Source organism: Haliotis rufescens, unplaced genomic scaffold, assembly GCF_023055435.1.
Source record: "Haliotis rufescens isolate VD_foot unplaced genomic scaffold, xgHalRufe1.0.p SCAF_15, whole genome shotgun sequence".
NCBI classification, from domain to species: Eukaryota; Metazoa; Mollusca; class Gastropoda; order Lepetellida; family Haliotidae; genus Haliotis; species Haliotis rufescens.
In genome coordinates, this window is record NW_025963835.1 from 22,512,322 (window position 1) to 22,570,500 (window position 58,179).

General features: G+C 40.5%; 1 protein-coding gene across 2 annotated transcripts; it reads left to right on the forward strand.

Moving 5' to 3' along the window:
* The first annotated feature begins 14,448 nt into the window (after positions 1–14,448).
* LOC124135206 (carbonic anhydrase 2-like) lies at positions 14,449–53,305 on the forward strand. 2 transcript variants are annotated; one of them, XM_046500461.2, is made up of 9 exons: positions 14,449–14,597; positions 15,596–15,918; positions 36,160–36,186; positions 41,049–41,222; positions 41,422–41,573; positions 42,793–42,885; positions 48,145–48,208; positions 49,099–49,256; positions 49,594–53,305. In XM_046500461.2, exons 2-9 carry the CDS (start codon positions 15,846–15,848, stop codon positions 49,789–49,791), a joined length of 939 nt encoding a protein of 312 aa, XP_046356417.2. In that variant the 5' UTR covers positions 14,449–14,597; positions 15,596–15,845; the 3' UTR covers positions 49,792–53,305. The 2 variants fall into 2 exon arrangements, with proteins under 2 accessions (XP_046356417.2, XP_046356418.2); XM_046500462.2 differs by lacking the exon at positions 14,449–14,597 and adding an exon at positions 14,671–14,749.
* Positions 53,306–58,179: the final 4,874 nt, after the last annotated feature.

The following is a 58,179-nucleotide window of genomic DNA, read 5'->3' on the forward strand; positions in this document are numbered from 1 at the left end:
GGTAAATATGGGTACAAGGTATTTTGTGGTAAATATGGGTACAAGTTATGTTGTGGTAAATATGGGTACAAGCGATGTTGTAGTAAATATGGGTACAAGGTATTTTGTGGTAAATATGGGTACACGCTATGTTATGGTAAACATGGGTACAAGCTATGTTGTGGTAAACATGGGTACAAGCTATGTTGTGGTAAATATGGGTACAAGTTATGTTGTGGTAAATATGGGTACAAGCTATGTTGTGGTAAATACTGGTACACGCTATGTTGTAAATATTAAGGGTGAAACGATACACCGATATTCCGATGCATCGCGAGACTTGACCCACGATACGATATACGATAAACGCAGGCCCAAGCTATGCTGTGATAACTATGGGTACAAGCTATGTTGTGGTAGCATGGGTACAAGGTATGCTGTGGTAAATATGGGTACACGGTATGTTGTGGTAAATATGGGTACAAGGTATGCTGTGGTAAATATGGGTACAAGCTATGTTGTGGTAAATATGGTTCCAAGGTATGTTGTGGTAAGTATTGGTACACGCTCTGTTGTGGTAAATATGGGTACAAGGTATTTTGTGGTAAATATGGGTACAAGTTATGTTGTGGTAAATATGGGTACAAGCGATGTTGTAGTAAATATGGGTAAAAGGTATTTTGTGGTAAATATGGGTACAAGTTATGTTGTGGTAAATATGGGTACAAGCGATGTTGTAGTAAATATGGGTACAAGGTATTTTGTGGTAAATATGGGTACACGCTATGTTGTGGTAAACATGGGTACAAGCTATGTTGTGGTAAACATGGGTACAAGCTATGTTGTGGTAAATATGGGTACAAGTTATGTTGTGGTAAATATGGGTACAAGCTATGTTGTGGTAAATACTGGTACACGCTATGTTGTAAATATTAAGGGTGAAACGATACACCGATATTCCGATACATCGCGAGATTTGACCCACGATACGATATACGATAAACGCAGGCCCATTTATCGATACGCCACGATACGGAACGCAAATCTCAAGTACAGCATTTCCTCGCTATTGTGCCTTTCAATAAACCGCTAACTTGGTTATAGCGCGCGGTAACGCATGGCTCCCAAAAACATACTTACATTTTTAATAAGCTCAGGTTTTACACCGACAGATGTTTTTCCCCATCTCAAAAATTATTATCAGCTGATCCCCGCAAGCACATAACAATGGAAATACCTGTCAGCAAATCCGAACTGAAGTACGCAATTCAATACCATTATCATACTATCTTGTTATTAAAACGTGTTCATTGTATATCTTGACTTGTGTTTGGAATATATATTAATATTTTTTTGCTAAATTTCATTTTATATTGTTTTCATTAAGTCATGTGAAATTGTGTGTGAAGAGATACAGCAACCACGGTCAGATTGCCGCTTTTGACGCATTGCAGCGAACTTTAGTTGCTAGAGAATGGATACATACATGTATATTAAAAATGCCATACTTTGACTCGTTAAAAGTCATATTTATGGCAATTTGGCTAATATATATGTCAACATAACGTTTTCGCAATCGAAATACATGTAGCACGGGAAGTCCCTAGGGTGACTGGTCAATTTGTTCCATGCGTAAAAATATCCTGCAACAGCAATCACCAGTACCAAAATGCTACACTTGTGGTTCTTATAATTTTAAGTACATATATAGTAAAAGCTGCAACTAAGGTAACACGATATTGGAATATATTATTCCTGATAATACAATAATTTCAGATACAATTTCTTCGACCATAGCATCAAACTTCTTTGACGTTGTATCACTGGTGGAGCACATAAATTATTTTCTGGTGTTTGAACTTTGAATTGTTTTTAAGGAAAGTTAGAGAAAGTTCCACTTTGAAGCTGAACAACTTCAGTAGTCTTGTTATTATAAAATTATTTTGACTGTTCCAAAATCATGAAAGGTTCAATCTTGACATGCTTTAAGTCTTGTTTTTTTATCATTGCGTATCGAGATACGTACCGTATCGTGACCAAAATATCGAGATGCGTATCGTATCGTGACCTTCCTGTATCGTTGGAGCCCTAGTAAATATGGGTACAAGCTATGTTGTGGTAAATATGGTACATACACAGAGCAAATTCATGGCAGATAATGTCACGTAAAACATGCACGTGTGCCATGAATATGTTTGAGTCTAGGATATGTTGGAAAAGTGTATTATCGTGTCTTATAAAACAAACACCAAAAAGCAACACGAGCGTGAAGAATCGGGTGCGAATTGATTCAGCAACCCATGCTTGTCGTAAAACGCGACAAACGGGATCGGGTGGTCAGGCTCGCTGATTTGAATGATGCATGTCACCGTATCCCAATTGTGTAGATCGATGCTCATGATATCAATCATTTGAATGTCTGATCCAAATTCGATTATTTGACAGACCGCCGCCGTTTAGTTGTGATACTGAGGAGTGCGGCTTTAAAAAACAAACAAACTAAGATTAACGATTTGTTTTCTCCGTACTCATGAACTTTGTGGCGTAGACCTTATCACAGCGACATAGGGCAGACATCCACCTTGATAACAGCAGATCGTAAAAGCATGCTGAATCAGCTGCGCCATAACCCGACCCACCTTTTCTCCAGACGGGTCGCTACTATATTATACCTGGTGAGAGGAGTGGGCGTGGAGATCTGCCCTGTGGGTCACTGACTGCACATTCCGACCTGATCATATCGGACTCGTTATCGTCAATCGACAAGTGGGCACGTGTTGGGCACGCCAGAAACCTATGATTGTGCGTTCGAATAGTTCTTCAGCAACCCATGCTTACCTTAAAAGGCGACTATGCTTGTCGTAAAAGGCGACTAAACGGGTCGGGTGGTCAGGCTCGCTGACTTGGTTGATGCATGTCATCGATCCCAATTGCGTGGATCGATGATCATGATATCAATCACTGGATTGTCTGGTCCAGACTCGATTATTTACAGACCGCCGTTATATAGCTGGAATATTGCTGAGTGCGGCGTTAAACAACAAACCAACAAAACAACAAACAACAAGCGTTCGAATCCCGGTTCTCCCCGATTATGTTTCGAGGTTCGTCAGCACCATATCTATGATCGTGGGTTTCAACAAAATGGTTGACGTCTCAGACTTTCGGCTTTCCTCACATATTAAGCTGACAGTTAAAGAAATGGAATTCAAAACGGCGTTAAATTCAACTCACTCAATCAATCGACAAGTTGCCAGCTACCTACAGCTTGGTCGATATCTCCAGTGCATTGTAGGACGAGCTCCAAGTGACCGTTCTACCCTGTTGTTTTCAGTACTATGAAAAAGTACATACAGTGAAACCTCGTTAATCCGGATGGTAGCAATTCGAGTGAATATGGTCCTGATTATCAAATTTCCTGATAAAGCGCCTAGAAAGGGGATTTACGGACTAAGGGTGTCCGAAATAAAGAGGGTTCACTGTAATTGATTCTAATGTTGATATCAGGACATGTTTGGACACAATTTAAGCAACTTTACCTAAAAACGTAATTCTGTTTCGTGATAATCTAGTTTGGATACATTGACACGCAAACACCCGAGTCACAGTTACAGCCACCCCATGTTGCTTCCACAGGGGATCTGGGTCCACTTGCACAAAGCGATCTTAGCGCTACAATTATTGTAAATCCTTAAGATCGCGATCTTAGGCTTACGCTACAATTGTCATCCACTTGCACAAAGCGATTGTAGGTTAAGATCATTGTAAGCTACAATCGAAACTTACAATTGGTCCAGACCAATCTTAAGTAGCTAAGATCGTTGTAGTCCCTGACAAAATGGCGTGCAAGACAGGGCCAGTTTCACATTAATAATCTGCTTTACGATCAAACACTGCCTATTTATTTTGTTAGATTTTATGATTCGAATCGACACTTCAACAACACGAAGACCGCACCACAGATTTAACGTCAAAAATATCGTTAATTGCGATAGTGAACCACATAACTATCGAGTCGATAGTTAAAAGTACTATTCCCACCCGTGTCAATGCTGAAAGAAGTCTAAAACAACATACCTTATCAAGGGAAGGATAAAACCTAAGTCGTCTGCAAGCGAACGTCCGTGACCTTTAAGATAAATCAAGGGCAGCTAATCATAGTTTATATTCTAGATGGGAGTGGTTTCCCTTTGTATAAGTATCGTAGAATCTTCCTTGCCCAGTTAGTGTATTAATGTTGTAGAACCGCCGAGCTCCCCTTGTATATCTTTTGGGTCACATTCGTGTCAGTTATTTTGTCTTTAGTTTATCATTAAATAATCTACAAGTAAACACAAGTTGAAGTGCAAAATCATACGTTTATATCCAAAATCGAGTGGGACAGTCACGAGCGGTTGTAATATCTGAATTTATAAGAAACTAATACAAATATTCATCAAACAAGCAAATACACATGATGAGACATTTGAAATTTGTGTAAAATATCCCATAAATAGCAAAAGTAAAATTCACACTTTTTAAAAAATATAATTAATACCAAATGAATATATATTAAACAACTTCTTTCTTGAAACATTATTCTTATTTCCCGTACATGCATTCTTGAAATCTCCCGTCTTACTGTGTTTTGAAAAGGTTGTCATAACATCCTTTGTAATAGCGGCAAAACTAAAACATGAAGGATATACATGTATTTAGGATTTTACGGAAAGCTCCCCAAATAGATGACGATCATACATTTACCTGTTATGTTATTTGGACATAGAGATCTATTATTATTTTCTTTTTTTACTTTCAATAATAAGAATGTCACTAAATCTATATGCCAACATTCTAATTATAGTTTCCTTCAAATAGTTGAGACCTTTCAACTGTGCAAGGTGCGTGGAGGGAGGTACGTGTTGTATGTCGTAATCGGTTCTACACGTTGTATGCGCAGCAAGATTTGCGCGTTTGCAGACAACCATAGACAGGAGTCTAGTTTAAGATATTTGTACCTCCACCATTGAAGATTTCAATCTTAGTTAAGATCGCGATCTTAAATCCAAGCCGTCTTACAATCGCGTGAAGATCGGTTTGTGCAAGTGGAATAGGACAATTGTAGGGTGATTGTAAAGTTGATTGTAGCCGCCTAAGATCGATTGTAACTAAGATTGTTCTGTGCAAGTGGGCCCTGGTGTTCCGGGCATTTATGTTGGGGCAGTGTTTTGCAATAATCTGTGAATCATCTTGTACACGGAAGTTTCAAAGTCGATTTGTTACGGCAAATATTGTCGCTGGCGACAAACTATGACAACGTTCACGGCACGTATTGTCGTAAATCGTCACATGTTATCGCCGCCTACGATATGTGCCGGGGTGCAGCGATTTGAAAGGTCACGGATTTGATATAATTTTAGATGACTGAGGGTACAGTTCAAGCGGACACCATTATAAAGATGATGCATCATCTTTGTATTTTCCCTCAGTTTATGGTTATTAGATGTAATTGTTGCTTCTAGAAGAATGGATGTGAGTGCGTACGTGAGTTTGCTTCATCATTACATCAAAAATTGAGTCAAAAGTCTTATATCCAAACGTACTGAGGTCGCTCAGCGGCATGCACGCGTTCAAACATATACCCGTATATTTCACATAAAAGGGAGCGGTCGGGTAGCCTAGTGGTTAAAGCGTTCGCTCGTCACGCCGAAGACCCGGGTTCGATTCCCGTCTCGGGTACAATGTGTGAAGCCCATTTCTGGTGTCCTCCGCCGTGATATTGCCGGAATATTGCTGAAAGCGGCGTAAAACCATACTCACTGACTCACATAAAAGACATATGGAAGTTGCATGACATATCCCCCGAATTCCTAAACACAAACACTTTCTACTGTATAATATCTTCTGTTAACGTTTACAAATAAAACCAATTCGAATTGGAATTTATATCTCTTAATCTTAAGGCAGGTATACATGCCCTGCATGTAAGCTTATGAGTGAGTGAGTGAGTGGTATGGGTTTAACGCCGCTTTTAACAGTATTCCAGTTATATCGCGCGTGTCAGCTTGATGTGGGAGGAAAGCCCGAAGTGATGCAGGTCTCAGACGTTTACCACTTCGGTGAAACCACTATGGTGCTATGGTGCTGACAAACCTAGAAACATAATCGGGGCGAACCTGGATTCGAACCCACAATCATAGGTTTCTGGCGTGCCCAAGGGACGCAACTCTGCACAGCGAATCGCGGCGCCTTAGACGACTGGGCCACCCGTGCCCCCTGTAAGCTTATGAAGTCATGTAGGCACGTTTTACGAAATGGTCAATAATAGTTCTGTAAAAGCTCTAAATATTTTAAATGGCATGAATACTGGCATAACAAGTGCAGAAAGTTTTGTGAAAGTAATTTTAAGACATATTCTAGGTTTTATAGTTTTAGATATGCATGCTTCGGACATGACAATTTTCAGTTCATCACTTTTGCATGGAAAATGCAACTGTGGAAAATCGCTGAAATAGCAACATACACCATTGTTTAAATACGATCAATACGTGCATGGAGTTTCGTGAAGCTAGATTGTACAGTGTTCGAAAAATGCTCTGGAACATTAATGATTGCAGAAGGACGGTCGGACGGACGGACTGATAGACAGACGACTGCGAATCCCCCGTCGCTATATGTCAGGGGGATAAAAATCAAGCCTAACATGTTTTTGTTATAAATGGAAAGATGATCATCATGAACAACACCATCATCTCCGGTTTTTTGGGGTTATTTTGCTCTGACGAACGCCGACAATATGTGCAGTGAATCACGACAATATATGCCCGGCGACACAATGCGCCGGCGACAATATATGCCGTAACACGTTTGTTATGCGCCGCTGTAATACCGCTGTAATACCGCTGTAATACCGCTGAGTGGTGTTTAACAACTGACAAATATCCCAGACTGCAGCATTTACAGTCAGACTTGATTTTGCTGAAATAATACTGAATACCACTTATACACAAACTTATACACTAAGACATAGGTGGAAAAAGGGGATACAAGCTATGTTGTGGTAAATATGGTTGATTGTTTCTTTAACGCCGCAGAGCATTATTCCTGCTGTATGACGGCGGTCTGTAAATAATCAGGTCCAACCTAGGAGTAGCTTTAGGTAGTGTACATACTCCGCAGAAGAGTAAGAGGCCAACAAAGCACACACACACACACACACACACACACACACACACACACACACACACACACACACACTGACACACACGCACGCACGCACGCACGCACGCACACACACACACACACACACACACACTTACATGCATGCATGCATGCATGCATACATACATACATACATACATACATACATACATACATACATACATACATACATACATACATACATACATACACCACGTGGCAAAGCTGGATCTAGCCTTTTTACAAGGAGGGTTCAAAATATCAAAACCCTCTCTCAACGTTTCATTGCCTACAGCATGCTACATTAGATGTTGCGAAAGGAGGATCACGGGGGTAAACTATTGTGGATACGCCGCCCGGGGCGGTTATCACTTCGGACTATAGACGCGACGTTTCGTGTAGCCTAGTTTTCACAATAAACCCACGCTCTGCATTCAACTGAAAACTCTCCCTATCATTTGGGAACATATCGCTGGTGTCATTAACATCAACGCACGTTTTTACAGCGGAAAGGTGTAAAGCCCGAACTAACAGCTACAGCATTACATCAGCATTGCATTAGCATTGCATCAGTTGATATAACAAACTTGTTGTTATCAGTTGTGTGTAGTCATCGTGTCCTGTTGAATAACACGTTCCAGAGGCGTGCGTTTCGCATGACAAACATGTGGTACAATGGACAGCGTAATCGTTGTGAAAAATGATATATATGCAAATAAGGTTAACTACTTTTATTATGCTACATACGTCTGCGCGATGACTACCTGCTCCACAATGTACGCCCTGACTTGTCCAATAGGTATGTATAGAAATTTCCCGATGTGTATATGACGCTGGTAACAAAGATGGCTGCAAAAAAATTGCAACAGTGTTTTGAATGTGGCGTTTTACAGTGAAACACTCATTACCTCTAGAAACTTATTCAAAAGCGGCTTTCTTCGTTCAAATGAGGAAGACCTTTAACCTCGATTATTTTACGGATGTCATTACATGATAAATAGATTATTACCCCCGCGAGTTTCCGTAACTTTTAATGGGTACAATGTGTGAAACCCATTTCTGGTGTCCCCCGCCGTGATATTGCTGGAATATTGCTAAAAGCGGCGTAAAACCATACTCACTCACTCCGTAACTTTAATATCATATAAAAAGAAAGAAAGCATAGACATACAATTGGATTTGACCAAAACCTTACAAACATTATCATAACGTTATTAGGCTGACATACAGTGAGATTCTCTTTGATATGATGCCTTTAATATCGCCTATGATACAAGTATCAGATGACCGCCTCCGTGGTCTTGAGGTAGAGCGTTCGCCCGGAGAGCGAAATGTCCGGGGTTCGATTCCCGGCCGCGTCATACCAAAAGACGTTAAGAGATGGTACTTGTTGTTACCCTGTCTGGCGTTCGGCATTAAGGGGTTAAAGCAAGGACTAGTCGGCTCGGAGTCAGTATACTGTGTCTGAGTGGGGTAGTCATGTTAAACTGCGGCATGGTATCTCAGTGAGCTAGCACTATAAATCGACATCAGTCCGGTCTAGTACAAGCAGCCACACACACACACACGTGCATTAGTCTCGTCAGTGTATGATACGGAAAGATTATTAATCTTTATTTCGCAAAAAAAGCATGCATTACAAACGCGCTGTTTCTACTGTCCAGACGTGTAGAATGAGATTGGTCTTCACGCTGATCGTCACATGTAACCATTTCAGCGAAATGAACCAATCAATAGTGTGATATATTTATCTACTAATCCGACTGCACGTTGACATTATAAGCCATAGGGAACTTTGTATGGCTTAGTGCAATATATATTTAAAGCCGGGATGAACAGGATGGCAATATAGGCATTCGGTGGATTGGCACACGTGGTGGTCATTACATAAATCATTGGAAAAGGTACATGCGTTAATTAATTGTACTCTGTACAAAAGTAAAAGTACTCTGTTCCCTACTGGTTCACAGCAGCTGTAGTCGACCACCGTCACCCCGATAACACTGCGCGTCGACTAAGTAGCATAATACATCACACTCTTGGTACGGACGGGGGGGGGGGGGGGGGGCGGCACGGGTGGCCCAGTCGTCTAAGGCGCCGCGATTCGCTATGCAGAATCCAGGTTCGCCCCAATTATGTTTCTAGGTTTGTCAGCACCATACCCATGCTAATGGGTTTCACCAAAGAGGTAAACGTCTCAGACCTGCATCACTTCGGGCTTTCCTGCCACATTAAGCTGACACGCCGTGATATAAATGGAATACTGTTAAAAGCGGCGTTAAACCAAACACACTCACTCACTCACTTGGTACGGACGAACATTTATTACTGATTGACCCAAGTCTGCAGCTAGGATTTGTGGTTGAGACAAATTCATTCAGTCTTATACCTCTGGAAGACACAAAAGGAAGCCAAAACGATTTCTTGATGTTTGTTTATGATGTTTATAATGCATGTTGAAACATGCTTATGGTATAGTTGGAACTAACTGACTTCTTATATTAGATATCAACATTAAGCACATCCTGTTTCAGGATATTGATAAAATATACAAGCTATACAAATATTTACCTGTATTTAAACAACGATAACTCCCTCAATAGAATCCGACCTCGTCAACGTCGGACAAGTCCATTTTATGCACAGGTGGGTATTTCCCGCATATTCTCACAATCCTCACGTCGATTACCTGTACCTTTTATCCCATACCGATTTATCATATCTCTCACGCTTTGGGGTGCGATCGTTCGGCCATAGCGTTTATCTGCGTTGCCCAGCTACATCTGTTGGGAACAACTTACCTGGCATTTCCCTCTCAAATATAACGTCGTCCAATTTACGAGGTCATCAAGTTGCGAGCGCATGTTCGAATATCCAGAATGATGTCATGATACGCGTATCTATCTATCTATCCATCCATCCATCCATCCATCCATCCATCCATCCATCCATCCATCATCCATCCATCCATCCATCCATCCATCTATCTATCTATCTATCTATCTATCAATATATGTGTATATAATTTCTGTCAAGTATCCATTCTCAAGTTTTGTTGTTTTGAAGATGTTCACTGTCCACACGCGCTCGTTCCATTCCCTGGTAACTTGACACAAACACGTATGACACTTTGAGATTAAGATATTGTTTGTCGTTTATTTTCAGGAGATAATAACATGGATATATATGGATAATAGCATCATAGTAGTGATATAACCGAGAAAGAACTGGTCAAAGGGGTGGTAAAACCAACCCACGCACTCTAATATATAAGTATCGATGTATGTACCAACTCGTCAGCGTGATTAATGTTGGAGTGTGGACAAGTGTCATGCATCAGGTGCAGGTGACTGTGACCTTCTGAGGAGAATGGTCAACATTAAGGTGAAGTCACGTTCAACGAAGGTCACTTATGCAATCACCCAGCGATGGAAATATTTCCCAAAGCTCTATATTTGTAATTACTTCATAATCGGTAATTTTTGCAAGTTTACAAGTTTCTTAATCCCTATATGTGTCAACTACACGTTGAGTTGCAGTTAAAGATGTTGTTTCGTAATAGTCTGTAGGTTGTGTACATGTAGCCAGGTACTTGTACCTGCATTGGCTACTTTATTATATGATCATCTCTGTCGCTAAATATTTGACACTGCTGATGCAAGGTAACCACAATTATCAACCGTGTCCATGTAACGGTACTAATATATGGTTACATACATGTGTGACTATTGTTGTCAGTTCACTATGCATTTAATTGTCAGTTGTCAGGTTTTTTTTATCTCATGTGGTATACCTTCTTGTATGACAAATACTAGACAGTCGATAAACACAATACAGTCTGTAGACATTAGACAGTCACATATTCTAAACAATAAACGGTCAATAATTCCTAGACAAGTTGATAAATACTAGACAGTCAATAACAACTAGACAGTCGACAGACACACAGAAATCGTCATACTTTAAACACTCGACAAACGTGATACAGTAGACATACACTAAACAGTCGACAGACACTAAACAATAAACAGTCGCAAAACGCTAGACTGTAGACAAGCACCAGTCTACATACTCTGGAATCGACGTAAGTAGTCAACATACACTGGAAAGTGATCAGGCTGTTGGCTGCACTAAACATTCGACATATTCTACAGAGGCGATATACTGTAGACAGTTGACAAACACTTTAAGTTGTTAAACACTATACAGTCGACATGCACTGATACTATATACATTTGACCTACACTAGACAGACTACATACATTGTCACTATATATATATATATTTGACCTAAACTAGACAGACTACATACATTGTCACTATATATATTTGACCTAAACTAGACAGAATACATACATTGTCATTATATATATTTAACATACACTAGAGAGTCTACAAACAATGTGGCTATATGTATTTAACCTATACTAGGCAGTCTACGCACAATGTGTCTATATATTTAACATATACTAGACAGTCTATATACAATGTGACTAAATATGTTTGACATACACTAGACAGTTTACATACAATGTGTCTATATATATGTAACCTATACTAGGCAGTCTACATGTAATGTGACTTTATATGTTTAACCTACACTAGGCAGTCTACATGTAATGCGACTATATATGTTTAATATACACTAGGCAGTCTACATGCAATGTGACTATATATGTTTAACCTACACTAGGCAGTCTACATGCAATGTGGCTATATATATTTAACCTATACTAGGCAGTCTACGCACAATGTGTCTATATATATATAATATACACAAGGCAGTCTACACACAATGTGGCTATATATATTTAACATATACTAGATAGTCTACACACAACGTGGCTATATATATATTTAACATATACTAGACAGTCTACACACAATGTGACTATATATATTGAACATACACTAGGCAGTCTACACACAATGTGACTATATATGTTTAACATACACTAGGCAGTCTACACACAATGTGACTATATATGTTTAACATACACTAGGCAGTCTACACACAATGTGACTATATATGTTTAACATACACTAGGCAGTCTACACACAATGTGACTATATATGTTTAACATACACTAGGCAGTCTACACACAATGTGACTATATATGTTTAACATTCACTAGGCAGTCTACATGTAATGCGACTATATATGTTTAACATACACTAGGCAGTCTACATGCAATGCGACTATATATGTTTGACATACACTAGGCAGTATACATGTAATGCGACTATATATGTTTAACATACACTAGGCAGTCTACATGCAATGTGGCTATATATATTTAACCTACACTAGGCAGTCTACATGCAATGTGGCTATATATATATAACCTATACTAGGCAGTCTACGCACAATGTGTCTATATATATATAACCTATACTAGGCAGTCTACGCACAATGTGTCTATATATATATAACCTATACTAGGCAGTCTACACACAATGTGGCTATAATGAATGATCTTTATTTCCTCCATTAATTTCGGAGAGTGATATACATTTGGAATCAACACAGCATATTTACACGAACATTATGCAGAGAAATTGGCAATACTGAATATTTACATGTCGTGGTCCTGGTATGAGATATACTGTCTATAGATAGAGCATTGATCGCAGGTTCCAGGAGCTTATATCTCGTGATACAGAAGATATGAATTCAGCCCATCTGTCAAGGCTCATATCCTCTACAATAGGGGTTATACCACCTAGCAATGTCACAAGTTTGACTTCGTCATCTGCACAGTCCTCAATACGCATGTATTGTTCGAGGTTTAAAGAGTCAAATAGATGTTCATTATAGATGGACAATATACATACAATGTAACTATATGTTTTTCACATATGCTGGACAGTCTATATACACTGTCACTATATATATATTTCATATACACTAGAAGAGGACATAAATTTGACGGTCGACAAACAGTAAACAAGAAACAGTCGACATATACTAGACAGTCGACATGCACTAGAGGTCGTCATACGGTAATCAGTTGACAATGAGTGAGTGAGTGAGTTGGGTTTAACGCCGCTTTTAACAGTATTCTAGTTATATCACGGCGTGTCAGCTTAATGTAGGAGGAAAGCCCGAAGTGATGCAGCTCTCAGACGTTTTACCACTTCGGTGAAACCCACGAGCCCGGGTATGGTAAGTGATCAATAATTTTAATTCGTTATAACCGTAGTTCGTTATAAGCATATATACAGCATATATACATCGAATAGACAGGACCCCAAAACAGTTCGTAATATCCGTCAGTTCGTTATAAGGGTGTTCGTTATAAACGTAGTTGACTGTAAACGTATTCAAAAGCATACCTGTAGATATACTGTGTTATGTACTGGTCATTCAACAGACATATATGCAGTGTCATACTATATACAATACTACCATAGACATAAGATAACACACAAACGCGCACTCATTAACACACGATATGTGTAATTGCTGATTCACGACATATGAACCGGCAAATGCGCGGATGTAAATGTATTAATTTTACATTGATTTAAACATATTTCCCGATCTAAAGGAAACTGTGGTCCGAGGGCTTCGTACTTTCCTGTTTGTCATTGTACAGGAAATATTTAATATCCGCTGTCTAAAATTGTATCAGAGACATTTTGTCATATCCTCTCGAAAGGAAACGTTACTACAATATGCCGATTTGTCAGAGTCTTATCACGCGATCCAGTCAACGCTTCCCGTCCGCTCGAACCCAAGTATTGATCGGAGAGGCGGAAAAAAAGAGATATGACGTCACAAGTTATCTCAAGAATTCATTTTAAAAGAGTTATCGATCATGCCTCGTTTTATATCTGTTGTTTCAATACTAAATTTGTTTTCAGCCAATCTAAAAAAATACCAGGACAGGACTAAAAACACTGATAACACTATCACGCGCTTTTAAGTATTAATAGCAATATTGCAAATATTAATAACCCTATCATCCGATTTTTATAGTTATTTGTATCAATGGTATAAACGTTAACGACATTCATATATAACGTCCAATGATCATGAAAGTTTTATCGATTTTTTTCCGATATAGTGCTTAATAACCTTTTTTTTATAAATTACGATTGAAGGACGAACACAACGTATATTTGTTTGCAGGAAACAAACCAGAAACACATACACGTTTTCAACATAATCTTTGTATAACTTTAAAAAGTGGCACGTGCACTTCAACTGAGCGGGAGATTAATTAAGGTATGACAAGTGATGACTTTATCTTGACCTTAACTTCCTTATCGGTGTGCACATGTAGTGATCACTCTGACCGCCAGTAACGCATAATAGCAGTGATCAGCTTCAGACCACGCGATCGACAGCCACAGACGTCGTTGTCGCTTGACCAGCTGCTGACGTATAGAGGTGAAGTGGAACTAGTGGCGCTACCACATCACGGCGGGGAACTGTGAGTATGCAGTTGGAGACGTTCCCGCTGAGTCTGACCCAAGGGGCAGTAAAGTTAGTTGTTTATGTAGGATCATTTTCATTTTGGGTTCAGTCAGAATAAATTCCCCGACAGCGAGGCTCTGCTACAACGCCAGGGTAAACCTTGTCCAGGTATCAGTGAACTTGCAAACTAACGAAAACCAACACCTATGATTGTATTTAATTCCGTATATCACAAATAACACATTTAATGTAATATGTGTTATGTTTTCATGCCAGACATGGTTATATTACGTCAATGTACTTAATGTTATCATTATTATACGATGTACTTAACGTTATCATTATTATATCGCCATCTACTTTATGCTTACTATAACCTACTTTTGATTGATCTATTCAGGTGTAATCAACTGATAATTTAATTACCTTCTATTATGCTGCTGGGCAAAAGAATATATAGACTTGGGAATTGGATGTGACCACGAAATTACAAGAGTTATCAAAACGTTATTAGACTGAAAACGTGATACCAAATGTAGCACCATCGAATAACCATTTGTAGCATATATCGCCTTTAGCCACCATGAAACATGTGTGGATATTTTCTTTTGCCTGGCAGTTTATATCATCAGATCCTGACAAACATAGTATTTATTTAAGAAATATTGAACTGTTTGTTAATTATAACCATTAGAGTGTGTTTGGTGATGCATACCTGCATACCAACATTCAATTTTTAAATTACATCTGTACAAAACAAGCCCACGTACCAAGTACATGTAACAGGTATATGTTTAGGATAGTTAATGTGTTTTTTATGTTGATTTGATCACGACGTTCACACAACATTGAACCCGGCTAATTAAATAGTGACTTTAAACTCAGTATATAATTATTAACATGAGTCATTGACTGGCTAGAGAGGCCCCATCTTCGCTTCCCGCAGCTAGTGTAATCCGATCCCTACAGTATTGATAAATACTATGTTTAAATGCCCATCGATTCTCTGAACAGACACCTCTGGATCTGGGAGGACACATGCACCATCGTAAAGGCAACTGTCTCGCCGACACTAATCACGTGTTCCACGTTACGGGTCCCGTCATAATACTCGAAGTCAGTGACTCAAGATTTGACAACATGTAGTGTCCCGTTATACAGCGGTATCCTCGGGCCTCGCTGTAAGGAAGATACACGCCCCCTGGGTGACGCGATCGTTCATAGTGGGACAGCGCAGTGCAGCATCACAACGCCGCCAGACGTCATGGGGGTCGGCCGGAGCTGGTTGTGTCTGGCTATACTTTTCTCGTCCATCTCTGATGTCTTCGGCAGTGTAGGTAGGTCACCCCCTCTATCTGTTTCAATGTCAGCTTTAAATTTAATGTTTATTTTAATCTAAGAAGCAGCGGAATGTCTTCGCGTGCATAACGACTTGTTAATATAATAGATAATGTTACACTCACATTTTCCTGAATGCATTAGATCGTTGGACACAGACAGACAGACACACACACACAGGCAGACACACAAACAGACAGACAGACAGACATTCACACACACACACACATTTTATATATAACTCCGGGCGAATGCCCCACGAAAAGTCTTCAGATCAGTGAAAGGACATTAGACTACGTATCCATGATTAGTAAATCCGGAAATATATTATTCCTGGTTATGAAATTGAGGGCGCTGCCGTCCTGGCTAACGAGATTTTAATTGCATTAATTTCCCACTGAAATCGACCGGATTAGAAAATTTCCGCATAACCAAATTATAGGAATGAAGTAATGTTTACTACCCAAAAGAAGTTAAAGAACTCCCGATTATTTACATTACTAGAGTTAATCTGCCATAGGATGACAGACAGATTAAGTATAGTACTATAGCAGCATGAAAGAATCGGGCGTTGTTCAGCTTCTAATGGGTAGTACATATATGTACGCCCTCCCAGCAGTACAGTAAGTCGCAGAAGAAAGTTCCCTATTAACGGGGCCCAGACATACAATGTTTCACTGTTGATAATTTAAATATTCACGTAATACAAACCTAAAAAAATTAATATGAAATTCGTTTGAGGTACGGCTTTTCTAATCGACGAGAGGTCGGTCGCAGGACCGCGAAATTGACGCTAACAAGTGTATGAACGATACAATTTGACGTGTTGAAATGACATAAACATTGATGGACTACTCCAACATTCCTTGTGGACCCCCTGGGATTTATCTAGCACAACAAAACACAAAAGCGTTTTTTCGGATCATTTAGACACTTTAATCTTGAACTCAGCGTGTTAACATACATTGAGAAACGTCAGAGACTTTGACTGCATGATCGTCAACGAATGGCCTCGCTACGACCCATCCTAGTGTACAAAACAAAGAAATGCACACCCACGAAGCCCGGGCCTATCGTAGTATCGATTCGATCCGTGCCTGGATTAACAATTACATTCCACAGCAATCTATGCATTTACCTTACTAGTATCTATTTAACACATCTTTATAATCACATTTCAATGGCCGGCCAACTGATCAATGATGACTGACACATGTAACCGCCACTGATTCATTAACAACTTCGGAAATCCCTCCCGTCACGTTTACCGTGTCGGTCATTTTCATGTCTTGTACTTGATGTAAATGTATTATTGCCAAGTGTCATTGTGACTGACTTACTGAGGTAGTTCTCAACAGACCTTTCTCATACAATGATGATAGTTTTATCCCCCGCCATGACGTTGGGTGGGGGATATTGGCACGGAGTTCGTCCGTCCTTCTGTCCGTCCGTCCGTGGACACATTTTCTCAAAAACTATTAAAGTTAGAGAAATAAAAGTTTACACACTGATGTTACTGGTCACAATCTCAAATGAGTTCGAAAATTGGTTTCATACATTCATTTTTACAGAGTTGTGGTACTTGCTCCATGCTTTGCAACTTCGTGCATACTGTGTGAAATTGTGGACAGGTTTTCAACTACTGAAATTACATGAATAAAAATGTGCACGCTTGTATAAGAGATACTTCTCAATACTGAGTTCCAAAATTGGTGCCGTAAATTATATGACAGAGTTATTGCCCTTGCTCCCAGCTTTTCAACTTAGTGCATAGTGTGTTCAATGGGGACAACGTTTCTCAGAAACTTCTTAAGTTTCATGCAAGCTCATCGAAGAGATACTGTCAAGCATGAGTTCGAACACTGGTCCCGTCAATTATAGTGTTACAGAGTTATGGCTCTTGTTCCGTGCTCCTCAACTGAATGCATTGAGTTGTCTCAGATACTACTGAAGTTCCATGAATGAAAGTGTGCATGCTTATCTAAGAGATACTTGTCAAGACAGTTCGAATAAGGTTCCGTCATTTATTTGTTCGAAAGGTAAGCCATGTTCCGTGCTTTTCAACTTAGTGAATGCTGTGTGAAATGGGTACAAGTATTCTCAGACACTACTTAAATTGCATGAATGATAGGTTGCATGCTTATCACAAAGGATAATCGAAAATTGGTCCCTTAGTTGTTTGTCAGAGTGACGGTCCTTGACTCATGTTATTTTGTTTGGTGCATAGTGTGTGCAGTAGGGTTTCTCAAAGTTTTCTCAGAAACAACTGAACTTAAGCTTTTCTAAGAGACACTTATGACAACTGAGTTATTTTGTCCAGGGAAGGGTCATTTTGTGTGTATTAATTTCACAATTTATTAATCTTTTTTTCTGAAGATAAAAGGCTTTATAGGACTTCGTTTATAGTTTATATTCACGACTATATGAACAAAATTCTTATGTGCCCATGGCGGGGAATCGTTGTTTTCGACACACTCATGTAACTTCTTTTTGATCTCTCAGACTATCTCTTATCACCAATCTAAGCTTAAGCCACCAAATGACCCATATGTCGCCATCTACGAAATATTTACAGAATGTTCCATAAAAGCTCGATTAACGACAAAGGCCCTGAAAGCATTCTACCATGAATCTACTTTCTAGTTGGATGTTTACTCGCTTCACTCTCTCAGACACATAACTATAATCAGCATAGTTACTCGTTCTGCATTACGAGAACGACCCCGATCTCAAGTGTGCTACTCTCTACAATGCTTCATATGCGTCACTGACTTTCTTACGTGGTCATCATGCAAAGGGTCTCTCATCCTGTATCCAATTACCAAGGTGATCTTGGAACTCATTTGGGGAGACTGTCTCACGGCCCTCACTTTTTCGATGAGAACTAAAGTTGCGTGTTGTCCAATGCATCTGGTAGTTGGGAGAACATTTATACAGGGCACTTGTTATAGATAGCAACTTCTTTTATTCTTTGTCACGAAGTTCCGAGCTACTTCCTGTTTCTTGCTCATTCATGATGTGAATGCTTCGTAAGTGCATAGTTAAGTGCACAGGGAGCGAGAGAGAGAGAGAGGAGAGAGAGAGGGAGAGAGAGAGAGAGAGCGAGAGAGAGAGAGAGAGAGAGAGAGAGAGAGAGAGAGAGAGAGAGAGAGAGAGAGAGAGAGAGAAAAGTTAACTCTAAGGCACAATATAGTGAAAATTGACTAAGTGAAGTAAGATTGAACGCAGTTTTAATTGGCCAGGGCTTTCACCTCGTACCAAGAATGAGTCGCATCAGGCAATAACTGCATAACGGACATGAAGCTGTTTACACGACACAAGATGGGATGAAAGCTTTGTGTTTGTGCAACGTGTTCAGCAATGTAATTAGTTTTAATTCTGACAATCCTACGTATCCTGCTGTACTGACACAACTAAGCTTATGTATCCGTTACGTCCAGCAAGTGGCAGGACACGGATAGGCCAAGTCAAGAACCCGTAAGGTTTGGCGCCTAGTTTTGTTCCTCAGTCGTGACATGATTGTCAACCACAGCAAGCTGATTAGTCTGTCTTAGCCTGATACAAATATATCAAATACAGCCTATTTTATTCTGTACGATATGTTCATTTCAGAGTCTAGATGTTAGTCTACAAGCTGATATGTCCTTACATAACTGAATTACGTTGATTGCATACAGCCAATTGTCAGTGACACTTGACACTGAGTGAGATTTCTCAGTTCGCTATAGAGAGTTCGTTATATACGTAAATTTTATATGATATTATATAGGAGATAAATCGGGGATTTTTTAACAGTTCGTTGTATCCGTTTGTTCGCTATATCCGTGTTCGTTATATCCGTGTTCTACTGTATATATACAATAATAGATAAATACATAACTTGTATAATACATGAGAACACTTGTAAACCACTCACCTGATCACTTGTGCATTGTAAACAGGACAAAAACAAATTATTATTATCAAGCCCCTTATATAAATACAAACGGAAGCCGAATTGCATGCTAAAAGTGTTTGACACTAAATGTGTTTTCCAGCAACGCAGTATATGCATGTATACAGTATATCACTATATATAGCGTAATTCAGTTTGATTGCGTTATACGAGTTACCTGCCCTTCAGAGATTAGTAACGTAATCACGTCCAATTTCACGTTACACACATCACTTCGGTCGTTAAGACGTTTATCTTATGCTCACTGTATCGCGTTCTCTGATGATACACAATCAGCGTCATGACAGAGCCTGGCAACCACAAGATTCAATTATAGACGTCAATACAAGCAATAGAGTGATTGGGACACATTCAGACCGGGTGTGGTGGTAAATAAATGCAGCAAACAGGGTTTGGGTGATCCTGGCTCAGTCAGGCTTGTTAGGCTCATCATTATCTCAGGGCCCTTGCCCCCTCTACACGCAGCCTGGACAGCGAATGGGACTTTCCCAGGAAGCACTGCCTAGTCTGGTGGGTAGACCAGTGGAAGGGAATTGGGTCTTTGACCATTATAGAACAATGTCAGATCATCATCCATACTAATAACGTCGATTGTACGATTACGACTAGATCATGAGAATGTGTTTATGAATCACTGTGAAATAGTGATGATACCAGGTGTTCGCGAAAAGGTGAGCGTATGATGCCCCTCCCGTCACAAACACATGCAGAGGCAAGTAAAGTGTTCACCTAAAGCAAATACACTTAACATAGCGAATTGCATCGGACATAATTCTTGTAACTGATGCGTCAAATGCGGAAATGTCTACCATGCAATTTTTCGAAAGCTCTGCTGAGTCCCTGGATGTTGTAACCTTGATCAAATAGCTTCTGAGCAAGAACCGTTTGACGCTCTTTGAAAACTTGACAGAAAGAGCATTCTCGATTGTACCTCAAAAGTAGACACCAAGGGCTGGAGCTGCAGGGGTATCGCTCGACATGAAGGGAAAGCTGACTATTGGAGAATCGAAGTAGTTTCTCTTGTCTTATAACCTTGTGGAGAGACTTCTTGTTTTCAAAGTCCACTTGTTTTGATTTTGCCAATCCGAGGAGAAACGTCATACATGAACAGATCAGCATTGAGAAGAGCACAATCGGTGCCAATGGTGAAATCCTATTCACTCACTCACTCCATATATATGTTCTGCATTTTATTTATCCATTAATGTAGATATGACAGTACGAAGGTCCCGGTATTACCTTGTGCTTTGAGTCATTACATACCAGTACGCAGTACAACTTAAGAATTAAACGTCAGTTTGGATGGGTTCATCGAAGTGTGAACGATATAAAAGCGCTGGTTAAACTGTGTGAATGACCGAGCTTGCGAGGAGGTTCACACGAAAGTTTGACCAGCCCACCGCGCAACATGATGTTTGGTTGAAATGGTGAATAGAAAACTTGAACATTCAAGTAATATCACCGTGAGAATGTCAAAATTAATGTATTGAAAGTGAACAAGGCGAATGCTAATAAACATATCCTATCATAGGCTGCTTTCATGTCTGTGATTAATGTGTTATCTAACGTATATCTACGCCGTGTCATACGCGAGTTGCACATAGGAATCCTCCCCTGAAGGAGGTGTTCGGCAAACACTTACAGGTCCCTTAACACGTCGTTTTTTCCTTGTATAGTTTGTATTTTAAGCCACAATCAACAGTATCCTATACATATCAAGAGGTGTAAGACAAGGATGTATATTATCACCACTCCTCTTTATCTTGTTCATTGACGAACTTGTGAAGGATATCGTGAACACTGATTGTAGTGGAATTTTTGTAGACGAAGTTGTACAGGCATTATCGATTTTACTGTTTGCGGATGATGTTGTAATATTTGCAGTGTTCTAAATTTAGAGATAAAGACAGATTTTCTTTATAAATATTGTGCTAAGTGGGGATTATCTGTAAATACTAACAAAACTAAAGTTGTTGTTTTCAAAGATATCTAAACATGAGAAATGGTTCTTCGGTCCAGAAAGACTAGAAGTAGTATCATACTACAAATATCTTGGCTTAACAATTTCATGTCGAAATTTATTTACAAAAGCATGTGAAGTACTTTCAGTACGCTTGTCTGAAGATTATATCGACAGCTAGATTGCTTGATAACACACATCTTTAAAGATTAAATCGACATATTTTTTGATAACGCACCTGTCTCCCCCTGAGTACCCCCTCTCACCTCCACCCCCACCCAACCACCACCACTACCATCCCCACCCCAACCCCACCCAACCGGCGCATTAGTTAACCCGATGCACTACGTATACCCTCCTCCATCAGAGCTTCGGATTGGTGTTGATAAAATAAAGTACCCAGCGGACTCCCTTCAGCAAACAAACAATCCACCAGCCAAACCCTTTGCTTTGTACAAACTATAAGAAAAACGTTCAAATTTGTTAGCATTAGGAAAGCACACTGAAACCGAAATTGTACCTGCTACCCTGTCAAGATGACATTGGTGTTGCGCAACAGGATGTTTGGTTGAAATGGTGAATAGAAAACTTGAACACTCAAGTAATATCACCGTGAGAATGTCAACTGTGGCCGTCGTGAAAATTAATGTATTGAAAGTGAACAACGCGAATGCTCATTAACATATCCTATCATAGGGTGCTTTCATGTCTGTGATAATGTTTTATCTGACGTTTAAGTGTGAATGAAAGAATACACAAGATAACACGATGCTTCTTCAGTGGCAAAAAACGGGCGCAGCTTTATTACATAACAATACAGGCGGAAGTCGCGACAAGCAGTGTTACACAGTACACAGCAATGCAGTTACATTGCTTGCGTCCGAGGTTTAGATGGGTACACATCGTGACGCAATGGAGTAACTACCAAATCATGACCAAATGGGCCGGAACATACACATCATGACCAAATGGGCCGGAATATACACATCATGACCAAATTGGCCGGAATATACACATCATGACCAAATGGGCCGGAATATACACATGACCAAATGGGCCGGAATAGAGATGACAGTTCAGTTCATCCTCCGTGGCTAAACACAACGTGAGGCATGAGCTGCAGGCCATCCTGTGTCATTACATACACTGTCATCCTCTGTGGTTTGGGTACACTACATGAGGTGCAGTTAGCATGTTGAGGCTGAACTTACTTACAGTTAATGATAAAATTGAGTTGCCTGCCACGACCTCCGCCACTGAGCTTGGTTTATAGCAAGCTCATTCCCCTGAGGAATAAGCATAAGAACTGAATACGCGCGACACTAGGTTTGAAATGAATGCCTGGACGAGGACAAACCAGCAAATAACTCAAGACCCCCCTGCAATGAGTTCACGAAAATGTCATTGCCAATGTCCGACAGGTGGACACCATCCTGTCTGAACAAACCCCTGTCTGCTATGTTAATTTCATTGTGCCCGAGAACGCGACCTCCAAGGTCTAGTACACCTTTCCTACCAAATCTATTAAATCTCTTCCTCTTGCGCTCCATTACTCTGCCGTCTGGTATACCCCGCCATGTGACCCTCTGCAGAACATCTGACCATATGGCTTGTGTGAAGGGCATCATGTGATGAATTTTTGTAAGATCCCGACTCACCGTTTGTAACAGTACTGTTGTTGGCACGTCCCCAAGGTCGTTACCTCCCAAATGAAGGAGAAGCCATGCTGGTGGAGGACTGCGCCTTAATTTTTGCTGAAGAAATGGCAACAATGATTTCCACTTCATTCCCTTACTCCCATACAATGTTAAGCTGAGTCCATACTTCTGCAGACCCAGGTCCAATCCCACTGGCCTTGCAACTGCTCTCCGGTGAGCCCAGTAGATAAGGCTGGAGCCGACAAGCCATATTTCTGTCAAAAATGAGTTGTTACAACATATTGATGCGAATGTACTTAGCGTATGCAGCAGATTTCCACCTACCCCATGTGCAAAGTAGCTCATGTGGTATTCCCTGTGTTGCTGCATATGTAGCAGCTCCAATCCTGAATGAGTGTGTGTTGTAGTTTTGTGTGTGAAAGTTGAAGAACTGTAAGGCCTTCCGGAGTACTGCAGAGAACTGATATCTGGTGACGGCTTTACCATTCAAATGGATGAAGAACTTGCCTGGTTGCGTTGAGCGTAAAGACAGATATGCACTTAATGACCTGACTGGGCAGATTGTAGGATCAGACTTAGCTGGGATTATCAGAGTTGTGCCTTTGCCATGTTGATCATTCTTCGAAAAGCAAATCTTAACGTGCACTGCCTGTGCAATGATACCGACATCTGCCAATTTAAGTGTTCTGTCCTGATTCATCTTAGTCACAAACGCTAACTCACAAATCCGTAGGAATGCAAAAAATGCCAAGTTAAACATGGCAGCAAATAAACAAGCTTCATAACCTGACATACAAATAGCCTGGAGAGCACTAGGCAGCCTCCTCAACATGTCAATTGTGATTGGGTGTCTTGCATCAGGTGTCGACACCAGAGCTGCTGTATTTCTGTATCCCTGCATGCATTTGCGAACTAAAAAGTTTTCAGTAGGGTCAGACCAGCTATTAATTTTGTGATGTCTGCCAAGAGCTGAGAGATGTTGAGCTATAGTTGAGCTTGCAAAGGCCTTCCTAGACATACTGGCTATGTAACATAAAATATCATCTACCGGCACAGGCCAAATCATAGGTATTTTATGATTGTGACGAAATTTGTCAAATGACCTTAATGCAGCTGCATAGGTGTGTTAATTATTGCTCGACACTGATGCTTTAATTAAGGCAAAAGCCTCGGATTTTAGATAAGCCACAGATTCTTGGGTACTGGTGTCGGTTTGGTTCTGGCTTCTGGTTTCAGCTGACGAAACTTCTGAAGATCAAAACGAGATAAGGAATCTGCAATGCTGTTTTTAAAACCAGGAATATACTGACCTTTGACTAATAAATTTATGTTGAGACAATGAAGTACAAACTGCCTCACAAACTGCATAGTATTCTTACATTTGGTTGACTGCTTGTTCAGTATGGACACTACTGCTTGGTTATCACTATTTATTATTAACTTTTTGCCCCTGAGGGCATCAGCCCAAATGTTAACCGCAACATAGACTGGGAAGAATTCCAGCAGTGTGATGTTTCGTGTTAGGCCTAAAGTCCTCCAATGTCCTGGCCATGAACCGTTGGTCCAGCGTCCATGAAAGTACGCTCCAAACCCACATGACTCTCCTGATGCACTGTCTGTGTAGAGGTGTAATGCTTCATTGGTAATCCAGCATTGATCCAGGAATAATGACGTTCCATTATGATTGTCCAGGAATGAAAGCCAAATCTGAAAATCATCTTTCATATACCTTGTAACCCTAACTTTATGATGGGGCTTCTTAATACCACAAATTGAATCAATGGATCTCCGTAGGAAGGCCCTGCCGATGGGAATGGCCCTACCTATGTAATTTAGTGAACCAATGAGACTCTCTACTTGCTGTTTGGTTGCTTTGGATTCTCCATCCTTACTGTGTCTAGCTGAAATCCAAGGAAGCTGATTAATGTTGTTGGTGTTACTGTTTTGTGACTGGCTATAGGGATTCCGAGTTCGTCGCAAGTTGCTAATAATGTTGACAGGACTAACTGACATTCAGACTTATCTCTTCCAGATCCTCCGCATAGGTAGTCGTCCAAGTAATGCATCAACTCACCTTGAGAATTTAACTTTGTTTGAACTATCCACTGGATGAAAGTGGAAAATTTTTCAAATATTGAGCAGCTTATACTGCACCCAAATGGTAATGCTTTGACGACATAATATTTATGTAAGAATTTTATTCCTAGTAAGTGAAATTCATGAGGATGCACCATGCATAATCTGAAAGCACTTTTGATGTCGGCCTTTGCTAAGTATGCCCCTGGACCAAGCTGCTGAATCATCAAAATTGCATCGTCAATGGATGAGTAGGTTACGGAACAAAGGCTGGGGCTGATGAAATCATTTACTGACATACCATCTGGATACGATAAGTGGTGGATGATGCGGTACCAATCTACTTCTTTCTTTGGAACAATTCTAATAGGAGAGATCCTCAGGTTTGGTAAAGGTGGGTTATGATATGGACCGGACATTCGGCCTAATTGTACTTCCTTGGAAAGTTTCCCAAGTATGATTTGTTCCATATTGGGATCTTGAGCTGATTTTAGGTTTTTACAAACTAAACTGGCCTCTCTGGGTCCTGTGTAATGTAAATGAAATCCTTCGGTGAAACCGCAACGAAGAACACCGGCATCACTTAACAATGGGTAGGACTCCAGGTATGCTAATAGCTTATCTACTTTGATAGGTGTGTGGCCCAATGCTTGCACGTTTTGGGAGGTTTCTGTTGCGAAACTAAAATATATTAACCTCTGGGGTTGGTTGATTTCCTGTAACTGATTGGTTTAATCGGCATTTTGGGAATGGGTGGCTCCCACCACACTGATAGCAAACATAAGGAAAACGGCAATGTTGTCTGCGACAAAATTTTCCAGGGTCATTGAAATCCCAGCAAAAACCAACTTTTAAGGTGTTTGCAGTTGGAGATTGTGAAGGCTGCTTGAAAGTGGTGAAACTGCGGTTCACAGGTTGAGGAGTGACATTCATGTATAACATCCACAATTCCGCGTTGATTGTGCCCCATGCCTTGTCTGTGGATCTACTTATGCGCAGCCTAAACTGTTTATCATAATTTTGCCAACCCTGGCCCCTGCTGGCAGCCAATCTAATTGTGTGCAAATACTTAAGCATTTGCTGTTGGCTTTCGGGGAATTTCTCCAGGTATATGCTGACAAATATGATAAAGGCTGTTGTCCACTCTTCCACTGACTGTATGTCCTTCGACTGGCGTGACATTTCCAATTGACCCATTGAGTTTACTCTGATAGTGCTATCCATACTTTGCTCCTTATCCAATCCCTTAATGAGGGTAGCTAGATCTACATATTCCCCATTGTGTATTTTATCCCTAATTGGTTGGGGGGTGAAGGAACCAACATTGTCAGTTGACAAAGCAACCATTTTGTCACCACTGCATGCAATCCTAGCATTTATAGGCATGTTAAGCGTATCGTTGTCAATGGCAGCAGATGCGAGAGCGTGTGTGTTGTGATTTACCGACTGTACTAGTGGGATATCTAAGCCTATCACTACATGAGACTGTGCATCATTATTGAAAACATGAGGTAATACATCACCTGATCCATTCCTCGCGTCGAATGGCTGCGATGACCGAGAGACGGTAGTTGACGCCATGTTGTCTGCATCGCCGGGCTGAGAACTTCGATTCGTTGGTTTGTTGACTCGAGCCGATTTCCGCGACGATCTCCGGTCGCTGGGTGCTTAAATTGGATCTTCTGCTTCCTCGATCTCCGACCTGACATCGTTCTTCTCACCAACGTACGGACAAGAAATTACACTAAGACAATAAATAATATGTTGCCTATGAAATTCGCGTTTGGCTGCTTGCGTCACGTGATCGGTTTACGATTACCAACACAGTGGTGTAAGGAAGGCAAATCCACTGAACTGTGGTAGGGTGCCTAACCTCCCACTTAAACAAATTTGTTTCATACTGGCTTTCACAAATTAGAATATATACGCCGTGTCATACGCGAGTTGCACATAGGAATCCTCCCCTGAAGGAGGTGTTCGGCAAACACTTACAGGTCCCTTAAAACGTCGTTTTTTCCTTTTATAGTTTGTATTTTAAGCCACAATCAACAGTATCCTATACATATCAAGAGGTGTAAGACAGGGATGTATATTATCACCACTCCTCTTTATCTTGTTCATTGACGAACTTGTGAAGGATATCGTGAACACTGATTGTAGTGGAATTTTTGTAGACGAAGTTGTACAGGCATTATCGATTTTACTGTTTGCGGATGATGTTGTAATATTTGCAGTGTTCTAAAGTTAGAGAAAAAGACAGATGTTCTTTATAAATATTGTGCTAAGTGGGGAGTATCTTTAAATACTAACAAAACTAAAGTTGTTACTTTCAAAGATATCTAAACATGAGAAATGGTTCTTCGGTCCAGAAAGACTAGAAGTAGTATCATACTACAAATATCTTGGCTTAACAATTTCATGTCGAAATTTATTTACAAAAGCATGTGAAGTACTTTCAGTACGCTTGTCTGAAGATTATATCGACAGCTAGATTGCTTGATAACACACATCTTTAAAGATTAAATCGACATATTTTTTGATAACGCACCTGTCTCCCCCTGAGTACCCCCTCTCACCTCCACCCCCACCCAACCACCACCACTACCATCCCCACCCCAACCCCACCCACCCGGCGCATTAGTTAACCCGATGCACTACCCTCCTCCATCAGAGCTTCGGATAAATAAAGTACCCAGCGGCCTCCCTTCAGCAAACAAACAATCCACCAGCCAAACCCTTTGCTTTGTACAAACTGTAAGTAAAACCGAAATTGTACCTGCTATCCTGTCAAGGTGACATTGGTGTTGCGCAACATTATGTTTGGTTGAAATGGTGAATAGAAAACTTGAACACTCAAGTAATATCACCGTGAGAATGTCAACTGTGGCCGTCGTAAAAATTAATGTATTGAAAGTGAACAACGCGAATGCTCATAAACATATCCTACCATAGGGTTCTTTCATGTCTGTGATTAATGTTTTATCTGACGTATATCTACGTTCTATGATAACACATGTTAACTTAATATGTAGGAAGGTATTTACCACGCTGCTGAAAACCCAGAAGGGCGCTGGCGGATTCATAGTTGTTGGAGTCCCATGCCATTACAACAGTAAACAGCTATCAAATTATATGGTAACAGCAGAAAGAGTTGAAAAAAGTAGAGTATTGCATTGGTCAATGTCGGAGAAAAATATATCTCTTGTGAACTATGGGAGAGGCGTAATACTATATATAGATATATAGATCACAATATCACATGGGGAAATGGCAGAGAACAGTATATCATATTAGGAAAGCGAAAATCACAATACCACATTGGGAAATAGCGGCGAACAGTATGTCGTATAGGGAAATAGTGACGAACGGTATACTATATACGGAAATAGTAGATAACATTATATCATATAGGTAAATGGTGGAGAACAATATATCGTATAGGGAAATAGTGGAGAACAGTATATCATATAGGGAAATAGTGGAGAACAGAATATAGTGTAGAGAAATAGCGGAAAACAGTATATCATATAGGGATAGTGGAGCACAATATATCATGTAGGGAAATAGTGGAGAACAGTACCTCATATAGGGAAGTAGTGGAGAACAATATATCATATAGGGATAGTGGAGAACAATATATCATATAGGGATAGTGGAGCACAATATATCATATAGGGAAATAGCGGAAAACAGTACCTCATATAGGGAAGTAGTGGAGCACAATATATCACATAGGTAAATGGTGGAGAACAATATATCATATAGGGATAGTGGAGAACAGTATATCATATAGGGAAATAGTTGAGAACAATATATCATATGGGGGAATAACTGAGAACAATATATCATATAGGGAATTAGCGGAGAACAGTATATCATATAGGGAAATAGTGGAAAACAGTACCTCATGTAGGGAAAAATTAGAGAACAATATTTCATATAGGGAAATAGCGGAGAACAGTATATCATATAGGGAAATAGTGGAAAACAGTACCTCATGTAGGGAAAAATTAGAGAACAATATATCGTATAGGGAAATAGTGGAGAACAGTATATCATATAGGGAAATAGTGGAGAACAATATATCACATAGGGAAATAGTGGAGAACAATATATCACATAGGGAAATAGTGGAGAACAGAATATAGTGTAGAGAAATAGCGGAAAACAGTATATCATATAGGGAAGTAGTGGAGAACAATATATCATATAGGGAAATAGTGGAGAACAGTACCTCATATAGGGAAGTAGTGGAGAACAATATATCATATAGGGATAGTGGAGAACAATATATCATATAGGGATAGTGGAGCACAATATATCATATAGGGAAATAGCGGAAAACAGTACCTCATATAGGGATAGTGGAGCACAATATATCATATAGGGAAATAGCGGAAAACAGTACCTCATATAGGGATAGTGGAGCACAATATATCATATAGGGAAATAGCGGAAAACAGTACCTCATATAGGGATAGTGGAGCACAATATATCATATAGAGAAATAGCGGAAAACAGTACATCATATAGGGATTGTGGAGAACAATATATCATATAGGGAAATAGCGGAGAGCAATATATCATATGGGGGAATAGCGGAGAACAGTATATCATATACGGATAGTGGAGAACAGTACCCCATACAGGGAAAAAGTAGAGAACAATATTTCATATAGGGAAATAGTGGAGAACAGTATATCATATAGGGAAATAGTAGAGAACAATATATCATATAGGGAAATAGCGGAGAACAGAATATCATATAAATAGTGAAGAACGGCATATCGTACAGGAAATAGTCAGTAACTGTATATGATATAGGTTAATAGTGGAGAACAATATATCGTACATCATTATATATCGTACAGGGAAATAGCGGAATACATGTATGTATATTATATAGGGAAATAGCGAAACATAATATGTTACAAAGGTAACAAGCGGATAGCGGTATATCAGATAGGGACATAGCGGAGGACAGTATATATCATGTTGGGAAGTAGCGGAGAACAGTATGTCGAAAGGGGAAATGATAGAGAACAGTATATCATACAAAGTATTACAAAGTATTTCGTATAGGGAAATAGCGGAGAACAGTATATCGAATCGGGAAATAGCGGAGAACAGTATATCGAATCGGGAAATAGCGGAGAAGAGTATATCGAATAGGGAAATTGCGGAGAAAAGGAGAAAAGAATACCTGGTAAACTTAGCAAATGTAATAACTGAGAACAAAATATACTTTAGCAGTCAACAATATGTCATAGCATGCATCATGTTAACATCCAGTAGGATCTCAGCAGTGAACAATATATGCTGGCACGTGAAATAAGACGCCCACAGTGTACCATTTGCCAGGACATTCAGCGAACATTATATATCTTTATATTTACGGTCAAATTATCTCTTCGGGTGTGTGTTCTCGCCTATACAAACACGAATATCTGGTTGCGATTTCACAATCGTTGACATAGTCAACACTGATCGAGCTAGATTTAAACTTGATGGTTCGAAAAACATAATTCAGAAGGAAGTATGAAAATTCTCGACTCTGGAGTCGTTTTGACTTTGCGTACGCCCTACGTCGTATGTTGCCCGAGCCTTCTTTATGCATTGTTTATTTAAACCGGATTGTCGTGAACATTCAAATGTTAACCCGTGCTTGAATCTTAATGCATAACCACCAACCGCTCTCCTATCTGACCTCTGAACTTAACAGTCGCCGAAAACATTTCCCTAATTGTTTGTTATCAGCGGTGACAGGGTGTCGCGGGTGTCTCCCTGAAGTTTGAACCAAGAATGATACAGACACATCTGTAAAAATAGCTAAAACACTGGACACACGTATTTCTTCAAGTCGGTCACGACCGCCTCCGTGGTCTAGTGGTAGAGCGTCCGCCCGGAGAGCGGAAGGTCCGGGGTTCGATCCCCGACAGCGTCATAAAAGACGTTAACAGATGGTACTTGTTGTTACCCTGTCTGGCATTAAGGGGCTAAAACAAGGACCGGTCGGTTCGGAGTCAGTATACTGTGTCTGAGTGGGGTATTCATGTTAAACTGCGGCATGGTATCTCAGTGAGCTAGCACTATAAATCGGCATCAGTCCGGACTAGTACAAGCAGCCTAACAAACACATACACGTTCATGCACATCGTTACGCGACGTTAAACCCATTTTAACCCCACCTCAAGTCGGTCACAGCTATGGCCCTCACAACCAAAAATCCGTTTCACTCATACCTCCCGTTTGGCGAACAACAGATTGGTTAAACACGTAGGGTGAGATATATTAAACCATTTGGTGAACACCCGGTGTCATTGAAACGTTACAATCTTCTTGAAGGTTCGTGTTTGTGAATTTGTCTCGCTGACATTATGAGGACGGATGTGCCAGTGACATTTAATACGCCAAAGGTATCATTGTTTTAATTCAATAATTCATATAACACAAGAAGGGGATTGCGGGGTTGAGACATGAAGAAAATGAGAAAGATAATTATATTTCCTTAAACGTTTTGTTATTTTGAAGGGGTGTGAGAAATTTAGCCCGACCTAGTGTGACAGGGACAATGTCTATTTCAAAGGGAATAAATCCAAAACAATACTAGTATATCAAAGGAAATTATTCTTTGTGGGTATAAATGTAGAATAACAATAAATACATAGCATTGATATTGGTAACAAAAAAATATATATCTAATCAATTATAAATAAAACATAATACGATAAGTCTAACTAAGCAAGCAGGAGCAAAGGGAATTTTATCAGCTGACTGTCAATTGCAAAATTAAAATTTCATTATATATTTTTTTACTTTGTTTACTTAACATATGAAATATTAGTAAATGGTAGTCAAGGTGTCATCTACTCTAATTAACTATGTACATATACACACGTGTGAAACAAATTCATCGAAAATAGTATTAGATATGCGTACTTTAGTTCAAAATAAGGATAAATATAGATTGATTATTTCATCACGAAGGTGATGCGTGCTGTCAAAAACTAAACCTGTACCAGACTGATAATAGTACAACTTAATTGGTAAACCCTTGATCATATCACAGGCAAAGGGCAATTATATTATTCAAATTAACGTAACGCTTCCATCCGACGTATCTGACGTCAGGCTCTGTTAGGCGTTTAGCTACGGTAAGACCTGACCCCAGCGTGGTGAATCCGTTAGAGTACAGCTCTATTGTGAGCTAGGGAAGATCAGCTACGTGACGTAATCCGATTGAGCCCGACATTTAAGCAAGAAGGATTTGTTTACTCAAACATGTTTGACTGGATGTGTGCTTTTAGTTGACGGGATGGTTAGAGAGTGTGTTTATTTAGATCAATCTAAGGATGAAGGTGTATGTATATTCGACATTAATAATATGCAATGGCTTTTTTTTGTTTATCACCCTTGTATATCACAATTCCCGTATTTGCAATGGGTTATAAATTAATAATAATTAGTGTTTTTCGGTGTTTAGCGTAATTTAGGTAGTCAGAACACGTAGCTGCTGACGACAAATATACTGACGGAATTATAAAGGAACACGTAGCAGGGTGAAGGCGAAAGAGAAAGCTGAGAGAGACTTGGTTTACACTGACGCGTTGCACATACCGACCTTAGAAAGCCGGTATTAACTGTTAAGCTGATCATTCAAAACACATTTAACATAATCACTTGAACACGGGACATGTTCACTGAGACCTCGTAGCGTTTATCGATCTACGACAAGAGGAGTAAATTGATATTCTCCGTCGGTAGACGCGTTTCCGACCTGTGTTAAAATTTAACTATTATTGGCTTATCAGTCCTCATATTTCTATACGTCACAATAACAAAAACCATGGAAACGAGAGAGTAACTACACAAAGTGCCACTACAAGTCAATATTTAATTAATTTTAAATAAAATTGGAAAAATGTTCTTTTACGGTTTTCACAATTGATAACAGTAAATTGAGAACTGACTTTTGAATTTGCATGAATGTCTATAACGCTTGGACATATATGATGTTGCAGTGATCACTTTACACCGGAAAGACGCAGAATAAATCCATGTTAAGGAGTGTGAATTATATAAGGACTTCGGTGGACACCTTGCGCCAAGTCAATTGCGTGTATGACCTTGGTCAAGGCAAGTCATCTTATTGATTTGTGTAGGCCTTTTCTACTACCTTTAATTGTTGTACGCTATACACATCATCCGTAAATGTTAACATTTAATCTATAATTAATCAGTAGGATTATACCTTAGTGTTCATTAACAGCACGCTTGGCATATACATTTCATTAATTGAAACTACTGGGCAAAAGAAACTGTGCACTTGGAAACTGGATTTGGCACCAATTACAAACGTTATAAAAACGTTACTAGAATGAAAACAGTCGCCGTAACACTGCAAACTTTAGATACATGACATAACATGGCTGACCCTATCAAATATGTTTTATTGCCATCAGACTTGGGTGTATGCTTGTTGCCCAGGAGTTTACTACCATACCTATCTCAAGACCCATGAGTATCCGGGGTAGAATAGGTCCTCAGCAACTTCAACATGTCGATTAAAGGATCGGGTGGTCAGACTTGGTTGATGCATGTCATCGTATCCCACTTGCGTGGATCTATCCTTCATGATGTCAATCACATGATTGTCTGGTCCATACTCGTTCTTTTACAGACTATTGTTGAGTTCCGCATCAAACAGACAAAACCTCAAACTCGAGTTATATTGTGTTGTGTATTGGAATAAAATGGTCTCCTAATAGATTTAAATACGAACCTGTGATATAATATTGTCATGTTACATTCCTTTGTCGACAGGTTTTTATAAAATATATATACACGGTGGTTTGAGAGATATAGACATAATCTTACCATATTTCTTAAGTTTAAGGAAACTCTTTAACCGAAAATGAATGTGCATGCGCCATCTTGTTTTACAATAATGAAAGAACGTTCAACTTAGAATGTTTAGTTAGCATGTGTACATAGTCAGCGACACCATAATGAAAACAAACACAAGAGAAGTAAACACGGATTGCGGTATGCATTAAAAGTGTGAATGTCGTGATCTGCTCTTCACAGATTCTGTTAGGGCATTTACGCAGAGAGCATCGATTTGATATCCAGATGTTGCAAGGTGACATGTGTAGTCTAATAGCCCCTAGGCAGGTACTTGCCGCAAGAGTGATGTCATTTTAAGCATTTGTTGGTTCAAACTTTCAATACTCAAGGATCTTCATTCCGGGGCAAATGCTTTGGTATTGACCGATATTGACAATTATCGAAATTAATGTCAGATTGTATGTACCTCACATTTCAAATTGTACCAAAAATGAAATGGAGATTAAAGGGGGTATTCGTTCACGTTAGTTCGATTATATTTGCACTGGTCTTATCACAAGCTTACTATTAATTTGGTAGTATTTACAAACGTTTAATATTAAGGTTTCACAGGTGGCTGATATGGGACTTGTCTTTGTTGTGTCAGTCGGGCGGATATGTTCCACCAAGAATGTTGACGCAGCCGTCACATGAAGGTGTTCCTAGAGAAATATGTTCTTCGTTATTGTCGCCTATTTTCTGGCGGTTGGCACTGGTTAAATGTCAACGTAATTTAATCACATTTGTATATTTACAATAATGAAGCAAATAAGTACTTTATGTGTGTTATCTAACTGTAATATCGTGTTCCATGTCGGGAAAGAGATAATGTACGATGGTGTACTAGTCACATACTTTGATTTAAGATGAGGTGAATGTGTGTGTGTGTGTGTGTGTGTTTCTTGTATTAGTCCGGACTTTTGCCGGTTTCATAGTCCTCGCCAACTGATTGACCATGTCGAAGTTTAACATGGAAAACAAATAGTATGCTCTGACCGCCTCCATGGTCTTGTGGTAGAGCGTCCGCCCTGGCAGCGGAAGGTTCGGGGTTCGATCCCCAGCCGCGTCATACCAAAAGACGTTAAAAGATGGTACATGTGCTTGTTGTTACCCTGTCTTGCGCTCGGCATTAAGGGACTAAAACAAGGACTGGTCGGCTCGGAGTCAGTATACTGTGTCTGAGTGGGGTATTCATGTTAAACTGCGGCATGGTATCTCAGTGCGCTATCACTATCAATCGGCATCATGATCAGTCCGGACTAGTACAAGCAGCCACACACACACACACACATACACGTGCATGCACGTCGCTATATAAGTGCAATGATCTTGGACGCGACGTTAAAGCCCATTTCACCTCACCTCACAGTACGCTCTGACTCCAAAGCGACCGGTCCTTGTTTGTCGTTCGCCAAGCGGAGTAACTACAAATACCGTATGTTAACATCTCGTTGTAAGACGCTATCATGGCAAATTTGATTCAAGCACCTAAAATGTCTGTTTCACCCTCAATGTATATTTTGATTGAATAATATGTAAATGAACGTTACCTTATTTATTTAGATAAATACATTAAATGATTGTTTATAATGGCCCCGACCATTCAGGATACAATGACGAAATGTTGCAATACTGCTTGCCGTTTCTGTGTATTGTATCTGTTGATATGTGTTTATATGCTTTGTAACATATTCCTCTGTTTCAGGAGGTTGGACATACAACGGTACACTAGGTGAGTATATATCTTACATTTTACTTCAACACCGCGATTGACTATTTAGGGTGCGTGACAATACTGATTAAATGAAGCAAATGTTTAACCCTCTCAAGAACAAGTTGTTTTGCAACGTCGTGGCATATATACTCACCGCTAACAGAAACACGAATACCATACATGATGGTTGATATATGAAGACTTACTCATGTTCAAGAGGTATTAGACTGGTTCGATGCTCAAACGAACATACTGGTATGTTTTGTGAAACGATGCTCATGAACGCATCACACGCATCGAAATGTAGGATTAGCTGCAAAGTTTGGAAATCACGTGAAGCACATCGTGATAAGATTATGGACACTATATGGTAACACATGACTGAATTTTAATTTTTGTCAATAGTTGTTACACATTGGAAACATTTCTTCTTAACGTACATACTTCTTTATATGTTTATAGAGTTAGCGTTTCTTTGGCGGTGAGTATACGTGAAGCGATCCTACTCTACATCTCCTCAAAACAGTTGTTCTTTCAGTGTTACATGCAAGTTTACATAACTACGATACGAATGGATACAATGGCGGTAGTGATGGTGTGTGTGTGGGTGATCGATCGGCAGCAATTCTTTTATGAATCGATATGTAGGTTATCGATGTATTCATACGCACGTTTGTTTTGTGTGAAAAGGTTTAACATATTTAAAAGTAGTTTCGTAGCAAAAAGGATATGTTTTTTTACCATTCAGAATCAAGCATTCTTCAATGGTAACGAATAATATTTATTAGTTAGCTTTGTGTGCATGTGAGCGTTCCCAGTAATAATCGCCAGGAAAGTGGGATGTCTGGATTAGCAGAGTCCGGACTCACGAGGTTTCCGAGACACCAAGAGTCAGGAAAGTTACAAGTGTCAAATTTTATTAATTTAACTTTTACATATCGTGATGTATACAAGATATAACACAATGCGTATATGCATCAGCTGTATTGGCGAGTTTGATGATACATAATGATAGCTAATCATAAACATTATCTCGGCCATGTCTGCGTTAGAAGCGTATTGCCATTTAAAACGCGGATATTCTACATAAAGTATGACATTAAATTCAGTTAGGTAGAAAAATGTTCCCTTTATGAAATTATATCCAGACACATATGTTATCTGTACCTTATCTATACCTTATCTATACATAATATATCTATTTTCTCTATACATTATCCAGACACATATGTTACCTGTACCTTATCTATACCTTATCTATGCCTTTTATATCTTTTATCTCTGTACATTATCTGTGCATTTTCTATCTATACAATATGTATACGTTATCTTTGCAATCCATCCATGCCTTATCTCAACCTTATCTGCAATATATCTATGAAACAGAACCTTCACCATGTGTAGCTGTAGACATTTATATGTATACTAAAATAGCTTTTGTCTGAATACTTAACTTTATTTCAGAGAGTCATGTTTGCCTGAACACCAACCCATTCTGTGGTGAATCAATTAGTGACATAGGTGTATCATTTTCTATTGACATATTCATGCTGTAATGAGTTAAGACTGCTTTATATTACCCATTAGGGAAGAATGATATTTTCAAATGTGCATTTTACGGAATATCACACAACGTCACAGTGCTTCATTGTTTAGAAAAATGCATTCATTTATTCGTGACGTCACACCTTACGTCAACTCATCAATAGTCTGCCGTCGGTTATTTTGCATTTCCTGTCTTGAAATGTAAAGTGGTCATTTATACCTTAATCGAAAACTCAGATTATCCGCCCCTCATGAATGGAAGGTTCCTCGCCAAAGGCTCGGGATTAACACTTTTCATTCACTTGGAACAGATATCCGTAATTCCGAGTAGCTCTTTGGTTATTCTCTAAATCTCCCCGGCGTACATTGCCATTATCCGTATATAATTATCTTTGAAATTCTTCTGTTCTCCCCCAAAACGTTATCCTATAAAATATGTGTCCATTCATCTTCCGTAAATATAGGCAATGACCATCAATATTAAATAATGCAATATCTCTGTACATATCAAACTAACTGTGTACATATTTTGTTGTAAGGGAATGCACGTGGGTCTGTGGTCTACATTCATACGAAATAAACACAAGACATGCTGCACAATATGTAGTGACTTAGAGAGTGATATGTTACTAAAGACAAAACTTATGTTAGAGAGTATTATATAGGGAGTTTATAGGCAACCTGCATCAAGTGAGATACAAAGTTTAACACCAAACTACCTCAGTGAGATATTGGCATTGAGTCATATGAAGTGATGGATGGGTGAGTCATATGAAGTGATGCATGAGTGAACCATATGAAGTGATGCATGAGTGAGCCATATGAAGTGATGCATGAGTGAACCATATGAAGTGATGCGTGAGTGAGCCATATGAAGTGATGCATGAGTGAGCCATATGAAGTGATGCATGAGTGAGCCATTTGAAGTGATGCATGACTGAACCATATGAAGTGATGCATGACTGAGCCATATGAAGTGATGCATGACTGGGTCATATGAAGTGATGCATGAATGAGCCATATGAAGTGATGCATGACTGGGTCATATGAAGTGATGCATGACTGAACCATATGAAGTGATGCATGACTGAGCCATATGAAGTGATGCATGACTGAGCCATATGAAGTGATGCATGAATGAGCCATATGAAATGATGCATGACTGAGCCATATGAAGTGATGCATGACTGGGTCATATGAAGTGATGCATGAATGAGCCATATGAAGTGATGCATGACTGAGCAATATGAAGTGATGCATGACTGAGCCATATGAAGTGATGCATGACTGGGCCATATGAAGTGATGCATAAGTGAGCCATATGAAGTGATGCATGAATGAGCCATATGAAGTGATGCATGACTGAGCCATATAAAGTGATGAATTGACTCAGTCATATGAAGTGATGCATGACTGAGCCATAAGAAGTGATGTATGACTGGGCCATATGAAGTGATGCATGACTGAGCCATATGAAACGATGCATGAGTGAGCCATAAGAAGTGATGCGTGAGTGAGCCATATGAAGTGATGCATGAGTGAGCCATATGAAGTGATGAGTGAGTGAACCATATGAAGTGATGAATGAGTGAGCCATATGAAGTGATGCATGAGTGAGTATTTGACAGTGTATGAGTGAGCCATGTGCGATGCGTCGGTGTGTCATGAGATGCATGAGTGAGTAATATGAGATGCATGAGTAAGTCATGTGAGAGGGAATTAGTGAGTAATATGAGATGAATGAGTAATATGAGATGCATGAATGAGTGATATGAGATGAATAAGTGAGTGATATGGGATGAATGAGTGAGTTATATGAGAGGAATGAGTGAGTCATATGAGATGTGTGAGTGAGTAATATGAGATGTGTGAGTGAGTCATATGAGATGTGTGAGTGAGTCATATGAGATGTGTGAGTGAGTCATATTGGATGAATGAGTGAGTAAAATGGATGAATTAGTGAGTTATATGAGAGGAATGAGTGAGTCATATGAGATGTTTGAGTGAGTCATATGAGATGTGTGAGTGAGTCATATGAGATGTGTGAGTGAGTCATATGAGATGAATGAGTGAGTAATATGAGATGAATGAGTGAGTCATATGAGATGTGTGAGTGAGTCATATTGGATGAATGAGTGAGTAAAATGGATGAATTAGTGAGTAATATGAGAGGAATGAGTGAGTAATATGAGATGAATGAGTGAGTCATATGAGATGTGTGAGTGAGTCATATGAGATGTGTGAGTGAGTCATATGAGATGTGTGAGTGAGTCATATGAGATGAATGAGTGAGTCATATGAGATGTGTGAGTGAGTCATATGAGATGTGTGAGTGAGTCATACGAGATGAATGAGTGAGTCATATGAGATGTGTGAGTGAGTCATATTGGATGAATGAGTGAGTAAAATGGATGAATTAGTGAGTAATATGAAATGAATGAGTGAGTCATATGAGATGTGTGAGTGAGTCATATGAGATGAATGAGTGAGTCATATGAGATGTGTGAGTGAGTAATATGGGATGAATGAGTGAGTAAAATGGATGAATTAGTGAGTAATATGAGAGGAATGAGTGAGTCATATGATATGTGTGAGTGAGTAATATGAGATGAATGAGTGGGTACTATGAGATGTGTGAGTGAGTAATATGAGATGCATGAGTGAGTAATATGAGATGCATGAGTGAGTAATATGAGATGCATGAGTGAGTAATATGAGATGCATGAGTGAGTCATATCAGAAAGTGTATAGGATTGTATTTTGGTGAGTGACACCTAATCACCCATCAGCTTCAACTGTATTATTGGACCGCCTCCGTGGTCTTGTGGTAGAGCGTCCGCCCGGAGAGTGGAAGGTTCGGGATTCGATCCCCGGCCGCGTCATACAGAGGAATGAGTGAGTCATATGAGATGTGTGAGTGTGTGAAATGAGATGAATGAGTGAGTAATATGCTATGCATGAGTGAGTAATATGAGATGAATGAGTGAGTAACATGAGTTCGATCCCCGGCCGCGTCATGCCAAAAGACGTTAAAATAGGGTACTTGTTGTTACCCTGTCTGGCGCTCGGCATAAAGGGGCTAAAACAAGGACTGGTCGGCTCAGAGTCAGTATACTGTGTCTGAGTGGGGTATTCTGCGGCATGGTATCTCAGTGAGCTACAACTATAAATTAGCATCAGCCCGGACTAGTACAAGCAGTCACACACACACGTGCATGCACGTCGCTATATAAGTGCAATAATCTTGGACGCGACGTTAAACCCAATTTCCAACAATCTTGGACGCGACGTTAAACCCAGTTTCACCTCACCACCTCAACTGTATTATTGAACAGGTCCTGATCACTGGCATGTCGACTACCCGAACTGTGGCGGAGACAGACAGTCCCCCATCAACATCGAAACAAGCAAAGTGGAGTTCAACCCGATTCTGACCATCTTCGACTTGAGTGAACTCGCCCAGACTGAGAACATAAACATGACGTTGGCGAATGTCAACGGCCACACAGGTGCGTGGCACAAAAGGTTTCATCCTTTAAATTCCCATCCAAACCTGGAGTTATAGTATTTCAAAACCAAAATACAACCTTTCAAACTTTTGGAAAGGAAAGTCAATGTATTTTTTTTTAAATACTAGTGAACATGCACCTTGAGGAATGTTTGGAAGGCGCTTTTCATTAAACGTTCCCTCGACCTTTGCTGCTTCAGTGGAGGTGACTATCTCGGGCAGCGCTAACATGCTGGTGTCGGGTGGGGGTCTGGAGGACAAGTACGGGGTCAAGCAGTTCCACTTCCACTGGGGTCAGAAGGACGAGCGGGGATCAGAACACGACATTGACAACAAGAGGTTCCCTATGGAGGTAAGCGAAATGGTAGATTTTTCTGAAATAATTCTAAGAATGAAAAAAGCTATTAGAATTGGTTATATAGTAGGACGACAGTTAAAGTGTGTATTTGTGGTCAACATATAATTGCTCTTTGAATTCAAATTAGGTTTGCATGCTTTTATTTTACAATTGACTTGCCTTTGCTTGTGTTTGTGACGGGTGCCACCGGTGGGGCAGGATATGCTCACCTTTTCGCGGACACCTGGTATCATTACTATTTTATAGATATAAACATATACTCATGATTAGTCGTAATCGTACAATCGACTCTGCTTTTGTGCAGATATTTCTGGTGGATATGAGAAGGGTTTTGTCGCGTATTTATTTATTTATTTATTTATAGTAGTAGTAGTAGTAGTAGTAGTAGTAGTAGTAGTAGTAGTAGTAGTAGTAGTAGTAGTAGTGCTATTTTAGTTCTCAAACTAAATACTCGAACTGAAGCCTCTTCGCAGCCAATTCCACCAGGATCCACGTTCCAGATTTCAAATAGTTTGAAATGCAAGAGACTTACAGAAAATGGATACACAAAGTATGGTTAATAAAAGCGACAACCAACATTTGCATAATCATAATATATGAAACGTCAACGCCAGAGCATATTATTAATCAGTATCGATCATCTGCCGAAACCGATTCCTTTGAGCGTAAAAGACAAAATAACAGTGAAAATGTAATAGACACCGGGTGTTCGCGAAAAGGTAAGCATCTCCTGCTCAAACTCGCAACTTAAAGCAGAATCCATTGTACGGTTTCTACTACATCAAAAACATGTGATTACGAATCACTATCAAAATAGTGATGAAACGAGGTGTATTTTTGACATATACTGATACAACCAAGCAGAAGACGAACAATGTGCAAGAAATATCTGAAGCATTAAAGTGCTAGCGCTGAGGAAAACTCTTTATGGTCACATTTTTCGTTTGATTTTAGGAAACTTTGCCATCATTTTAAGACTAAGACGATTAGTAAATGACAATAAGATAACTGACAGGGGTACACATATTTTGCGATTAACAGACTGAGTATTGAGCATAAGGGAATAGAGAAGGCGGTGCCTATGTTTAATTCTCCATCTTCTGATCATGACACCGTAGGATTCCAGGTTAAAATTGGTAACACTGTGACATCTAAGAATAGGGTGACAGTTATTTTTTCCTGTGAGTACACGTGTACAGATGTTTCGTTCCAGATGCACATTGTTTTGTACTCCACAAAGTACGCAGACTTCGACGTGGCAGTGGACAAGCCAAAGGGACTGGCTGTGCTCTCGTTTTTGTTTGAGGTGAGAATTTAACGGGTTACACGACGCGGCTGTGAGATTAGATTTGTTCACCGTATTTCCTCTAATAGACGACGTGGCGCCAGAAGACACCGGGACGCCAATAGACACCGTTCCTCCAACAGACATTGACTCTCCAACAGACGCAGGGCTTCCAGTAAATGCCAGCCCTTCCGCATCTCCAATAGACACAGGCTCTCCAAAAGACATCAGCCCTTTAATAGACCCTGGCCCTAAAATAGATGCAGGCCCTCCAATGGCTACTGGGCCGCCGAAAGATGCTGGTGTAACAGAATGGTGATAGACCCCGGCCCTCCAACAGATGCCTGTCTTCCAATAGATGCTGGCCCGAAAATTATAACCGTACCTCCAAATGATGCGGGTGTAACAGATTGTCAACAGACTCCGACCCACCTATGGAGGCCCTCCAATAGACAATGTCCCTCCAATAGACTCCGGCCCTCCTATAGACAATGGCATTCCAATAGAAAATGGCCCTCCAACAGACTCCGGCCCTCCTATAGACAATGGCCCTCCAAAAGACAATGGCCCTCCAATAGACTCCGGCCCTCTTATAGACAATGGCATTCCTATAGACAATGGCATTCCAATAGACAATTGCGATCCAATAGACTCTAGTCCTCCTATGGACAATGGCCCTCCAATAGACAATGGCCCTCCCAATAGACAATGGCCCTTCAACAGATTGACAATCCGAATAATAAATAGTCCCTAACGCTGCTTGATTAGAAGATGGGACTTTGAGAGATGCCGGGTCACCATAAACGGTGCACGGTTATACTTGCTAACATATACACGCTGGGTCGTTTATTGGAGTAGAAACGGTATGCGTATTGTAACCTGATACGGTTAAGTTTTTACATTTGCAAAGTCAGACTTTCAATTATTTAATAGTAGGACAGAATTTGACACTGACATATATACGTCTGAAAGTCTGAAAGTAAACGAAATGACATCCACTGAAATTGGAAACAATTGCCCTTTAGGTATACAAACATACCCTTTAGCAGTCTTGATGGCAGAACAGAAAGGTGATGAATTATGAAAGACGCTGATTGATTTTCCAATTCCAACATTCCAACAAGTATCAATCAATGAAGTTTATTTCGTAACACTAACCACGTGACCGTTGCTGTCATAACTGTCACCTTGAATAAGTATCTGTATGGAGTGATGCTCAGGAATTACAGGGTAAAACAGCTATATAATATGGGCAGGTGATATTTACAATAGTAACTACAGGATAAAACAGCTGTGTAGAAAGGGGGGGGGGGTATCTGCAATAGTACCCCCAGAATTAAAACAGCTGTATGGTATGGGCATGTGGTATCTACTACAGTAACTACAGGTTATACAACTCTACAGAATGAAGAGTTGATATCTACAATAGTATCCACGGTATTGAAAGACCTGTACAATATGGGCAGGCGATATTTACTACAGTAACTACAGGTTATACAACTCTACAGAATGAAGAGTTGATATCTACAACAGTAACTACAGGATAAAACATGATTGTACAGTTTGGGCTGGTGATATTTGAAATAGTAAGTACAGGGTAAAACAGCTGAAAAGTATGGGCAGGTAATAGCTTCAATAATAACTACAGGGTAAAACAGATAAATATATATGGGAGGTGTGTGAGTGAGTTAAGAATTAACGTCACATCGGCAATATCGGTGATATCTACTACAGTAACTACAGGGTAATACAGCTTATAGTATAGACAAGTGATATCTACACTAGAGACTACAGGGTAAAACAGATGTAGGGTTTGAGCAGGTGATATTTGAAATAGAAACCACAGGGTAAAACAGATGAATATATATGAGCGGTGATATCTACTAAAGTAACTCCAGGAGTAAAACAACTGTATAAGAGGGTTATATCTACAACAGTTATTATGAGGTAAAACAGCTCTGTCGCATGGGGTGGTGACATCTCCAATGCTAACTACAGTGCAAATCAGCTGTACAACATGTGGAGGTGAAATCTACCATAGTTACTACAGAGGCTAAGCAAACAGCAGTATACGGGCAGGTGATTTCTACAATATCAACTACAGGGTAACACATCCGTAAAGAAAGGGGAGATGATATCTACAATAGTAACAACAGGATTAGAACCGCTGATTAGTTATTGGGAGGCCATATCTACAACAGTAACTAAAGGGTAATACAGATCTACAGAATGGGCAGGTGATATCTACAATAATGACTACGGTATAAAACAGCTGTATAGCATTGGGAGGTGATATCTACTTCAGTAGATACAGGATAAAACAGGTGTATAGCATACGCAGGTGATATCTACTTCAGTAGGAACAAGGTAAAACAGCTGTATAGCATAGCATTTGGAGGTGATATCTACTTCAGTAGGTACAGGGTGAAACAGCTTTATAGCACGGGGAGGTGATATCTACTTCAGTAGGAACAAGGTAAACAGCTGAAGAGCATGGTGAGGTGATATCTACTTCAGTAGGTACAGGATAAAACAGCTGTATAGAATGCGGAGATGATTTTTACTTCAGTAGATACAGGATAAAACAGGTGTATAGCATACGCAGGTGATATCTACTTCAGTAGGAACAAGGTAAAACAGCTGTATAGCATAGCATTTGGAGGTGATATCTACTTCAGTAGGTACAGGGTGAAACAGCTTTATAGCACGGGGAGGTGATATCTACTTCAGTAGGAACAAGGTAAACAGCTGAAGAGCATGGTGAGGTGATATCTACTTCAGTAGGTACAGGATAAAACAGCTGTATAGAATGCGGAGATGATTTTTACTTCAGTATATACAGGATAAAACAGGTGTATAGCATACGCAGGTGATATCTACTTCAGTAGGAACAAGGTAAAACAGCTGTATAGCATAGCATTTGGAGGTGATATCTACTTCAGTAAGTACAGGGTGAAACAGCTTTATAGCACGGGAAGGTGATATCTACTTCAGTAGGAACAAGGTAAACAGCTGAAGAGCATGGTGAGGTGATATCTACTTCAGTAGGTACAGGATAAAACAGCTGTATAGAATGCGGAGATGATTTTTACTTAAGTATATTGAGGATAAAACAGGTGTATAGCATACGCAGGTGATATCTACTTCAGTAGGAACAAGGTAAAACAGCTGTATAGCATAGCATTTGGAGGTGATATCTACTTCAGTAGGAACAGGGTAAAACAGCTGTATAGCATCGGGGGGTGATGGCCACAGTAATAACTTCAGAGTAAAACAGCTGTATAACAAAGGTGATATCTACAATAGTAACTGGAGGACGAAACATATGTATTGCCTTGGGAGGTGACATCTGTTGCTATATAGAATTTGGAGGTGATTGGTACCATGGTAACTATGGTAGCGGTGTAGCATGGGAAAGTGCATTTGTCAGTAGAAACGTTTATGTAAAACAGGTGTACATGGGGAGGGGTATCTACCATGATAGTAAATACAGGGTACAACGGCCCTTTGTAATGATGAGGTGATATATACTACAATAACTGCCGAGCTGTATGGGAAGTGACATCTATTATAGCAACTACATGGTAAAACAGCTGTGTAACATGGGGAAGTGCATTTTTCAATAGAACTACTGTGTATAGACATGATAGAATGTTGAAGTATGGAAATCGTACTAAACTGACGTCCAAAAGAAACTTTACCAACTTAAAATATAAATTTCAGACAAAGTATTTTTTTTTTCGATGAAGTCTATCTAAAACACATAACCTAAATACAACAATAGTGTATGCAGAAAATGTTAATCGTCGGTTACATGTTTGCGAGATAACACGCGAAAAAGTGAAAAACACGTGCACCACGGACAACTACAAATGCACGTGCGGGTAAGGGTATACAACGATTGCAACGGCAAGTCAGACACCCACAGTGATAAAAAAACACAAAAGAAATGCCACGACTCACAGTCGAACAACGTGAACGAGCCTTGGGTATGGTACAGATGGGAGCCACCCACGCCCATATTGCACGAACCTTCGGTTGCTCCCGTGTTGCCGTTACCAACTTGATGCAACGTTACAGACAGACAGGGCGGACCGCTGAAAGGCCAAGAACAGGGTGACCACGCCCAATGATGACCGGTACTTGCGTACCTTGCACCTCCGAAATCGCTTCCTGACAGTGACGTCATCGGCGACAAATGCCTTAGGTCACAGGGTTAGTCGACAGACAGTGGCCAGGAGACTCAGGGCTTAGGGCTTTTAGACCATACAGAGGACAGCTTTTGACAGCGCAACATCGTCGTCTGCGAATGAGATGGGCCCGGACTGTACGACGTTGGCAACGACGTGACTGGCAGAGGGTTGTCTTCACTGACGAAAGTCGATTCTGTATGTCTAGGGATAATGGAAGACAACGTGTTTACCGCCGAAGGGGTGAACGAACGGCGGCGTGTTGCGTGCAGGAGGTCGTACCATATGGTGGAAGGAGCGTCATGGTGTGGGGAGGGATCTGTGGGCAGGAGAGGACACCGCTGGTCATCGTTGACGGAAACTTGACAGCTCAGCGTTACATGGATAACATTCTTCGTCCAGTTGTCCTACCATTTCTCCAACAGCAGCCACGTGGTGTCATTTATCAGCATGACAACGCTAGAGCCCATACAGCCAGAATTGTCACTAACTTCCTCTCAGCCAACAACATCAACGTCCTGCTGTGGCCTGCACGCTCACCCGAAATGTCCCCCAAAGAACACCTCTGGGACTTGATGGATCGTCGTGTTCGACAACGACCACACTCTCCAGCCAACCGGCAAGAACTGATCTTGGCCCTCTAAGAAGAATGGCGTCAAATCCCACGTGACCTCATCAGACGACTGACTTTTTCTGTGCGTCGAAGAGTTTTTGCGTGTATTTAGGCATTTGGTGGTCACACACGCTACTAATGACTTGTTATTGAACGTGAGCGATTGTTTATGTACTCTGCCTATTGTCCCTGATTCTGAAAGCTCGAGTTTTGTACCACACCCAACTTTGGGGGGCTCTGACGTCATTCTCGGTCGCGGTATGATAGTCATTTTCAGTGTTGATTATGTTGATATATTGATCTTCTCAATACACCTTACTTTATGCATGTATGTTTTGTTGTTTTTGAGCAAGAGTGATTTCAAACTCTGGTAAAGTTTCTTTTGGACGTCAGTTTATTTTATGGATGTAACTATTATTATCGTCATAATAGTTATTTGTCTCTTAAAGATAATCAATTGGTCATATAATGTTTCAGGTAGGCGAAACCAATGCCAACTTTCAACCACTACTGTCACACTTCGACAAGATCCAGCACAGCGGTAGGTGGCGTTGCACGATCCTTCGCACGATATATGTACAAGCGTACATGCACAGAATATAGTGTCGCACGTTGGGACCGACAATATTGTCCTTTCAAGGGGACACTGCTTCAAGACTATTTCTGTGGAGAGAAGAAACGAACTGTTTTATTTTCTTTTACAACACGTGTTCCCGCAAGCCTGATGCAAAAATATATTTCCCAGTATTCTTTTGAACATATAATATGTTTTTGACAAACATGTCTGACACCCGTGGCATCCTGACTATCAACAACATAGTGATAGTATTTAGTTTATGTGGCCTTATGAAATTACATATTGCTAATCGGTCACACAGTTGACTTTGTGTCATCATTAATTTGACATTTTGTGATACTAGGCTTAAGTTCGCTCATTTGGTTGATTGTGTGTCATCGTGCCCCGACGGCGTCGAACGTTGCTTATGATATAAACCACTTCTATGTCTGGCCAATACTAGATTATATACCGGCCACCGCTTTATAGTTAGAGCACTGCTGACAGTAGCTTTTATCTATTCAAACACATTAGCGCCGGGTTCTCACACCAAATACCGTTGACAACGTATGTAAGTGGATCGAAATTGCAATCTTCGAATTGTAGCCTCATTGGTGAAGAGACATTTTACATCCGTTTACTGAGAATCATGGAAAAATGCTGATAACAGTGATTTCAGATTTTCTTATAATTAGGATAGAAAACTTCCCCTGGGGTCCTTATGAGATCTAATACCCTCGTCCAAGAGGTGAAACCTCGGATTCCTCACTTCTCGGTTTTACCCGTCTGTCACACGTGTTCTATGCTACGCTGAACATCCAGCCTTTATGTCTATGTCTATGTCTATGTCTTCAACACAACATCTCATACTACAGGTAACGAGACGTCTATTCCGACATTCTCCACAAAGTCTCTACTTCCGGCCAACAGCGCGTACTACTTCCGATACGAGGGGAGTCTGACCACGCCCCCATGTTACGAGAGCGTAGTGTGGAGCATCTTCGCAACCCGCATCGTCGTGTCAGAGCAGCAGGTACTTCCAACTAAAGATATTAATGATGTCGTACAATCTCAGCAAAAACATTCCCCTTACTAACTACAGACCACTTCCGGGATCTAGTGAATAGAGCGTCTCCCCGAAGAGCGGAAGGTCGGAGCTTCGATCCCCGTCCGCGCCATACCAAAAAGACGTTAAAATATAGTACTAGTTGTAATAGCAATCAACCCGAGAAACATTTTTAATCTCTATGCAATCTTAGGGCTATATACTCTTAGGGTTAATATCTAACACTTATTCAGTCGTTGGCCAAGGAGGCCCAGTTTGGCTTATGGTATCAGCTAGCTAACATGCTTGTCTTTCCCTCTTGCAGATGAACCAGTTCAGAAGCATCAAAAGGAACAAGGAGCCGGAGGGGGAGGAGAATCTGGTGGACGACTTCAGGCCACTCCAGAAGCTCAACAACCGGAAGTTGTATACCAACAGCATCGATTTCACTTCCGGTCAAAGCATGGTTACTGTATCGCATGCTATCGCCTTGCTATCTGTGATACTGAGTATTGCATTCTAAACTGACGTTATGTTCTAACCTTACTTACATCTAACATTGGCACTGATGCTAGTGGTTCGTTATTTTGTCTTGCAAGGAAATGATAACTGTGGCAACAACCGTCACGTGACTTATTTGAGAGTCTTTTAATGACTAATTAAGTCTAATTAAAGGTACAACACACAAGAACATTGGTCCAAAGTTAGGGACAGTCCGCTTGTATTAGGGAAGGGGGGGCAACAATTAGTTATTTCAGTAAATCAAATGCGAATAACGAAATATTTTGTTACATGAATTTTTTTTTTCACTTTTGGGGGGTTAAAAACCGACGCAAATTCTCTTGTTTTGTTTTTAAGACTTAAAAGTAACAGTGTTGATGAATGTTACTCTATTGGCCCGGCCACAACAAAGTCAATAGAGTAACATTCATCAACACTGTTACTTTCAAGTATCGCATGGTTCATTGTTATTACAGCCTATCTGAGACGGCGATACCCCAACGTATCTAAATCTATAAGTTTAAAGACACTACCATTCCAAATAACCTCCTGCAGGCTAGGAATTATAATGCATAAGTGTTTTCGTTGCATCCTATTCATCATTTGGAGTGTTTCTTTCAGGAAGTTTATCATACACTGCATCGCAGTGAGATTCCCTGAGGGCCCGGCCCCGTTAATCCAGAATTTGTGCTCGGTCAGCTTATATACGTAACAAGTTACATTACTTCCTTCCCATTTTTCGCTAAACCGGAAATTCGATGATCACAACAATTTAGTGGAAAAGCTACTGTCCGGGTTAACGAGGTTTCACTGAATATGCAGTATACAGAACGACCACACGTTTCATTTGACATTTTAAAAGACATTAAATGTGTACATATTTGGCCAACTCCTGTAGAAAGCGTCGCGTAGAGCACGACTTCAGACCAGCATGCATAATAAGAACGGTGTGTTTATCTGTCTCAGTTTCTAAATTTCTCCAGTGCTTACTTTGCTCTTGAAATGAGTTTTGTGTTGATGTGCCACCAGTCCACAGCATGGCATCACTTGTCCAAAGCATGTCATCACATATCCACGGCATGTCATCACATATCCACAGCATTGTATGACAAGTCCACAGTATGACATCACATGTCCACTTGTCCACAGTATGACATCACATATCAACAGAAGATTATCTGGTCCAATCAGAAAACAGAATACCACATATCCTAAGCACGTCACACCATGCCCACGGCAGTACACACAATGCCCACAACAATGCTTCACATGCCCACAGAACAATACCTAAAGTACACATGTCTACATCCGAATACCACATATACACAGCACGACACACCATGCCCACGGCAGTTCACACAATGCCCACAACAATGCTTCACATGCCCACAGAACAATACCTAATGTACACATGTCTACATCAGAATACCACATATACACAGCAGGAGATACCATACCCACGGCAGTTCACACAATGCCCACAACAATGCTTCACATGCCCACAGAACAATACCTAATGTACACATGTCTATATCAGAATACCACATATACACAGCAGGAGATACCATACCCACAGCAGTACACACAATGCCCACAACAATGCTTCACATGCCCACAGAACAATACCTAATGTACACATGTCTACATCAGAATACCACATATACACAGCAGGAGATACCATACCCACGGCAGTACACACAATGCCCACAACAATGCTTCACATGCCCCCCAGAACAATACCTAATGTACACATGTCTACATCAGAATACCACATATACACAGCAGGAGATACCATACCCACAGCAGTACACACCATGCCCACAACAATGCTTCACATGCCCACGGAACAATACCTAATGTACACATGTCTACATCAGAATACCACATATACACAGCAGGAGATACCATACCCACAGCAGTACACACAATGCCCACAACAATGCTTCACATGCCCACGGGACAATACCTAATGTACACATGTCTACATCAGAATACCACATATACACAGCACGTCACACCATGCCCACAGAAGTACACACCATGCCCACAGGACAATACATCACATGTCCACAGGACAATACCTAATGTACACAAGTCTACACTAGAATACCACACATCTACAGTAGAAAGCACCAGGCCCACAGCAGTGCATCATGCACTGCAATCTACTACACATACTTCTGGAATCTGCCATGTGCCTTGTTTTTTCGTATGTTTCATGAAGAGAAAATATTCTGTATTGTAACCAACACCATGCAAAGTGCTACACTGTTTTACTGTTTTTTGTACATTTAATTTTCCTTTGTATTACATCAAATGTTCTTTGAACTGTTTTTCCTTTTGTGATAGATCTGAATTCTAGATATTTCATTATTGTGTGGATGTTTGTAGCCGCTTGAAAATGTTTTTTGTATGTTTCTTCAGTATATCCTGACTTGTTCCTCATGCTCATCTACAGGTATGTATATGAAGGGTCAGTTAGCGTTGCAATATCCAGCGGTGCTCATCGCGCAGCAATGCAGTAATACGTAGCCTGATGCCGCTATTGTGGCGCTATAGTGGCGCCATGGTGCTGCTATGACGCTGCTATTGTGCTGTTGTAATGTCGCCATGGTGTCGCTATGGTGCCGCTACGATGCCGCTGTGATGTCGCTATAGTGCCGCTATGGTGTCGCTATGGTACCGCTTGGATGTCGCTTTGGTGACGCTATGGTTCCAATGTGGAGCCGCTATGGTATCGCTATGGTGTCACTATGATGTCGCTGTGATGTCGCGTTGATTGTATTGCGACACTTATTATCATTATTATCAGATGGTTATCTCGTTCATGGCAATCACATATGTTTCTCAATTAAAGAAGACACATACCTTGTTTACCTTTACCTGTGATACAGACAATTTTTCTAAGGCAATAGACATCTGTTCAGACATGATTTGTCGTTTATGTATTTTTTACTCTCACTATTCACGGAGTTAATAGCAAGCAATTGTCATATATGTGCTAATCTAATAATAATAAACTAATAATAAATTAAAATAATCTGTGATTGTGTTGTAAACTGGAAAATCGTCGTCATTGCCAACAAACACTAACGAAGCGCGATTCTATATATGGGGCAAGGATGTCAGTAGTCCAAGGCGACGAATGTCGCTGTATTTGCTCCTTTGGGGGCGGATTTGAATATCGTGTTCGCCCTGATTATATGTTTCTAGGTTTGTCAGCACCATTCAGTACTCGTAAGTTTCAAATAGTGGTAAATATCTTAGACCTGCATTATTGTCCGCTTTCCACACAAGCTTACATGCCGTGACATAACTGATATACCGTTCACAACAATGTTAAACCTATCTACTTTAATCTAACGTTCGTCTTTATTGCCTGCGATGAATAATGCTTTTCTTGTCTCTTCAGTTTTCACAAATATACCAAAAGAATATAGCATTGATGTGAACAGGAGTTATGTCCCTTCTCTGCTAGTGGTATACCGTATGTTATCTGCAACCTTTTTTGTGATAATAAACAATTCTCAACTAAAGATTTGTTTCTAGTATAATTTGTGTGACTAACTGCCCAGCCTGTTACACTTCTCTGTAAATGACTGTCAGTTGAAGATATAGTAAAGAGAGATAAGGATGGTGCTGCCACTTCCCAAAGGTGACGTGAGGTAAAATGGTGTCCAAGATTATTGCACTTAGATAGCGACGTGCATGGACGTGCATGGACTAATGCCGATTTTCAGTGCTAGCCTACTGAGATACCATGCAGCAGTTTAACATGAACACCCCACTCAGACACAGTATACTGACTCCGAGCCGACCAGTTCTTGTTTTAGCACCTTAATACCGAGCGCCAGACAGGGTAACAACAAGTACCATCTTTTAACGTAGTTTTGGTATCACACGGCTCTAGGCCACGGAGACGGTCTCCACTTCCCAAACAAAGCAGTGGTGACAAATGGGTACAGGTATTTATATCACAAAGGTGTTGAGACATGATTTAAAGGAAAATCACGGATTGATACACTGTGAATAGATTAAACTCGAATAAACTAAGAGAGTCATTAGCACTATTATGTTTATACATGTAGTGAACGTTGATTTCTGACGATTGAAGCGCTCGTAAAATAGAGTGACATCCTTAGATCAAAACAGTCCCAGCGCTTTACACTTTCGTCATGGTCCCGATATAAAGAGCTCCGCTGCGAGGGGCTTGTTTGCAGTTACAGATACCGAGACAGACTAACTCATTCGAGACGCTTCGCGAGATAACAGTTACAAGAAGAGTGGCTGTGAGAGCGAGGCGATCGCTACTCGTCTGTCTTGCGACTTATCCGTCGGAAAACAGAAACTATTCTGCCTGCAACCAACACTGTCCTGGAGTAAAAAAAGGAACAAAATGAATGCATCTTTATTCTCTTAATACAAAAATATTGTACAGAATATAATTTGAAGTTCCTAAAGTCCTGAAAACATACGAAAAAGAAATAATATTCTACGTACGCATCAGAAAGCTATGACATTAACTTAACACCAAGAAAGAATTCCATTTCTGAAAGCTTTTGATTTTCTACTTTCGATGTCTTCAGTGTTTGAGTGCTGCTAAACACATTTTATGCAACGTTTTGGTTTCCGATTAACCACGATTCAATCGGAAATCACTTAGGAGCTTGAAAATCAATCAATCCAAATAGTAATGCTTTGGCATTTGAGGTGGGTGTGAATATATTGAGTTAGTTGATATCACACATAAGTGTTCCAATTGCCTCCATTTTCCATGTTGTCGTTACCTTCGGACACAACGCTTGGTTTTGAAATGTCACTGTCTCTTTTCTTTATTGTCACTAATATTCAAACGGTGAAATGCGACCTCTAATTGCGTGCACACAAACGATGTGCATAAACAGTTAGTTATTTTTGACCGATCACAGATGCGTTGAAGCGCAAGTTTTACCCCATGAAAGACCGCAATCTTGCTGAAGAAAGTATGTTCGTCAGTCTGGACATTATCATGATGATCAGTTTCCACTGCAGGTGTTAATATACTACTACAGTTTTGATAGGGATATTTTTTATCGCCCATGATACACACATCTGTTTCTCATATGTCAAGTTGCTATTGTTACGAGATCTCTCGTCGCGAATACTATTACTGATACAACGGATCAGTGAGGATTCTGCTTTGTTTTCTGGGCTACATCGTGGGTACACAAGCCAAGCTGCCTTTTAGGTTCTGGTTAAATTCCCATCCCTATCTCATCACTATCCCATTCTTATCTCAACCCATCCCAATATCATCTTGATCCATTCCCTGTCCTATCCCATCCTTATCTCATCGCTATTCCACCCTTACATATCCCATTCCTGTATCATCCCTATCCCTATCCCATCGCCATCCTATGCCATCCCTGTCCCCTTCTTATCTCATCCATACCCCATCCCTTCCCGTCCCTAACTCACCCTAACTATCCCATGCCTCTCTCAACCCTATCCTATCCCATTTCATCCAATCCCATAGCTTCCCATTCCTATCTCATCCATATCCTATCCATATCTATATCCTATACCTATCTCATCCCTATCCTATCCCTATCCCATCCCGATCCTCTCACATCCATATCCTACTCAATCGACATCCTGTCCCCTTCCATCCCATCCCAACCAATCCAATCCCATTCAATCCCTATCATATCCCATCCCATCGAAACCAATCCCATCCAATCCCTATCATATCCCATCCCATTCCTATCCTTTTTCTGTCCCATCCCTATCCTATCCCATCCCATTCCATTCCTATCTATCCCGTCCCAACCATATCCTATTCAATCCACATCCAATCCCATCCCATCCAATACCTATCTCATCCCTACCCATCGTCATCCTATCCAATACCTATCCCATTCCATCCCATCCCTATCTCATCCCCATCCCATCCCTATCCAATCTCTATCCCATCCCTATCTCATCCCTATCCAAACCCTATCCTATCCCTATCCTATCCCTATCCAATCCCTTTCCAATCCCTATCTCATCCCTACCCATCGTCATCCTATTCAATACCTATCTCATCGCAATCCCTATCCCTATCCAATCCTTTTCTCATCCAAATCCCATGCCTATCCCATCCCTACGTCATCCCTATCTCATCCCTATCCCATTAATCTCCCATACCTATCCCATCCTATCCAATCACATCACATCCCTATCCCTATGCCATTCCTAGCCTGTCCAATCCAATCCATATCCAAGGATAGTTTAGACCTTTATATTCTGGTTACATTCCCGTCCCTATCTCAACTCTATCTCATCCATATCCAATCTCTTTCTCATCCCTATCCCATCAGTATCTCATCCATATCACTTCACTACTACATCCCTATCCAATTGCTATCCCATCCAATTCCTATCTCATGCAACTCTAATCCCCATCCTATCCAATATCATCCCCATATCTTTCCCATGCCTATCTCATCCATATCCCATCCCTATCTCATCCCCACACCATCCCTCTCCCCTCCCTACCTATCTCTATCCTATCCCATCCCTATCCTATCACTATTCTATCCCATCTCTATCCCATCCCTATTTCATCCCTATCCTCTCCCATCAAATTACTATCCTATTCAATCTCATCCATTTCCTATCCCATCCACATCTCATCCCATCCCATCTTTATCCCATACCTATCCTTTTCCTATTACATCACTATCCCATTCCTATACAAACAACTGTCTCATCACTATCCCACCCCTATCCATCAACATCCCATCCCTATCTCATCCCTATCTCATCCATATCCAATCCCTATCCCATCAACTATCCCTTTCATATCTCATCCCTAACCATCCACTATCCCAAACCTATCTCATCCCTATCCCATCCCTATCATCAACTATCTCCTCCCTATCCCATAATTATCCAATCCACTATCTCATCCCTATCCCATCCATATCTCCTCCTTATCCCATCCTTATCCAATCCATTATCTCATCCCTATATCATCCCTATCCCATCCCTGTCCCATCCCTATTTCATCCCTATCCGATCCACTGTCCCATTCTTATCTCATCTTAATCCCATCCCTATCCCATCCCTTTTTATCCCTATTCCATCCCTATCCAATATCTATCTCATCCCAATCCAATCCCTATCTCATCCCTATCCCATCCCATCCCACCCCTATCACATCCCTATCCTATCCCTATCTCATCCCTATCCCATCCCTTTTTCCCACCCTTTTCCCACAACTAGCCCATCCGTATCCCACCCCTATGCCATCCACTATCCCATCCCTATCCCATCCCTACCCCATCCACTATCCCATGCCTATATCATCCCTTTCACATCCCTATCCAATCCCTATCTCATCTCTATCCATTCCCTTTCTCAACACTTTCTAATCCTTGTCTCATCCCTACCCATCCACTATTCAATCCCTATCTCATCTCTATCCATTCCCTTTCTCAACACTTTCTAATCCCTGTCTCATCCCTACCTATCCACTATCCAATCCCTATCTCTTCAATACCCCATCCAATATCCCATGGGTGTCTTACCCCTATCCCATCCCTGTTTACATCCTTATCCCACACCTATCCCATCCATATCCCATCCCTATGCCATCCACTATCCCATCCCTATCTCATCCCTACCCCATCCACTATCCCATGCCTATCTCATCCATTTCATACCACTATCCAATCCCTATCTCATCTCTATCCATTCCCTGTCTCAACCCTTTCTTATACCTATCTCATCCCTACCCCATCCACTATCCCATGCCTATCTCATCCCTTTTAACATCCCTATCCAATCTCTATCTCATCTCTATCCATTCCCTTTCTCAACCCTTTCTTATCCATGTCTCATCCCTACCCATCCACTATACAATCCCTATCTCACACCTATCCATTCCCTTTCTCAACACTTTCTAATTCCTGTCTCATCCCTACCCATCCACTATTCAATCCCTATCTCACACCTATCCATTCCCTTTCTCAACACTTTCTAATCCCTGTCTCATCCCTACCCATCCACTATCCAATCCCTATCTCTTCAATACCCCATCCAATATCCCATGGCTGTCTTACCCCTATCCCATCCCTTTTTACATCCTTATCCCACACCTATCCCATCCATATCCCATCCCTAAGCCATCCACTATCCCATCCCTATCTCATCCCTACCCCATCCACTATCCCATGCCTATCTCATCCCTATCCAGCCCCTATATCATGCCTACCCTAAACCATTTCATCACTATCTCATCCCTATCCTATCCCATCCCATCAATATCCCATTCTTATCCTATCCCATCCCTATTCCATCCTTATCACAGCCATATCCTATCCCTATCCCATCCCTACCCATCTCCATCGTATCCCATCCTTACCCCATCCCCATCCTATCCCAT

What these genes read in the sequence shown, in the direction of transcription:
- LOC124135206 (XM_046500461.2), top strand. Translation starts at nt 15,846, where the DNA reads ATGGGGGTCGGCCGGAGCTGGTTGTGTCTGGCTATACTTTTCTCGTCC. An exon ending in TGATGTCTTCGGCAGTGTAG is followed by an intron (nt 15,919 to 36,159) that starts GTAGGTCACCCC and finishes CCTCTGTTTCAG; the next exon opens with GAGGTTGGACATACAACGGT. An exon ending in GACATACAACGGTACACTAG is followed by an intron (nt 36,187 to 41,048) that starts GTGAGTATATAT and finishes ATTATTGAACAG; the next exon opens with GTCCTGATCACTGGCATGTC.